Below are 54,858 nucleotides of genomic sequence, written 5' to 3'. Positions count from 1 at the left end.
TCACAGGGTATGTCTCAATCTGCTCCCTGGTTCAGTAGTCAGGGCACTGATCAGGGAGTCAGCCATTTTAAGGGCTAGCTCCATCACAAAATCCTTCCAGTGCACTGGAACTTTCGAACCTAAAAAATCCGGCAATGCACCGCAAAAAACCAGGGCGAATCAATGCACACTCTGGTCCCTTACTGGAAATTACATCATATTATCTTAAGCCTCTCAACTCGAAAAAAATGAGGGATGAACACTCAGCCAACTTGTAGCTCTCAAATGATTACTTATCCTAGCTTTTTTAAAAACTTTATTCGATGTTCTATATAAGGTTTGTTTGAGTCTAACGACTTTTAAGTGTTTAATGATTTTTAAATCCACTAGCTAGACTATGATCCTGCTTTAAGTACCATGACAGAAACATGTGTAAATAAGCCAGCAAATTTATATGATACATAAAACTTAAATATTTTAATTTTTTTACAATGCTAGTACATGTTGCCGGAAATTGAGTTATCAGTGTCCCAATGTGTAGTGAGCCGGGGCCCTCACCAGTGCCCCAACTCGTGACAGTATGAGAGCACTTCTTACCACCTCAGTGTGCACAGTGAATCTGCTCTACTCTGCAATGTCTGATATGAAGACAAAGAGTTTAAAATCCGATATATTTTGTTACAATACCTGAGGTGGAAGCAAGCGCAGGCGATACAGACACTGGAAGGCGAGGACCAGGCTGAAGGTGAACTTGTAAAAAAGGCAGAGGTCAGACGATCGGGCAAACAGATAATACTAGGCAGGGCAGGGAATCATATGCGAGCGTGTGCGTGTATGGGAAGTGTAGTTCTCGTCGGCCATGTTTGTAGTACGCGCTGTAAACATTCTCGATTCTGTTCGTAAATGAACTGATGCCATTCCGGGGCGCCCACTGCTTCCATAGTTAGGCGAAGTAATCTGTTACAATACTTAAGGCGGAAGCAAGCACAGGCGATACGGACACTGGAAGGCAAGGGTCAGGCTGAAGGCAAACTTGTAAAACAGGCAGAGGTCAGGCGATTGGGCAAACAAACAATACTAGGCAGGGCAGGGAATTGTAGTCAAAACACAAGACAGTAAATCCGAGAACCAGGAAAATCCAAAACAAGGACGAAGGCTTGGTGAACGACAGAGACGAGACTGCTGATCGTTTAGTTAGTAAACATTGTTCTCAGCATGACCTAAATACTGTGTGTGTGTGTGTGTGCGTGTCATTGAGTGCAGGTGTCCGTGATCAGAACTCCAGAGAATGCGAGCGTGTGCGTGTATGGGAAGCGTAGTTCTTGTCGGCCATGTTTGTAGTTCGCACTGCACTCTGGGAACTGTAGTCGCGAGTTTGCAGCGACTTGACATATTTAATAAGCACAGTGTCAAAATAATCAACTGAAACATAATGAGCAGAGCTGGTGTCATTTGAAAGCTACTGAAGTGTTTTATAATAGTTATATAACGGTTATTATGCAGCATGTGCCATCTGGAGTTTTTGGGCATTCATATACATAGATGATTCTTGTTTTGTAATATACAGGCTTGTCTTGTTCACAAGTGAGGGGACATTGGAGCGGGAGATTGGCCGGAGAATCGGAGCATCGGGAGCAGTATTACAATCGCTTTACCGTACCGTTGTGATGAAAAGAGAGCTGAGCCGGAAGGCAAAGCTCTCGATCTACCAGGCAATTTTCGTTCCTACCCTCACCTATGGTCATGAAGGCTGGGTAGGGACCAAAAGAACTAGATCGCAGGTACAAGTGGCCGAAATGGCTTTTCTCAGGAGGGTGGCTGGCTTCTCCCTTAGAGATAGGGTGAGAAGCTCGGCTATCCGAGAGGAACTCAGAGTAGAGCCACTGCTCCTTTGCGTTGAAAGGAGCCAGTTGAGGTGGTTCGGGCACCTGGTAAGGATGCTCCCTGGGCGCCTCCCTAGGGAGGTGTTCCAGGCATGTCCAGCTGGGAGGAGACCATGGGGAAGACCCAGGACTAGGTGGAGAGATTATATCTCCACACTGGCCTGGGAACGCCTCAGGATCCCCCAGTCAGAGCTGGTTAATGTGGCTCGGGAAAGGGAAGTTTGGGGTCCCCTGCTGGTGCTGCTGCCCCCGCGACCCGATAACGGATAAGTGGTTGAGGATGGATGGATGGAATGTACAGGCGCCTAAGCTCACATGATCAGTGCTCTCTCTCTCTTTCTCTGTAAAATATATTGTATATATATATATATATATTTTCTCTAAAATATACTTTTCTGTATCTTTCAAAAAGTATATCATAAAGCAACACATTTTAAATTATATTTCAGTATGTTGTAAGGAAGTACACATACTTAAACAAATGTATATTTAATTGTCATGTTAGCTTAAGTGTAAAAGTGTTAAAAAGGCAATGTTTAAAACGTTGTTTTAGTAGATCAAAGCGGTACACTTAAATGTTCTTATTTCTCAACATGTTAAAAGTATTGTTTAAAATGTTCAACATTTCTTTTAAAAAATAATTAAATTATATGTCAAGAGATCTAAGGTTTTTACAAATTTGAAACGTTTAAACTCTGATATAATATTTTTACAGGAGACTTACCTACGTATTAAAGATCAAGATAGGTTACACTGCCCTGGGGTGAGTCAAGTCTTCCACTCGAACTTTAATTCGAAGGCTGGAGGGGTCACTATTTTAATTGGCAAAAGGTCACAGTTTTCGTCCACTAACGTTATTGCTGATGTGAACGGTAGATATATTATAGTTGCTGGTACCCTAATGCAAAGACAGGTTTTGTTGCTAAACGTATATGCTCCAAACTATGATGATGTGGAGTTTGCTAATAGATTATTGAGCAACCTCCCCTTTTTAAATACTCACCTGTTGATTTTCGGAGGGGATTTAAACTGTGTTTTTGACCCAAACTTGGATCAGACTAATCCATCTAATCCTCCATAATGATCCATCTAATCCTCCATGATCCATGGAGATCCCGTGACCCCTCTCTTAAAAAGTTTTCTTTCTTCGCCCAGGTGCATCATTTCTATTCCAGGATTGATTATTTTTTTATTTTTTCTTAATTCTTGTGTAGTTTCTTCGGACTATTTGGGTATTGTAATTTCTGACCATGCGCCTCTACAATTAGATATTCAACTTTCTATTTATAAACGTAGCCCACCACCTTGGAGATTTAAATGAGATGTTTCTACATTTTAAAAAAATCTAATATAAAGAGCAGTAAACAGTAATAAAATAAACAAAGTCAACATTTGATCTTGCAACCCTTTGCATTTTAAAAATGTGTCAGTAATCTCAGGTTTTATAAGGAAATTGGCTTTTTACTGAGCAAGTTTTACTGAGCATCTTGGAGAATATGCAACAGTTTTTCTGGAGACTTTGACTGTCTCACTTGCTTGTGTTTTGCAGGTAAAATCTGGCAGTCCTCAATATGTATCTTTGTCTGAAAAATGGTCTGTTATGTAATGAAAATTAGTCTGTTATGTTGCCTTCTTCACTGACATACAAACATTTTAACTAAATTTTAACTAAATGTTTTTGTTGGAAAAGAAATGGTTGGAAATATAAAATGTTTGTACTGACACTAATGAAGAGGTCATAAAATAAGCATCTATAGCAAAATTTGAATAAAAAAAATAGGTTGCCTAAGACTTTTGCACAGTACTGTATATGTGGAGTGCACACAGTAGTAAATTTATACTGTACTTCAAATGTAATAACAATTTTGTCTACAAATTACATTCTTACATCTACTTGAGTGCAACTTAAGTTGTTCAAAAGAAAAGCACCTACTGTAAAAGCACAACTAAATGCATTTAACATGTATTTAAACATAGCTTTATTCCAAATTAAATTGCATTGTCATAAGTTGTTCCAAAATAATATACAGTATTCCGTGTGTATTAAAGTTTGTTTTGTTCAATAATTTTGAAACTAAATAAAAAAATTTTGGTAGCATACCACTATGAAAATATCAAAGCCTATAAGTGTAAAAATGAACTAAAATGACTCTATTAAAAGCAGTCATTTGTTTCCATAAGTACCAGTGATGTGATGAGTTTGGCCTTTGCTAACATGGGAATAAGTTTTACATACTCCTGCCGAGCAATAAAGATCAACTGCACATAACTCAGCAGGAGCTGTCAGCAATGATCATGCATTATAATAGTTATATTCATTACAATGGTATATCCGCACTAGCAGGACGTGTCCAATATGACCATACTCTGCTTTAACACCCAGACCACAGATATGGGTTTTAGGTTGAATAGATAAAACATAACGTTAACAGTCATACTGACATTTCATTACATTTTGGTAACCTTTATATTCTGGATGCCTTGCAAAAGAATTGTAATCTTTCAGACTAAGCTAATGCTTTGTTCTGGCCTATTTAACCCCTTAATAACATATTTCAAATGCCACGTTCTCTAGCTTCCTGTATCTGCCTATATTTGACCCTGATGTCTGCCTAAAGCCTCTGGTATACTTCATTTTTTTACGCATACACCAGTGTATGTGCACCGATGTATGCATAGCCCTTCAAAGTATACTCCATTTGACGTACACAGAAGGTCGGTGCATGCGCATTACGACAACTTGCACTACCCCTCATAACCCTAACCCTGAGAGCAGACTCATTTGCCCCCTGAGATATATCATTCTGAATATGAAAATTCTGGTAAAATTGCTCTAAACACCTAATTTTTAAAATGTTTTCATGAATAGTTATAAACGTATAAACTTTGACGTGATGAGAATACTCAAAGTTTTTCATGCACGTTTTAAGTGGTACTAAGAAATTGACTTTCACTGTGAAAATGTCAGAATACTAAGTGTTTCATTTTAGCTATGTTATCCAGGCAGAAAATGCCTAAAAAATACCCTTAGGGTGTAAAGGGTTAACCACTCCTGCATTGCTTTGGCATTCTGTTTGGGACCATTGTCCTGCTAAAAGGTGAAGTTTCTCCCAAGCTTCAGTGTTTTAGAAGACTAAAGCAGGTTCTCTTGTAATATCCCGTATATTGCTCCATACATTATCCCTTCAATGTTGACAAGAAACCCAGGTACTGAGAATGAAAAGCATCACCAGAACATTATTCTGCCACCACCACATTTCACTATAGGGATAGTGTTAATTGAGGTATGGTCTACGGTAAGTTTGCACTACACATAGCATACAGTATCTTGATCTTGGTCTCATCACACCAAAAAACCACCTCTTCACTTGGTCACTCTCATGCTTTCATATGGCTCTTCTTTCTAGCCAACCTCCCATTCAGTCCTAAGCAGAACTCTTGAAATGGAGCTTTTTTGATTTTCTTTAAAATTCTTGCTGACCAAGAAATTATTTTGAAAACATATTCATAATAAACATAATAAGTTCATAATAAACATATGGATATTTATCATTTATATAGATAATTTTTTATCATTTGTTATTCAGACAAATGAAATAAATTCCTGTATGTGATAAGTAATATGTTTATTGGGATAAAGTAAAACATCCTAGCAATTGACTGAGCCAGTGTTGGCTCTGCAGTTATGACTCAGAGGGTTGTAAGTTTAAATACCAGGACTGCAAGCTATCTAGGACCCTAGATCAAGGCCCTTAATCCTCATCTGCTCAGCTGAATTATAAGTTTCTTTAGACAAAAGCTGCCAAGTGACTAAATGTAAATGTATATTCAGGCTGTGACTTTGCTTTAAAAAAAATTCTAAAAAATAAAATAAAAAAAAAAACACTATGCTGTTCGAAAATTTAATCAGTAAATCAGTGCATAAAGTGTACCAGTGATCTAATCAGAGGTTTCTGAAATAACATTGCTTCATGCTTTTGCTTTTCAAGCTAAAACAATTAAATATTTTCATTTACCGAGTCACCGATGATATCTTGCCTTTCACTTCATTTGTCAATTTAGCGACATGAATTAGCCTCTGCGACAGTTGGAAAGGCACTTAACCATGATGAAAGATACAGACCCATATATAGGGCACTGCTCCAGGCCTGGGGAGATTCCAAGTGCTGCTTACATCCCATATCATCACCTATCCAGCAGCACAGACAGCGGGCCAAAACAAAGCTTGGCCTCTGATACGGTGCATGTGCAGATTTGTTTATGTAGCCCTCTTAATAATAAAGCCTTGTCAGATAACTCTTTGACAGGTCAGTACTGTATATATTTATATGGCACTTGAGCATGGGGGTTGCTGGTATTTTATGCTTGAATATGTTCTTTCTCTGGTCTTGTCCTGACCTGAAATATAAAGTATTCCTATTATTTTATTTTATTTTATTTTATTTAATTCCTTAGGTGTCTGCACATTTTCATATGTGTATACACTTTACATATGTACTTACATATACATATTACTTTTCATGTGTTACAGTTATTATTGTACAGTTTGCCTCCAGAAATCAAATTAAGTAACAAATTGTCCCAGAAAATATGAGTGATAACTTAATATTATAAATAATTGTTTATTTCTGTTTCAGCTAATGGCTGCATATCTTCCCATGACTGAGCCAAATGCTGCTGAGAAATGTTGTATACACTCACTGTCCACTTTAATAGAATTTCACATACAACAGACTCTAAAGTTTACACAGAATAGTAGGAAAAACAAAAACCACTGACTGAGTGACAGTTCTGTGGGTGGAAATGCTTTGTTGGTAAGAGAGGTCAGAGGAAAATTGTCAGATTGGTTCATATAATCACTCTTTACAACCGTGGTGAAGAGAAAAGCATCTCAGTATGAACAAAACATGGCACATTAAGGCAGATGAGCTACAACAGCAGAAGACTGCATCAGGTTCCACTCCTGTCAGCCAAGATCAGGAATCTGAGGCCATCATGGGCACAGACTCACCCAAACTGGACAGTTGAAGATTCAAAGAAAAAAAATTACCTGGTCTTTTTCCAGTTTTGGTGGAATCCTTGGGAGCAAATGCCTGAAGTTACCATGTTCATCTGTATAAACAATAGTACACAAGTAGAAACACCATGGGACCTCGCAGCCATCATAACGTTCAGAAAGGAGACACATTCTGTCTCCTAGAGATAAATGTAGTTTGGTGCGAAAAGTGCAACTCAATCACAGAACAAAAGCAAAAGACCTTGTGAAGCTGCTGGAGGAAACAGCTAGACAAGTATCTATATCCACAGTAAAACGATACCTATATCGACATAACCCAAAAAGGTGCTAAGCAAGGAAGAATCCACTGACTACAGTTTTCATGTGCACATGGGGACAAGATCTTACTTTCTGGAGAAATGTCCTCTGGTCTGATGAAACAAAAATGTAACTGTTTGGCCATAATGACCATTGTTTTGTTTGGGGGAAAACAGGTGAGGCTTGAAAGCCGAAGAACACCATCACAACCATGAAGCATGAGAGTGGTAGCATCATGTTGTGGGGATGCTTTGCTGCAGGAGAGACTGGTGTACTTTGCAAAATAGATGGCATCATGAGGAAGGAAAATTATGTGGATATATTGAAGCAACATCTCAAGACAGGAAATTAAAGCTCAGTTGCAAATGGGACTTCCAAATGGACAATGACACCAAGCATATAGTACCTCCAAAGTTTGGCAAAATGACTTAAGGGCAACAAAATCAAGGTAATTGAGTGGCCATCACAAAGCCCTGATCTCAATCCGATGAAATAAATTGTGGACAGAACTGAAAAAGAATGTGCAAACAAGGACGCCTATAAATCAGGCTCAGTTACACCAGTTCTGTCTGGAGGAATGTGGCAAAATTCCAGCAACTTATTGTGAGAAGCTTGTGGAAGGCTACCCAAAACATTTGACCCAAGTTAAAGAATTTAAACTCAATGCTACCAAATACTAACAAAGTGTATTTCAAAGGGACATTTGACATTCTTAAAATAAAGTAGGGATCCTAACTGACCTAAGAAAGGGAATGTTTTCTATGATTAAATGTCAAGAATTGTGAAGCTTAAATTTATTGGTTAAGGTCTATGTAAACTTCTGACTTCAGCTGTAGATTTAAGGCAAGTTACACAGGTTTGTTAAAGCAACATTTATTAGGCATGTTAGCTAACTAGCAAGCTAATCCTGTTACATTCTTAGTCTGCATGGCAACTTCATTGATATGATAGTTCGCTACTTGGCTGAGATGAAATGGACACTGCAAAGACAGAGCACTATGACAAATTAGTCCCCCTAATTGCCTTCTGTTTTCTTGGAAAGGTGTCTGTTTTGATAGAATGCAATAAAAGCGAGTGTATTTATAATCACTTTTCTAATTCTGACATCCAATAGCACAGCATGACATTTTAGAGAGAAAAAATGTCTTGCTCTTAAAAATCATCGTAGTCTCTGGGGTTTTTTGTTTGTTTGTTTGTTTGTTTTTTGATGTCACAGTGACTCACTCAATGTCTCACTCAGGGGTCTATTTCTAATAAAAATGTATTTAAACATACATATTTTATTATCTATTAGAAGCAAGCACTAATGTATTTAACATTCTTCATATATTTTAGGACGTCATGTTATTGGTCACAGTATACAATAAAGAGTTATATGTGATATTATAAGCCAGTGGATATGAACTACAGTCCTGGAGGATCCACTGCTGGGCAGGGATTACATTTTCCTTTGATCACAAGACTCCTGATCTAATTAATGAAGGGCTTGGCTAATATTTAGCTACTCAGTTGAATCAAGTGTGTCTGCAGTAGGGAAGACAGCCTACTGCAGTTAAAGCACTCTAAAAATGTTGGATTACATGTAACACAATTTGAGTCATTTCTGTAATGGAGTGCTGGGTTAATAATAATAAAACACTTTTTGGGTTAATTTGAGCACAAACTATTGGATTATATGTAGAACCCACTGTTGCCAAAAATTTATTCATTATGATTGTCATTTTAAACCTTATTTTTTATTTGTTCAAAACATTCATGATTATTTACAACCATGATAGATATTTAAATATATTTTATTTAGAAAATGTAAAAAATCATTTGAAGCTTGCATTTACTTTTGTGGAATGTATTGTACTGTATAGTTTTTGCAATGTATTTGTTTTAAAAGTTTTTTTAGTGATTATAATTCACTAAATTATAATCTACTTTTATACACATCTAGTTTATACACATCTAGTTTTCTAGATGTGTGTTAGCTTCTTGCTGGTTTTGACCTTGTTGTTTTGGGAGGTTTTTTTTTGCATGTGTTTTGTGTATCTATCATGGATTTTGTTAACCGTGTTTGTGTGTGTTTTATTAGACAGCGATGTTTTATAAAAAACAATATATATTCCCGGAGTAAAATCAACAAAGTGACATGTGTCTATGTACACCCACTACAGACTCCAGTTTATTACAGTAAAAAATGTAAAATATTTATAAATAGCATTATTTTCAAATATAATGTACAGTATAATCGTAAAACACAAAAATCCCCCCTCCAATTATTGAGTGCATAAATATGTCATGTATCAAGAAACTCTGGACTCCACTTCCCATCAGCCACTGCACTGCACTAGCTGTTACATGACCACCTGCACCTGACTCACGTTTTGTTAATGAGCACTTGTGTGTGTGTGTGTGTGTGTGTGTGTGTGTGTGTGTGTGTGTGTGTGTGTGTGTATAGTCCTTGTTTGCACTGTTTGCTTGTCTTTCGTTGTCCTAGACCCTTGTCGTTTATGTCTCTGTGTTTTGTTTCATGCCACAGTGTTATACCAAGTTGTCTTAGTGTCTTTGTTTCATAGTACGTTCGTTTCAATAAATGTCATTATCTGCACTTGCTTCTGGCCCAACCTTGATACGTGACAGAACGAAGGACCATTTATCAGAAGCAGCAGATCACCAAGATGGACGCCTGGTTTGCAGCATACGAGGAGTGGTATAGAGGACTATTGGAGCAGGGAAGAAGGACAGATGAACTACTCGCTCAGAATGACCGCATGCTCGGGCTGCCGCTGCGGGACAGACCAAGCACCAGGTCACCACCGGCAATGTTCACAAAGGACTACGCCATGCCACGCCGACAGGAGGGGGAGTCTGTGGTCAGGGCGGAGACCAACTCCCACCCTCTCTCCCCTATTATGGCTCTCGCTCAGCCTTCACGTTCAGTGGAGAACGTCGCTCTGCCTCCACGTTCCGTGAGAGACGTCGCTCCATCTCCTACTGGACTCAAGGATTCCCCACTGTTCAGCTATCTCAAAGCCGCTCAGCCTTCCTGTTCAGCTGAGGTCGTTGCTCAGCCTCCCTGTTCAGCTGTGGATGTCGCTCAGCCTCCCTGTTCAGCTGTGGACGTCGCTCAGCCTCCCTGGTCAGCTGTGGACGTCGCTCAGCCTCCCTGGTCAGCTGTGGACGTCGCTCAGCCTCCCTGTTCAGCTGTGGACGTCGCTCAGCCTCCCTGTTCAGCTGTGGACGTCGCTCAGCCTCCCTGGTCAGCTGTGGACGTCGCTCAGCCTCCCTGGTCAGCTGTGGACGTCTCTCAGCCTCCCTGGTCAGCTGTGGACGTCGCTCAGCCTCCCTGGTCAGCTGTGGACGTCGCTCAGCCTCCCTGGTCAGCTGTGGACGTCGCTCAGCCTCCCTGGTCAGCTGAGGACGTCGCTCCGCTTTCATGCTCCTCCGAGGACTTCGCTCCGCTTTCATGCTCCGCCGAGGACTTCGCTCAGCCTGCCTGCCCTGCTGTGGTCGTCGCTCTGCCTTCATGCTCCGCCGAGGACGTTGCTCAGCCTGTCTGCCCGGCTGAGGTCGTCGCTCTGCCTCCCTGCTCGGCTGAGGTCGTCGCTCTGCCTCCCTGCTCGGCTGAGGTCGTCGCTCTGCCTCCCTGCTCGGCGGTGGATGTCGCTCAGCCTCCCTGTTCAGTGGTGGACGCCACTCAGCCTTCCTGTTCGGCTGAGGTCGTCGCTCTGCCTCCCTGCTCGGCTGAGGTCGTCACTCTACCTCTCTGCTCCGCAGAGGACGTCGCTCCGCTGTCCAGCTCCGCTCAGGACGTCTCTCCGCTTCCCTGCACCGACTCGGACGTCGCCCCGCTTTCATGCTCTGGCGAGGACGTCGCCCCGCTTTCATGCTCTGGCGAGGACGTCGCCCCGCTTTCATGCTCTGCCGAGGACGTCGCCCCGCTTTCATGCTCTGCCGAGGACGTCGCCCCGCTTTCATGTTCAGCCGGGGAAGTATCTCTGCCTCCCTGTGCCGTTGTGGAAGCTGCTCGGCCTCCTGGTTCTGCTGGGGACATTTTGCCCAGGGGGCCAGGACCACCAGATGGAGGACGTATAATTTTGGGCACTCCGGAAGTAGCGCCCTTGGGGGAGGGTTCTGTCATGTATCAAGAAACTCTGTACTCCACTTCCCATCAGCCACTGCACTGCACTAGCTGTCACATGACCACCTGCACCTGACTCACGTTTTGTTAATGAGCACTCGTGTGTGTGTGTGTGTGTGTGTGTGTGTGTGTGTGTGTGTGTGTGTGTGTGTGTATATATATATAGTCCTTGTCTGCACTGTTTGCTTGTCTTTCGTTGTCCTAGACCCTTGTCGTTTATGTCTCGGTGTTTTGTTTCATGCCACAGTGTTATACCAAGTTGTCTTAGTGTCTTTGTTTCATAGTACGTTCGTTTCAATAAATGTCATTATCTGCACTTGCTTCTGGCCCAACCTCGATACATGACAAAATGAACATACTTTTCAGAAGACCGACATTTGATTTGATTTGACTTCCATGAGCTGCAAGCCGTAATCATCAAGATTAAAAGAAAAAAATATATAAATGAAATATTTCACTTTATGTGTAATGAATCTAGAATATACAAAAGTATTTTTGAATTAAATTATGGAAAAAAGTTACTTTTCCACAATATTTTAATTTATTGAAATGCACCTGTAATTTACAAGAGGTTTATTAAAGATACAATCCAAAGAGAATAAACAATAAACAGTCCATGGTCATGCACAAAAAGCACTTAACTTCTAGTTCCAGAGGTTAATCAGTAAATGTATCAATATGCTTTATATATATGCCACAAACAGGAAGTCCCTGTTACAACTGGAAAAGAAAAGCACCAGAATTCAGGGGAGGGTGCCCTCTGGTGGTATGGCAGTGATTATTCCTGCTAGATATGACGTTTGCCTTCCTGTAATTGGGCACACAATATGTTTATTTAAGATAAATTCAGGTCGTCATTGACTCTTACTAGTTATCAGTGTTGAAATATACACTCACTGTGCACTGTATTAGGAACACCCGTACACCTATTAATTCATGCAATTATCTAATCAGCCAATCATATGGTAGCAGTGCAATGCATAAAATCATGCAGATACAGGCCAGCAGTTTCGGGTAATATTCACATCAACCATCAGAATGGGGAAAGAAATGTGATCTCACATTCACGGTTTTGACCGTGGTATGATTGTTGGTGCCAGATGGGCTGGTTTGAGTATTACTGTAACTGCAGATCTTCTGGGATTTTCATGCACAATAGTCTCTAGAGCTTAGTGAGAATGGTCCAATAACGAAAAAACATCCAGTGAGCAGCAGTTCTGAGGAAAAAAACACCATGTTGATGAGAGAGGTCAACTGACCAGACTTATTCGGGCTGACAGAAAGACTGCAGTAACTCAAATAACCAGTCTGTACAATTGTGGTGAGCCGAAAAGCATCTCAGAATGAACAACATGTCATATTTTGAGGCAGATGGGCTACAGCAGCAGAAGACTATGTCGGGTTCCTTGTCTATCAGCTAAGAACAGGAAGCTGAGGGTACAGTGAGTGGGCACAGGCTCACCAAAACCGGACAGTTGAAGACTGGAAAAATGTAGCCTGGTCTGATGAATCTTGATTTCTGCTGAGGCACACAGACGGTAGGGTCAGAATTTGGTGCCAACAGCATGAATCCATGGATCCAACCTGCATTGTGTCAACAGTCCAGGCTGGAGGAGGTGGTGTAATGGTGTGGGGAATGTTTTCTTGGCACACTTTGGGCTCATTAATATCAATCAGTGTTTTTCTTGACCATGTGCATCCCTCCATGACCACAATGAACCCATCTTCTAATGGTTACTTCTAGCATGATTATGCACCATGTCACAAAACAAGTCGTGTCAAACTGGTTTCAAGAACATGACAATGTGTGCAATGTTCTTCAGTGCCCTTCCCAGTCACTGGATCTGAAGCCATTAGAACACCTTTGGGACGTGGTAGAACGGGAGAGTCGGAGCATGAAAGTGCACCTGAATCATCTGCAGGAATTGCAGCTCATTTTGACTAAGCTCTTGAGACTGTTGTGTGTGAAAATCCCAGGAGATCAGCTGTTATTAAAAATATTCAAACCAAGGTGTACAGGTATTCCTAATAAAGTGGATGGTGTAGATGTATATGCTGCATCAGGTGTGTTGGTGATCAGGTGTGTGCAGTGATACTTTATTGAAGATTACAAATTTTGTAAGGCCCATTGACTGTTCATGAGTTTGATGGCCTCTGGAATGGTTCATTGCCTTTTACTGTGTCCGTACAGGTCCAGGAGGGAGGGCCAGTCTGTGCCAGTGATACTCTCTGCAGTCCTGACTATCCTCTGTAACCTGATTTTGTCTTGTTGGGTGGCTGATCCAAATCAAACACTGATGCATGTGCAGAAGATTCATTCAAATATCATGACCTTGAATTTTTTTGTCCAGAGAGCAAATGTAACCTGTTCTTAAAATAATTTGGTTTTTTTTGTTTGTTTGTTTGTTTGTTTGTTTTACAGATCATAATGAAAACTTTCCTTAAACAATTAACAAATCACTATGTTAAAATTTTAAATAAATAAATAAATAAATAAAACACAGTAAAACAATATGTGTTGGTTAATTCAGACATCATGTCAACTAAACATCTCCAAATTTACATTCAGTTCAATAAAATTTTATTTGTATTGACCTTTTAACAATGGACATTGTCACAAAGCAGCTTTATAGAGATAAAATATTTAAATTTTTAATTCATAAATGTATCCCTAATGAGCAAGCCAGAGGTGACAGTGGCAAGGAAAAACTACCCGAGACGACATAAGGAAGAAATCTTAAGAGGAACTCAAAAAAGAACCAATCCTCATCTGGGTGACACCCAGACACCCCACATACTGAGAGGGCCTCCGAGGGCTGATCATTTAAATAATCAAAAATTTACATAGTAAAATAATGTGTAGAACCTTCTCTGCAACTCCCTTAAAGGGAGCCCCTTTGATACCAAATATATATTTTTGTATTATGGCCAAAAAGTTAAACTTTGGTCTCATCAGTTCATAAGATATCATTCCACAATTTTAGAGGGACATCCTGTTCTTAGTAGTGTCACTGCCGTGCCATATTTTCTCCACTTGTTAACTGGGGGGTAGGGGGTGGGGGCTGTTACAAGTGGAAGGGACCGTTTTTAGACCGTGTTCAACCCCTTTCTTTATTCTTATGATTGTTTTCAATAAAGAAATGAAGTTATACATTGCATCTACTGCGATACCTTCATGAGAGTAAAGGGTCAGAACATTATCCCTGGTTAACATGAAGACATAATAACAACATAAATCTGTTAAAAGGGCCCCAAGCATTTATTTGTCCAGGGGCCCTCACATAATCTAGGGTCACCTCTGAGTACAAATCACTAAAAATATAACTAAACTAAAAGATAATAAACATTAAGTATGCTAAATAAGTATTCTTTTTTTTTTTTAAGTTGTACACAAAATAAGTACAGGTATTTAAAAAATTATATACATACTTTAAAAAAACAAGTATGCATACTAAAAATTTTAGCATGCATACTTAAAATTCTAGTATGCATACTTGTTTTTGAGTGTGCATGCCAAAACGTAAGTACGCATATTTAAAAATAGGTTTGCGTGAAAGTATGCCAAATTAATATACTCAAAATCCAGTATGTTTTTATTTCAAAAGATTTGATCTACATCTGTAAGTCTCAGGGGTTAAATTAACTTTAGAAGATGGGGTAACTCTACTTCTTTCATGGCTGCCAACAAGGTGGGTAACAGTACTGTTCACTGTATGTTTTATTAACACATCATAACATTGATATTATGCGATTCGTCACGTGTGATCACGAGGTATACTGCAGGCACGGCTCTAAGAATTTAAATAAATTTGTTGTGCTTCACACAATAACCACCAGGTGGCGCATGGAACCACATACTGTAGCTGAACACGGTACAATAAAAATGGAATGTGTGGTCGAATGGTTCACATACAAATATTACGTTTCTCATCAAAACTTATGATAAACCTTATTTAAACAAGTTTCTAATTACAAGATTACGTCAAATATAAAGTGAGCAAGTAGTCTCATAGTACAGGTACTTGATGTGTCATGTGCTAAATTAGTGCAGCGGTAATATGCAGCTTTACTATACTTGTGAACAGGGTTGGAGCCTTAGCTCAATTAGCTGTTTTTATTTTTAAATGAGCAGGGTTTTTTTCACTGTAGAAAGTTCATCGAGGTAACATTGCATGAATTCCGGGTGAACAACACTAACTGGAGGCCCATGCCAATTAGAAAGATTCAGGTGATGGACTATTAGCAGGTTATTGTCATTCATTCGTATAATTCCAACAATTTTTTTTTTTCACTATTTAGCTGTCTTTTTACTTTAAGGATCTAATAAATTGCATATATATATAAAAGTGTCATTTTTGTGATTTTTAGGCTATTGATCATTTAGTACAGCTTCTGACCATCAAATCAAAACAGACTTGTGATTTGATGACATAATTCTTATTTATTCAGAAACAGAAGTAACTAAATACAAAAATGCTACTTTAAATTTGAACTCTGACAGCGTGCTTTCAGTTGATGTACGACCCCTTTTATATTTTTGATGAGCTGCAGAGATATTCAGGACAACGATATTATATATTTTTAAATTTAATATATAAAACAAGTGTTTTATTACAAGTGTCATGTTTTTGATTTTTACTGGTTATGTAGAATATTTAAAAAAAAACAAAAAACTTTAGGCTTTAAAAAAGGTTGTACACAAACTAAGTATATACACAAAGTTTATAAGTATATGTAAAAAATAAATATGCATGCTAAAATTTTTGAGGTGGGAGAAAACAAGAACCTGTAGGAAATCCACACAAGCTGTTGTGGATAAAAATGACATGAAATAAACACGAGGGAGACATAGTATGAGTAATATGTAATTTTATTGAAAATTCACAGGACTGGTTGGATTCACACTTTAAGATCTTTAAGCGTAACACACTATGGTTTATTAGTCACAGAGAAATATAAGAGCTGAGGAGTGCAGGCTGAGAAACACACACACTCTCGTACAGTCAAGGGAGGGGCGTGCAGACATAACACACCCAAAGGCCCCAACGCACACACATAACATTAGGAGATAACAACATGAGACTAAGGTCTCTCTAAATTGTTTTCTCTCTCCCACTTTCAATCCTAATGGTAGTCAGAAAGTCCTCTTTCAAAACATCATGGTAAATTTGATAAGCCTTTTTTTAAACATCATGGTAATGTAGATGAGCTCTTTTTAACCCTATTGGTATTGAAATCATAGTCTTTCTAAAATATATTGGTTATCTACTGTGTAAATACAGTATAAATACTGGAGCTTGAGCTCCAGGTGTCAGATCACTTCTGAGAATTCTCATTGGTGTGGATCTCGTGAGGTGGAAATAAAATCTGGACTCTTGCTTCTTCTCACTCACGGCTAGTGTCTTTTTTTCTATCTCCAACTGGGTTTACAGATGTGAGTATTTGCTTCTATGGTGAATTTTAAGTGTCTTTGGGTAAAAGGCTAAATTTGGGCCAGCAAAGCCCAGGAGGAACCGTGAAACACTACAGAAGTGACCACAGTTCAGCATTGAACCTACAACCCTTGGAACATGAACTCATAACACTACCCATTATGCCAATTTACCACTGCGGTCATTTGTCAAATCTTAGGTTTTTACTATTCCTTATATGTCCTTATATATTCATCCAATTTATTCATCCTGGTCAGAGTTGCACGATCCAGCTAAAGTTTAACTAGCTTACAATATGGATTAATTAACTCAGCAATGTTTACCTAATTTACTAATGCATAGAAGTCTTTAAGCAAAGAAATGTGAAAGTACAAATCAGTAAAAAAAAAATATATATGTACAAATACTAAACAATAAGTATGCAAAGTATGTATGCTTTTTTAAAAAAAATACATATACATATATATATATATATATATATATATATATATATATATATATATATGTTTTTATTTCTGAAGATTTGATCTATGTCTGTAAGTCTAAGGGGTAAAAGTAATATTTAGGACATGTGAAAGCTCTTCTCCTTTCATGACTGACATGAGGAACAGTACTGTTCACTGCATGAGTTATTAACACATCATAACAGTGATATCATGGAAATGTGATTAAAACAATATTTCATTACACATGTTTCTATTCTAAAGGTTTCATCCAAAAACCACTACTGGGTAGTTCATTGATCACACCTTAGGTAAATAATGAATTTGTAAAAATGTTCCACGTCAACCAATAAATAAGGTAGATATGGAGATATGCTTATATGATAATGCTTTAATGACAGAGTTAGCTAAAAAAAAAAAAAAAAAAAAAAACTCAATAAAATGATATAGAATGATCAAGCAATCTTTCTAGGACTTTTTCATTCAGTTGCTCTTTACCTTTCATTTACTCAAAGACTGTTTACTTCCATGTTGCATGTTAACTGTTGTTCTGTTGTATGAATGATAAATAAATAATAATAATAAATCACTTTGTGATTAGTGTTCAGATAACTACAACCACTATGGTTGTCTGTGGCTTGCCCTGTGGCTCTGTGTGTGAGTGCACATGTTTTTATATCTTGGTGGAGACCAAGTGTTCCCACAAGAATAGGAATATCAGACAGGTTTGACATCATGGGGACATTTGGTTGGTCTCTACAAGGAAAATCTTTATACCAAAACTGTAGCTTTTATTAAAAAACAAACAAACCAAAAAAAAAAGAGATCCAAAATCCTTCCTTCTGGTTCCCAAGGTTAAAGTCAGCATTGCACTGTATAATATTCAGCCTAGTTTTGCTGTCACAGACACAATGGTACATTGTAAAGTATAATCCTTGTACATGAGTTGATATCGGTGGTCTTAGAACCACTGCCGGAGCTTTTAGTTAACCACTGTTTTTACCACTGTTTCTGTATTTAGATATAATTATATTCATATCTTCATTCACTGACCTTCACAACTCATATTTGATTAGCTGCAAAGAGAGAATCTGAACATTTTAGAATTTAATACTTTTTTTTTAATCATTATTATTTAAAAATTACAAAAGCCCTGTAGTGAACTGGTATCCCATCCAGGATGTATTCCTGCTACACACCCAGTGTTCACAGGGGAGGCTCTGGATCCACTGCCACCCTAATCAGGTTTTATTGGAGATAAAAAATGAATTTCTGAAAAAGATCCACTTAAAACGATAAATAAGGTATAGATAAATGCTTATATGATAATGCTTAAATGACACAGAGTTAGCTAAAAACAACTCAATAAAATGATATATGATGATCAAATAATCCACTCGCAGTGGTAGCTCAGCGGTTAAGATGCTGGACTACTGTGACTTCAAATCTTGAGTAAGGCCCTTAACCCTCAACTGCTCAGTTGTATAAATGAGATAAATGTACATACATGGAGAAGGTATAATGTGACATGATTTAGACAATGGTGGCTGATTTAGTTCGAGCAGTGTCAGAAAACTTTGCTTAAAATCTCAGTGTGACCGCTGTTATCAAACAGTCTGTTTCAGAATTAAGTTTAAGGTTAGATTTAAGTGTAGCCATAGCATTAATTCGCTGCATTAATAACTATGTCATAGGTCACAAGTTGCCATCCGGGGCTGGGAGTCTAAGAAAGCAAACTTGGCCGCACTATCTCGGTAGGAGGGACAGCATGCTTTCTCCCCTATCAATCACAGTAACAGTAGCCAATCATGAGCATCTGTGAGCTCATACATGTGGAAGGGTGTGTGTGTGTGTGTGTGTGTGTGTGTGTGATTGTTCTTCTCTCAACACTAAATCCTTTATTTGTTTTTGGTACATTTGTGAAAACATGTTTGCATTACCAAAAACTAAGGTACAGTATATTGTGTTCTGAAGGCATGAGGTTAGAGAATGAGGTTATTTTCATTCTACCCTGTTATTAATAAAGATTAGTGTGGATATGAGGGAAATAATTGTGGGGTAAACACTTTTATTTAGCATATGTAATAGAACCCTGACACACCAGTCCGCTCATATCCAGAGAATGTTCTTATCTTATAATTGGGAGGTCAACACCAGCTATCAAGCACAATCTTGGATATGACGTTCTGAAAGGGAGTGAATGTCTTTAATATGGTCATAAAGTGATATCTCTTTTAGTTCATAGATCACACTCTAGTCATGCATCCTGAAGATGGAATAATACTGGGATTATTTCACGTTCAGGGTGATTATTAAACGTGGAATAAACTTTACTTTCCCTAAGGAAATCAATAATCCTAATTCAAAGAACCTTGTAATAAACAATAGATGCATAGCTTCCCTCTACACCATTTTCCAATAATATTGGCACAGACGCATGATGTTAGGATTGAAAACTGTGTTGAGTGGAAAGACCTTGGCAGATATCTCAGATGGAGTGATATGGAATGAAACTGAGCATTAGCAGTCACCCTTCAGGGGTCTCATGCTAACGTGTACTAAATGGGAGTGTAAATATGTAAAGCCAGACTTTTGAAACTAAGACAACTTATCTGAAGACAATGCAATAGATGTTGGCTCATCTGGGTACTCTGATCTCATGATCAATCCATGTCCTTTAATATTTTAAAAGAAAGGTCATGTTAAGAAAATTATTTTAGGAAATAGTAATATAGAGCTTTGGTGTCCAGTTGTCCTGTTGCAGAAATGTGCAACGTGACAACATTTGGTTCCACTCATATAATATGTATATTCAGTGGTTACTCTTTGAATAAACTTTAATAAATTTATAATGTAAATAAACCAATTACAGATGAGATAAGGTAGTTCTTAATAAGACTGATGGGAAAAGACAACAGTGATATAAGCCAAGACAGCATGTAGAAACCATTCAATTTCACTTGGTGGTTTATTTGAAACATGACAATGTTTTACTGCCATCTTTAAAATGGAGGAAAACTGCCATCAATATTGGACTGCACTGAAATGAAAAGACATTGTAAGACATGACAGTCACCTTGTAGTTATTTTATCGATACTGTGAGACACTCCAATATATCTAATTTCATTGCTAAATAAGCTAACTGTAAGTGGAATGACATTTCAGGTACTACCATCACATAAACAATTCATATTTTGAAACAGAAAATTTTTAAATTTATTTTTTTGTCATTTATGACACAAAACTGCCACACAATGGTGAATAAATATTGCCATCAATACACAATTGGTTTCAAATTATTATTTTTTTACATTAGCATTTCACAAACTGTCTCTATACTTTGCACAAATTAATTAAAAGTGACCTACAGCCAGCTTTGAGGTTTTTGTGCTATCAATTAGAATACATAAAACATTACACTGTGTAAAACCTTACAAGAGGAAACTGGATTTTGAATTTAAATGAGTAAATACAGCATTGTTAGTAACCAGAATCTCAGAAATAGACCTCAATTTGCTAAAAAAAAAAAAGAAAAAAAAAGAACTGAAATAATTAAGATATAATATAAGCTATATAAAATTACATGTGGCATATGTTGCTGTATAAATGTTCTCTAACTTTCTAAACACTAGCTTATCATGTCCTTTAAGCACAAAACATCATCAGGTCCTCATCAAAACGTTCACTATAACTATGTCATTGTCCGTGTTAAGTAATTAAATACTTGTCAGTACTATGAAATGTTCAAAATTACTAGCATTAATTGTGTATGATCTAGAGCAGCACAAATACCTGTGTTCTTTGCAAACAATCAGTGATTTCAATTGGAAATCATTGCCCCTTTAAAATCACACAAAACATGTTTTTAAAACCATTATTTTTCTTTCAGAAGTCATATGAATATGCAAATTTAAAAAAAACAACAACAACAACATACACAATCCCACCCCTTTTTCCTGTAAACCAGCAATTCATCTCAAAATATTTTATGACAATAACATTCATGTTAGATTTTCCAGTGGGATTTTTTCATTTCTTAAAAGACTGCAGCAAAACTTCTGTAGTACAAATTTCCAGCTCTGACCGGTCTGCACACTCAATTCCTCCAAACAGTTTTGACCATTTTTTTTATCATTAAAATCTTTTTATAGCAATTTTCATATTTATAAAAGTTACCATACACTTTTTAATTATAAAAAGCCCACAAGCAAAACTCTAGCCTTCCCACTAGCTATTCCCAACTAAATTATAATAGACTTAAACATCTGTTACTGACCTGAGATGATTAACAGATGAAATCACATGTACAGATTACGTTTCTGGCACTAGGTGAAAGGTCACATACTTGACTCATCATGATTCTAAGTCTTTGGACTGCTGAGATTATGATCAAACAAAAAATCTACCAAACCTGAATCTTTTTAGGGTGGCTCTTTGGTGGGAAAAAAATCTGCTTCGTATCCAGCATTTTCTCTTTCTCAACAAAGAAGAACCAGTCCAAATAAATTCAAGCATTCCTCAAGAATAAAAGATTTTTTTTTTAACTTCATATTCAAGAAGTTGTTTGTAGGAATTCAAGAGTACACTAGCTTTTTTAAGAGAATGAGAGTCTAATCCAGTTTACAGAGTCAGTTTACATTGTGCATGACAGGCCATTATGATCAATTATGATTAATTATGATCAATTATGTTCAGACCTGCAGGTGTCCAAGATGACGAAGAGCAATTTGGAACACTTGAGTGACAGCCCACAGTACATTAGGATTATTTAAGAATCAATCATATCAAAAGAGATACAGAAATGCCTTACATTCTGGCAAGCATTGCACCTTAAAATGTCAAACTATTGAAAGGGGGTTAGTTCACTATCAAAGGTTTTTGTCCCATCATGCTCTGGGCCTTGTCCTCTGGATCTCAGGCACCAGAGTGGAAGCTGCACTCAGCGGCCCGGAGTATGACGTGCTGAAATTCTGCAGTCCAACGACCAGACACTTCCAGGTATAACGAAGAGCTTTTCCAAAGTTCTGAACAAGAGAGACAAACAGACAGACAGGGGGGGGGGTCCATTAGATTTTGTAACGTAGCTGTATGGATTAGTAAGGTCCGGCACTGATCTCGTGCAAGGAGGCCTGGCATTCAATCCATGTTTCATTTCATCCCAAAGGCGTTCAGTGGGGTTTAGTCAGGGTTCTGTGCAGGCCACCGAAGTTCTTCCACTCCACCCTTGGCAAACACCGTCTTCATGGAGCTCGCGTTGTGTTCGAGCCCCTTAGAGAAAGTTAACTGTAATGCTACACCATACAAAGACATTGTAGTCATCTGCGCGCGTCCAACTTTGTGGCAACAGTTTGAGGGAAAACCATATATGGGTGTGATATTCAGGTGTCCAAAAACATTTGGCCACATAGTGTATTCTGAGCAATTTCAGCTGCCCAATGGGTCAAAACGTACAACAACAACCAATGGTTTGTTGCATTAGCTAACTTAGATAGATTAAAATACATTCTCGTGTACAAGTTCTCTTGTCCTCCCTGTTGCTCTTGTGTTGAGGCTGTTGTGACACCAAATGTCCCCTTGGGGGTCAGTAAAGTACTCTCTATCTATCTCTATTACGTATTACACATCAGGTGGCATGGTGCGCTGAAGTAGTAGCAACTAACACTGCCTTGTTATTAAAAACCTATATATGGGTCATATATGGGTTTTGTTGTGATTAAGAGGAGAAATTTTGTTTTATTTTTAATGACTTTTTTTAAAGATTTGTTATTATTATTTTATTATTAAATCATAAATATGTTAATATTTTATTATTAAATGTAATTTTTTTTAATTATTATTATTAAACCAGAATACAGACAGAAAAATAGGCAAATTAACCTCACGTGACTTTAAGACCTATCAGCTTGAAGAGTTGCAGGGAAATACTACTTAAAAGTAATACAACACATCCGAACTTTAACCAAAAAAAAAAAAAAAGTGTACATACTTTCCTGAACCTCTTGTATTTCTCCTGTTTTTCCTTGTGGTGTTCCTCCGAGGCTGTGTCCTCCTCCAGAGGCTGGTATTTGTCCGGCAGTACGGTGAAGTGCACTTGTTTTGAGGTTTTCTCTTTGCGGCCAGTGGACCTCTGCTTCTGCGGCTCGCGCGCACACACACGCGACTCTGAGGAAAACTCTTCACACTTCGTTCCCACACACTCTTCTTCACCACAGTGGATGACTTTCGATTTGTCCTCCTTTTTGTTTTTCCGTTTCTGTTTGGATTTGCGAAGTTTCTTCCGCGACATTTTGTGACCCAGCTAAAGCAACTCCGAGCCTGTCACTTTACTGACGTAATTCAAATAAACCTGCGCGCATGCGCAATGCAGGGCAGCTTTTAAATGGATTTGTATAAGAGACAAAACACGTGAGAAACTGGAATTAAAAACTGGTGAAAGTTGGCTGTTTTGGGGATATCTAGCATACCGTGTGGACCTTCATTTGACATTTGCATATAATTCCCTGTTGAAAAAATAAACAACAATAGGAACCCTTATAGAATTTGTAATGGTTTTAATAATAATTTGAATGGTCCCTGTGGGTCTCTAGTGGTAATTTGTTGTCTTTTTATGGTATATGTCTAGTGGATACCTACCATTAAGGACCAATAATGGTAATGGCTTTAATGGTTAGCTGATGGTTTGTAAGTGGAAACCATTAGAATTTCTGTGATGGTTTCTATTGTTTGTTTGGTTTTTTTTTCAGCAGGGTTAATAGATAGCTAAATATGAATGGGCATAAACCTTATTAAATATGAACACCATCTCCAAATATTCATCTTCCTGGTCAGGGTCATGGTGGATCCAGTTCATCACAGTGCACCATACACAGACACATTCACACTCATTCATCTATGGCTTATTTAGCATGACCAATCCAATTACCCACAATCTGAAGAAATCCACACAGACATGTGGAGAACATGCCCAGAGACTCCACACAGACAGTAACCCGAGTTCTGAATCGAACCATGGACCCTGGAACTATGAGGTGGCCATGCTGTACACCACCTCCCATCTACGAATATTATAAAATCAACTGTATAGTGTTTTTTGTGCTTTTTAAATAATATCCACCTAGATAACTGTTCCACCCTGTTCAGGGTGTACCCCGCCTTGTGCCCCATGCTCCCTGGGATAGGCTCCAGGTTCCCCCATGACCCTGAAGTAGCGGTATAGAAGATGGATGGATGGATAACTGTTCCTTACCACGAAGGTTGAATTACAGCATGCTACACTTCACTGCATTAGCATTATTTATTTTTACATAATCTCCTTCTTCATAGGTGTATACGTGCCAAAATCCTAACTTGTCAGTTTGATTTGATGTATGCCACATAGTGTGTTTAATCACATTAAAGGTATATAAAAGGTGTATAAGGTATTATATATATATATATATATATATATATATATATATATATATATATATATATATATATATATTCCTTACTTACTGGAGTGTCCTTAAAACAGACACATGGTCTACTGTTTGTGTTGCTGTGTAAACAATGTGGGCTCTGCAGACACATAGTAATTAATGTCAGAATTTTATAAATTCAGAAATTCATAACTTGTGGTGATGTGTTGAACTTTGCCATCCTTATGTATTTCAGGGCAGACATGGACTAGCTGCTATGCAAGATTGTGTAACTTGCCATTTGGACCGAAGAACATGCAGAGAAGTGTTTTCCCCTAAGACAGCTTTTTTTTTTAACTACACTGGCTATCACTACAGCCAGACAAGTCTGTGAATTGTATCTGTTATTGGTCAGCGCGTAGTGTCTACTTTAAAGACCAGAGTTCAAATATGTCAGGCTGTAGTCAAACCTGCCATTCTTGCCAAAGTTATTGACATCTTAGCATATTAATAAACTTATCAATTTATCTGCACTTGAAGATGAGAATATGTGAGAATATCTGTAGAAGTGCTTGGTGGAAGTGACTGCCGCATCACTGAGCTTGGGTGTTACTAAGAGGAGTGTCAGATTTTACAGACTCATTGTTGCTTCATCAAACCCCATGAGCTCCCTGCTGGAAAAAACAAACAAACACACACACACACAAAAAACAAACAAAAAAAAACCCAATAGAATCCCTCACAGAATTTGTAATGGTTTTAATGGTTATAATCGTTTTTAATTGGAACTGTAATGGTCCCTGTGGGTCTCTACTGGTAATTTGTTGCCTGGCATGTTATTTCTAGTAGATACCATTAAGGACCAGTAATGGTAATGGTTTTAATGGTTAGCTGATTGTTTGTAATGATGTTTGTAGTGGTAACCTTTAGAATTTATGTGATTGTTTCTATTATGTTCTTTTTTCAGCAAGGCTCTGTGATGAATTAAATTGATTCTCAGCATGTGAACGTACTACAGAGTGGTTCTCATTCTCAGTAGAGAGCAAGATCAGCATTTTTAGTGATCTGCATCCTCAGGAAAATATGGCATCAACTATTATTATCAGTGCTTTCTGTTGTCTAGCAGTGAACTATTATGAACATTCAAAATGACTCTGATATGTGATTTCCACTAGCTTAGAAGGAATCAGCTCTGATGATCTAGAACATAAGGAAGCAGAACTGAAGCTTATACCTTTGGGGGAAATAAGTACTGAACGTGTCAACATTTTTTTCAGTAAAAATATTTTCAATGAGGCTATTCACATGAAATTCACATGAAAGACTTTGGTATTAACTCAAGAAATGCACACATATAAAGAAATCCAAACATTAAAGTCCATAAATAAAGTTATGTGTAATAAAGTGTAATGACACAGGAAAAAAAAGTATTGAACACCCAAAGTGAAATTGATTTAATACTTAGTGGAGAAGCATTTGTTTGTAATGACAGCTTCAAGACGCTTCCTGTATGAAGACATTAATCGGCGCAGTATTAAGGTGGGATTTTGAAGTCTGCCAGTACAGTGCGAAGAAAAACAGCCCCACACCATGATGCTTCCACCTCCAAACTTCACTGTTTCTTCTTCTTCACTGATCTGCAGTGCCATTTCTTCTCCAAACATGGTGTGTAGTATCACAGCAAAAAAGTTAAATTTTGCTCTCGTCTGACCAGACTACACTCTCCCAGTATTTCATAGGCTTGCCCAAATTAGTTGTAGCAAACGTTAAATGAGCTTCGACATGCCTTTTCTTTAGTAATTGAGTCTTGCGGGGTGAGCATGAGCAGTGGAGTGCATTGCCTATTGTTTTCTCTGTGATGATGGTACCTGCTGCCTTCAAGTGTTTCTGGAGCTCTTTCCGAGTGGTCCTTGGCTCTTGGACTACTCTTCTGATAATTCTTCTGACTCCCTGGTCAGAAATCTTGCGAGGTGCTCCTGTGCGTGGCCAGTTGATGACATTGTGATGTTGCTTCCACTTGCAGATAATGGCCCCAATGGTGCGTACTGGAGGATTCAGAAGTTTTGAAATACATCTGTATCCGATTCCATCAATATGTTTTGCAACAGTAAGGTTGAAAGGGTCTTGGGAGAGCTCTTTGCTTTTACCCATCATGAGATGTTTCGTGTGCGACACCTTGGTAATGAAAAGCCTTTTTATAGACCATCAATTTACCAACCCAGCTGATATTAATTTGTACAGATAGGAGGTATAACTACTTATGGATTTCAGCTGGTTCCTTGTCTTATCTTGCCTTGGAGAACTGCTTTATCTTAGCGTGTTCAATACTTTTTTCCTGTGTCATTCCACTTTATTACACATAAATTTATTTATGGACTTTAATGTTGTGAATTCTTTCTATTTCCGAATTTCTTGAGTTGATACTGATGTCTGGTGAAAATTTCATGTCAATAGCCTCATTGGAAATATATTTACTGAAAAAAATGTTGATGTGTTCAATACTTATGTGCCCCACTGTATATTGTGTTGTCTAAAATAAGAAATATTTTTCTTTAAAACAGTCATAAAAACAGAAACTCATATAGAGAGTATGATTTATTAATTCCCAAGGAAAGGAAAGTACTGCCAAGATTAGCTAAACTAATTTGTATCTCTGAAATTGCTTACTATAGACTGTTAGTCCAGATAACTGTCACTACACTGATAATTGACCACATCGGTTCTGTGTTCAAGTATCCAAAGGCCCATGTTAGCATGTTTTATCACCTTTTACAACAGACCAAAGTTTGTATTTAGTCAGAGGGAATCTGAGCAAAGTTCAGCACATTGTACAGATATGTTCCTTATTATGTATGAGCCATGAGTTCAGTTTGTGACCAAGGTGAAACTATGAGTCCTTACAATGAAGAAATAGACAGAAATTACCAGCTGAGCTCATTAAGATACAGTATATTAGCTGTTACTGTAGTGTCTTATTTTCCTCCGGTGCTAAGAAACTGTATCATTTAGTAGGCTTTAAATCAGTGCAGTAGTGTAATTTAGGGTGTAATATTCAAAGAGAACACACTTTGCTTTCCATATATTATGGTAGTACATAGTTCCAAAATTTCAAAACAAAAACAAATAAACAAAAAACAAAAATCCACTAGATCCATCCACATAATTCCACTACATATTTTTGTCCACAAAGGCAGCCTGAATGTAAGAATGCATATATCTGTTAGGCCTCTGTGCTGTGAGTCATACTGCTAACATATTATATGAAATCACCAGCATACTTTTTTCTCTTCACATTGTCCTGACAATGACCTACCGTAATAGACTTATCAAAAGACATTTATTGAAAATATAATTTTGGTATGTGGGGTATATGATTATGATGCCATATATACAGTATATATTTGAATGTCCTTATATATATATATATATATATATATATATATATATATATATATATATATATATATATATATATACTACATTGTTATTGTTTGAGGTTAAGTATACTTGGCTATAGTTTTACATATATATCATTCTTTACATATAGATACACTTTTTTTCTTGGACTCAAATTTATGCATATCTATAGTTTTAAGACTATAAATTGTAACTATAAATTTGATCATACTAGGCATTTTATCTAAAACAAAACAAAAAGAATATTAATCCTTCATTCTCAAAACCGGGGATGATAGAAGACTTTGGCACTCTATAGATACCAGTCTGCTGTCTGATTGGCGGAGTGGGTGAAGGGTAGGTAAGGCTTATAAAAACGCAGAGATTGTCTGGGAGTCAGACACAGTTAGGTGAGAGTTTGTTAGGAAAGGAAAAAAGAAGAGCAACGACTTGAGCTTTTTAGTGTCCATCATGGGAGACACTAAGCTCTGTCTGTTTTTTCTTCTCAGTGCTTATGCCTTGGCTGGTAAGATTCACATTTATATTTTTTATCCAATTAAATTTAGCCTAACATTATATTTTCCTTTAAATATTGTGGCTGGATGTTAAGTTAAGATGTGTTAAGAAGATATGAATTTCAATTTTTAAACATTGGTCAAGGAAAATGTTATCTTCCATCACAATATAATTCGTTTAAAATTATATTTATTATTGGACAATCTCTGGCAAATATATAGATATATTATAGATATATTATACCTACAATAATTTATACATATTTATAAATTTGTGGTCCCTGAGTGGTTTGTGTGGTAATTAATGCAGTTTGTTGAAGTGATATTGTGATTTTTTTCCTTTCTTTCATTCTTTCGTTTGTTCTCTTTCTTTCTTTCTTTCTTTCTTTCTGTCTGTCTGTCTTTTTACAAAATCAGGGATGGAACAGTAAAGAAAATTAACAGTAACCACAAACACCAATATCGGTTTTCAGAACACTACTGGGGGGAAAAAATGGGCCAAGCACAAAATACTTTTTCTTTAAGCTTTTAATGATCTTAACAACAAATATTTGGTCAGGAAATTATCAAGAATTAAAGAAATGCACTCCTGAGACCCTCCGTTCCATCATTTGCTTGTTTACTTTTGCTGCAGTGAACAGTTTGGGGAAAAGCTAGAAGCAGGGAAATTCACTTATATAGTCTTCTTGTACACAAAGGTAAAATCATAATAATGATTAAAATGTTTGATGTGTAAAATTCAAAATTATGTCTGTACATAATTTTCCAAAAATATTTTAAGATTAATTGTAAGAAGATTATACAAATGAGTTTCCCTGTTTCTAGCTTTTCCCAAAACAGTTCAATGCATCAAAAGTAAATGAGCAAATGGTGTCTCAAGAGTGCATTTGTTTACTTCTTGCTAATTTCCAGACCACTGCCTTGTTGTTAATTATATTTTTAGCCGTTTTGGGCTTGGCCCTTTTTTATTTTTTTTGCCCAGGAGTGTACATGACAATTCACACTGTATTGGCTTTAAGTCATGTGTAAAATAAATTCTAAAATATTGCTGTTAGCCTTTATCTGTTAATCAAAACAACACTAAAGTATAATTTTCTTATATATGCTTCTTTACAATTAGAGAAGTCGTCTAGCACAGTGGTTCCCAAACTTTTCCAGGGCAAGGCCCCCCCAAATGGCATTAACATTTGACCGAGGCCCCCCTTTTGCAAGATGTCTTTAAAACACATTAAAAATATAGACTTCTGAATATATCCCCCTTTTTATTAATAATTACATCTTACATCTTTACATTAGGAATTGATTGTGTGTGTGTGTGTGTGCGTGTGTGTGTGTGTGAGTGTGTGTGTTTGTCTAAGAGTGAGAATTTATTTTTCACACCAAATTGTTGAGGCCCCCCGGGCGCCCCCTTTGAAAACCACTGGTCTAGCATATTTTCAGGTGGATGCACCAGGAAAAAGATTACATATATACCTATATAAAATAATTTCAAAAGTAACTATTTGTGATTTCATCCCACCCCCCCCCCCCCCACACACACACACCCGCCCACTAAAAATAAATATATAAATTACTCTTACCTTGGTGTTTAGTGTAAAGCTGTGTTATGTTTTTACTTGATCAAATCAGTGAACAATTATAAATGTCATCTAATCGGAAGACAGCAACTTGAATTTAATTCACTATATTAACCCTTTCATGCATAGTGGTCAGTACAGTGGACAGCTATTCAAAAGCCATTTTCTGGTTATTGCAAGGATTTGAATAAAATAACTGCATAACAGCCACTAGAGTGGACACTAATTCTTCTTTTGAACGCATGCAGTCCACTGGAGTGGACACTTCAATAACTTTTTGAAAACTTTAAGTAAATGTAAAATGAAGGTAAAATTCTTTTTTTTATGCCTAAAGAAGAGTAAAAACACATTGAAAAAACCTTAATCAGGGTTTCATAATTCATGCATGAAAGGGTTAACTATTTTTGAATGAGTTATTCAACTTCAATTAAATATATTTTTTTTCATATCCAGAGTCAAGCACTCAGTTGATTGGTGAAGTTACAGGAGAAGAATCACTATGCCCATGTAAGTTATCCACTAAAATCATGCTAATGTTTTAGTTAGTATTTCAGTTTGGATTGATTTATTCAAGTCAAGCTGAAAAGATATCAACACTCAACCTTTGTACTCTGTTGTTTATGAGTAGAGTGTATTGATGAATGTGTTGACTCACAGAGGTGCCATTCTGTCAGGAAACAGTCCAAAGTTCTCGGGTCAAAATGCTGATTTGGAACTGTTTATGAAGTGGTTCAAAAGAACCCGTGAACACATCAGATGAAATTAATAAAATGGCTGACTTTAGTGGCTGAAACTTTATTTATGAACCTTGATCTGTGTACATAAAAATTACATTATGCTGTTGTATCTTCTTGATCAGCAAATACTACTACTACTACTACTACTACTACTACTAATAATAATAATAATAATAATAATAATAATAATAATAATAATAATAATGTCAGAATGTACAAATGGTTTACTTGATATTTACTTTATTTGCCATTATTTTTGCTGTCCAGTGGCAACACGATTTAGGAACCTCAGAAAATATAATTATCAGTACACAGCTGAGAGTACTAATGGAGTGCCTGGAACAGCTGACACCAAGAATGGGCCCAGAATATCCTGTAAGGTATGAACATGATATTATATATGGTATGGAAACTATCATTTTTCAAATGTTTCTAAAAGAAAATATGACAGAGAGACCAATAGAATATATATTAGCTAAACTTTACATCTTAGAAATAAATATGTATTATGGTATTGTGGTGTGTTTGTGAGTATCAGAGCTGTTTGTTGTAGTTTAAGAGTAAATCAAGAAAACTGCCTGAGGGGCTCACTTTATCACTGAAAAAGACCCTTACATCAGTGAGAAAATATGTTAATAATTTAAACCATTCGGGGTGCCATCTCTAATTCTCCATTTTTCACCTGTTTCCTCATCTAGGTAGAACTTGAGGTTCCTCAGGCATGCAAATTTGTCCTGCGGACTTCTGAGTGTGCACTGAGTGAAGTGACTGACATCGATGCTCAGGGCCAGCCAATCTACACATCAGCTCCTGGAACCGAGTCTTTCAAGGCAGCCATGGAGAGGTGAATGCAATCAGTCTAAGGTTTAATACAACACTGACAAAGGATGACTAGATCATGTGAAGGAGAATATATTCATACTAATGTGGACTGATTACTAATTGGAGTGAATTTCTGGTGTATTTAGGAGTTCCTTGAGTTTTGTGGTGGAGCAGGTGGTCAAAGTTTCCATCTACCCTGAAAAAGACGAACCTGAGAATATAGTGAACATAAAGAAAGGCATCATCTCTGCCCTCTTAGTGCCTGTCATTGAGGAGGAGCACAATAAAATAATGGTAAGATTGTTTAGGACAAAAGGTTTAGGACAATATATGGTGCTCTATATTTATTTATCCTGTACATAATATCCTGACTTATGCATACAGTTCAATCAAGTCTTGTCATTTAATACCTAATATGTTAGTGTGTGGTCATTACTGTGCCATTATTTCTTGAATGTCTCACTATTCCTTTGTTTTAAAGAGCACCATACATGGTAGGTGCCCGACTGACCTCACTGTCAACGTGAGGAATGATATAGACACTGATGTCACTGTGGTCAGGGATTTGTCAACGTGCAGTCACTTTTATCCTCACAACCTCCCCACCAGTCCTCTGTCCCTTCTGCTCGACCTGGTAGGTTAAAACCTTGTTGTAGATTTTATATGTGTGTGTGTGTGTGTGTGTGTGTGTGTGTGTGTGTGTGTGTGTGTGTGTGTGTGTGTATAAAACCTGCTAAACAATTTTTTTTTACAGAATGGACTTCTCACCAAGTTCATCACTAGCACCCAAACCTGCAATTATCAGTTTGACAACAGGAAGAAGCATATGACAGAGGCCCAGTGCTTAGAGAAACACCTCTTCATTCCATTCTCTCATGAGTGAGTAATAAGTACCAGTACATCCTCCTAGTTGCAATCTTATGTTCTTAAAATATGTTTCAGTAGTTACAGGGAGCATATAGATTTTTTTTTTTAGTTTAGATTAATCCGTTGATATACCTATGAGAAGAACTCAAACATCAAATAGTCTCTTAATGTATTGTTAATACATTGAGGTGACTGCCGTAAATAGGCCTTATTTTATTATTATGTTAATTTGTGTTCACAGAAAATGTATCATGTGTCACAGAAATGTAACAATATGTTTAATACCTACATGACTTGGCCATAATTATGAAATTGAGGTTGTACTCTTTTCATATTATTGATTTGCTATTTTGTGTTCTCCAGTTAATTAATTTTGCCTATATTTGCCTATGTCTTTGGTTAATTTGTACTTTTCTCTAAATAAACCATTCAGTCACCTGTTATGGTTCCACCTCAGTTTAAGTACTTAGAGTAATGCATACAGTGTTTCTGAAAAAAATAAATTGTGGTTACTGTAAATGGATTAAATACTAGACTAAATTCTGCTTCACCCCCCTTTTAACTAAAATAGACTCAATTGGGATTTTATGTCATGAACCTACACAAAACAGAACATGAGGTTTAACTGGGGGGAAATCAATATAGTTCACAAAATGCAATTAAATTAAACACATTAATTGCACACAGGTGGATTAATTATCAGTTAACTGTGTGACTTCTCATGGCAGCTGGTTGCACCAGAACTAACGTAAGGGTTTCATGACGAAGGGTATAAATATGTCATTTTTTATTTGTAAACAATCTTACAACTGTATTGATTTTTTTTCTCCCACTCTATTATTATGGGCTATTTTGTGATTCATGACAAAATCCCAGTTAAGTCCAAGGTTGAATACTTAAGTAAACGAGTTTTATTGAAATTATGCAAAATTCACCACTATATCTGCAAGAAAAACAAACAAATATAAATTAAACTTAAACTTAAAAATTCAAGTCAGAGTCAGCCTAACTCATTAACTAAGATATACTTAAGCATTTTGTTAAGTTACTTTGTTAATGTAATTAATATGTGCATTTTTTATTAATCTTAATTACTTATTTCTCCATAAGTGAGTCTTCCACAGCAGTAGCCTGTATGCAGGATTTGCTCCACTATAATTCCACAGATTTTCTTGTATTTCAGTACCTAGTGTATTTTATCTTTGTGTATTTATATTTTATTAGTGTATTTATGTTATATTTTTTCTGTTTCTTTCTATAACACATTAAACTTTATTCTGTCCCTGAATAAAAACGGCATCATATTTAATAAGATAATTCCAAGCTGATTCTATCATTTTCTTTAGGGGCCATTATGGTATTTCTTCTGAGGTGAAACAGAGTCTGGTTCTGCAAGAAACAGTGAAGATTAACAACAGATATTTCAACATCGATGGTATGTGACCTCAAAGGAAAAATGTCTCAGTATATCACTTAATTACATAGTTAACAGATGTGTGACAAAGGAAAAAGCTCAGCTCTTCTATCGTAGGAGCATTTTGCAGGCATGGTTTATGTCCAGTTGTCCAATTATAGCAAATGTATTCAAACTTTTCCCTCAACTTGTGCATATTTTGGGTGTATCTTTGCTTTCCGTTGTTAAAATGCAGAGCTCCTATGCAAAATGCATAATAGTTGGCAGGTCTGAAATAAACATTTAAATATTTATTCACACCCCCTGCAGTTTGAATGTCTCTGCCATAGAGGGAAGAATCAATGCAACGCAGTACAAAGTTATTCTGACTGAATACCTCTATTTGATGATGAAACATTTCTATCTTGAAGGCGAGACATTGTCCCCATCCACAGATCACAATGACTAACTGAATGGTTTAATGACAATTTTTGCTGTGACCTATACAGTCACCAGATCTCAACCAAATAGAAAGATTTTGGATTCAAGTGTTAGACAGCGCTCTCCACCACCATCAGGAAATTTTGAGGGAATATCTTTTGGTAGAATGGTGTTCCATCCCCCAATACAGTTCCATAGATTGGTAGTCTTATGGTGGACATCTTAATAATTTATCACCCATCTGTATATCTATGCTATTTAAAATGATTTAAAATTTAGAAGCCTTAAGAGATCTAGTTTGTCCATCTGGAGGAACCCCTTAATAGTTCTATATAGAACAGTGTTTCCCTATCAGAGAATGTCCCAAGTAGAACCTCTTTAGGAAGCTAAGAACCCCTACTGAAAAAAAAAACCCTTTTCTAAGAGCGTTGTTATCAGGGTCCCTCTCTTTTCTTTTTGAACAGGCACATCTGAGAAAACATTTTTTCAAGAAGAAGTGGAAGACACTTCATTTATCCAGACCAAAGACGACATTGTTAACTTGATGAAAACCCTCAACGACCTGCCTCGCTCAGGAAGGAACAAGGAGAGGGCACGTCTATTCCATAAACTTGTTTCACAGATCCGTGGAATGAAGAATGAGACCTTGTCTTTGGCCATTAAGGAGATGATTGAGATTTCCAAATGGCTAAGCTGGCAGGCTCTGCTCCAGTGTGGAACCAGTGAATGCACCAGTGCTATTCTGCAGGTCCTGAGTGGTATCGATGAACCAGCTTGGGAAGTAGATGCCATAATGTATGCCTTGAGTCTTCTGCCACAAGCCAGTCCACAGCGCCTTAGAGACATGCTTAGCATGGCCCAACACCGGCAGAGCAAGCCCATCATGTATGCCCTCGCTAACACAGTGAAAAAGTGAGTGTGTTTTTTTTTTTCTTCTTCCAGTGTGTTAATGTGTAGATTTAGTAGATAAATTACTATGCAAAATTATTTTAATTTCTTACTGAATATGTTTAAATGTGTGTGTTGGTTTATTTTTTATAGATTCTCTAAACATCAGGCAAGTAATGTTCCTGAGATGAAAGAGGTAGCAGACTTCATGGAGTTTATGCTGGGTGACTGCTCAGGAGATGAGGACAAAACCTTTCTCACACTGAGGGTACACACAGTATTTTATCTTGCATTTCTTTGCAGAATTAACATTTAGATAATCATAGATAAGTTCGATAACTATAGAAAAATAATTACTGAGAATTAATAGGATTGTTTTGCAGGTCATTGGTGTTATGGGAAAATACATGGAGGGCTTTCCATCTCTAAAATCCGCTATCTTTAGCTGTATGCGCCAGCAGGATGCTTCTTTGGCAGTACAAAAATCAGCCATCCATGCTTTCAGACTGATGGAACTTGACTCTGAAGTAAGTGAAATCTATAACCAAACTTTTATTTCTGAAACACTGCTAATTTAAACTAAACAATACCATCAATACAATTGTTTCATGAACATTTTCTTTTCCATTGTTGTTTCATTTCCAAAATACTCCTATTCTATTATGATTTTTGTTTTTGTCTTTGTTTTATTCTTAATTTTTTTTGTCATGGCTTCCAGGTGACTAGCATCCTGTTTCAGCAGTATAAAGTCACTGAAGCACCTGCCCAGAAACGTATTGCTGCATATTTAATGTTAATGAGGAACCCTGATGCAGTGGAGAACGTGCTGCAGACACTGAAAGATGAGAAGGATCTGCAGGTCAAGAGCTTTGTTGTGTCTCACATCACCAACCTCTTGGACACAGAAGATCCAAATCTCCAGACGTATGTTTGTCAAGCCTTTATATCTCATTATATTATATAATCATACATTTGATGTTTTAGACAGACATGAATTACAACCACAGTAAAATACGTTCAAATTTTCTTGATATTCCAGGTGTTGCTAAAATTATTGTTCTTGTCGTTTATTCTTCAGTTTATATCTTAAAAATGATTTATTTAGGCAAATGCTAAGTAAGAAAATGTCCACTTTGATAAAGACACCAGTCCATATTCACAGCATTTTCTCTTCATGTGATACAGAGCAAAGGATTACATTAAAAAAGCCTTGGAGAGTGATGAGGACTTATCTCCTATGGATTTCACAAAGTTTTCTCATAATTACAAGATTAATGTGCCATGGACTGGCTCTGTAGAGAACAATGTCATCTTTGACTCTGCCAATTATATGCCCAGAGAGGTCACATTGGCAACCACTCTTGATACTTTCAACTTGGAGTTACTGGAGGTATTGTTTTATCCAGTTTAATGTCACCTAATATTTTCTCTTTAATGTCCTTAATTAAATAATATCCGTAACCCTATCTTTTTTGTTTGTTTGTTTGTTTGTTTTTTCAGATTGGTCTGGAGGGTGAAGGTTTAGAGCCAACCATTGAGGCCCTTTTTGGCGAAAAGGGATTCTTTCCTGATACCATCTCCAAGGCTATGTACTGGGCAAATGACCAGGTTCCACCCCAAATCAGCAAGGTTCTGGAGAAATGGATTGCTCCCTTAAAAGGCAGCAGGATGAAGAGAGAGGTATACTAGGATCAAGGAACATTTTGTACAGTGGAATTTTTTACATTTTCACAAATGAAATAGATTTTATAGACTTGTGTCTTCACAGATCTCTCAGAACATTCTGGAGCAGATTAAGGACAACTTTGAGAATTTCAGACAAGGCCTCAAATCCCTTAAAGAGAACAAAGATGCCCCTAAAGCCATGGCCTACCTCCAGTTTATGGGAACAGAATTGGGATACATGAAGACAAGCGAACTCACTGGCATTCTTGAAAATATGATGACATACACAAATATTTTCTTCAGCGACATTTTAACACAAGTATGTACAATTAGACTATTGAAAATATTATAGTGCACCAGCTGATACACTAAACAAGTATTTCTAAATAGCATGTAAAAACTAATCTTACACCTCTCTCATGTCTGCAGTCTTTCCAGAAACTGTTATCTGCAACAGATAATGAGGTTTTTGCCCACTACATGTTCCTGGATGAAGCCTTCACCCTGCCCACAGGCTCTGGTTTCCCTCTGAAGTTCTCTTTGGCTGGAATTTTTGCTCCTGGTGCAGCTGGAGGCCTGAAGTTTAAACATGGCATGGTAAACTTCTTGAATCTCAATACACAGCTGAACTTAAAATAAAGACTAAATTACTTTATAATTAGTGTTTGGTCAGTTAATGTGTTAGTAACATACTAATGTATACTATTGTATAGCCTTCCTGTGATTAATTCTACTGTGTATACAATGATGACAGTAAAGGATTTATGTGTAATAATGATGACCAAAAAAAAAAAAACATGTCAAACATAGTTTGAGAAATTTGGGCAAGTTAGGGAATTTTGGCAAATTATGGGTGTTGCACACAAAATGGAGCAGTCTTTTGATTGTAATATTTTCTGTCATCACATACAGCAAGAGCTCGCGTTCAAGCCGTCAATGGGAGTGGAGTTTGTTACCCAGATGGGCATCTATTTCCCCAAATTTATGGATACTGGTATTAGAATGCATACAAACATATACCATGAGAGTGGCCTGGACTCCAAAGTCACAATGAGTGGCAACCAAGTGAAGCTTTCTATCCCTGTGACAAAGCAGAACACTCAACTGCTAAGCATCAGGTAGGATTAAAAAAAATGCGCAATATTTACAACAGTGACATTTCCTCTCCCAGCAACATGCATTCTTTAATGATTCATGGTGCAATAAGATGGCACATTCATGAAATCAGTGATGCAGATTTATTTCTCAAAAATGCTGTACCCTAATATGGTTGAAACGGTTCAATCTAAAACCCAAAAGGTTTTTTCATAATAAAGACAGAACACCTTTCGGAAGCTAAGAACCCTTAACTACACTTAACTTTACTGACTACATAATGATGACTACAATGCAAAAATGTAGGGAATAGGGAAACACAGCCAGGCTTCCTATACTGTATTAACTACAATTATATTCTGCAGAATTATTGGCACCCTTGGATAAGAAGGGTAAACAAGGTAATGGAAAAAAATCTTAGTCGGATAAAAATTCACAATTCTCTCGTCTTCCACATTTTGATGAATTACTGAGAGAATTTGTCATCTGTCACCTCATATTTATCCCCCAGTACAACAGGATTGCTTAAGAGTATACTTTAATTTACTTAGATTTATTTCAGTGCGAGATTATGTTCATTGAACTTTTATATCCAACACTACCAAGGGAGTTATTTCTTGAGCTGAATGTATATCATATTTAGTGCAATCCACAAACATCTAGGTAGAAATTACGAAATGTTTTAGTGCTACCCCAACAACAATTTTGGCAAAGTTAAACTGGTTGGCTTTGAAAAATTAACAAGTGTTACATTTAGTGTAAAGGAAAGAGTAACAGGGATTTTATTTTTGGCCCATTTCAAATAAAAAACAGCCTTGATTAGAGATAATGTGTCTAGCTCAGAGATTCAGGATTACTAGTAGGCTAGGAAAGTCCATCTTTGAAATCTTTGGAAGATTGTATGCTAGAACTAGAAATGTCTGTTCCTGCTCTATAGCTGGATGCTTCTGCCACTGCCAGTGTAAATAATGTGACTGGCGTTGTTCCATCTTTGATGTATAGTTATGACTAAGAAAAATTAACATAAAGTGATCTTATTTGCATAAGGATATAGTTTACAGTTCATCAGATTAAATAAAGTATATAGTTTATGTTGCATTTCTGATGTTTATATTATATCCTTTAAAAACAGCAATGAGCTCTTTTCAATCACTTCCACTATGGCCAAGAAAGTGTCTGCTAATGAGGAAGACAAAACTGACTCCACACAATGTAGCCCCATCTTCCCTGGAATGAAGTACTGCACCCTACTTCACTTCTACAACACCAACTCTGCACATTCCCCCTACTACCCCCTAACTGGAGAAAGTGGGTAAGTAGGCTGTCAACATCAGACACACTGTACATTCAGTTTGTATTATCCCTTCACAGTGTCTCAGAGCTGAAATATATTTGGGGAGAGGATAACGCAAAATACCTCTTAAAGTTCCTTATACACTGCCGCTCATTGTTGACTGAAATTATATTTATCATATAAATATTTTATAATATCAAAATACTATTGACATAATTACTGGGGTTACTATTTCTGCATTGTTTTTATCAAGACATTTATGTTTCCATTGTTCTTGTGAACATCAAGTAAAGGTGTTCAAGGTTCATTAATATTCATTAAACCTCCAGTGTTCCATACAATTCCATGGCATGTGATTGATCCAGATTATTTCAATCAAAGATTTGTCTAAAATAAATAAATATTCCCTCTTTTTGTATTTTTAATAAGGTAAATCTGCCATAATGAGGAGCTGTCTTATAACATATGGTGCAAAGTGAACGCATTCAGGCCTCATATCAATGATGTCATTTTGATGCTAAGTACTAAGTACAAGTTTGTTGCTGCTTTAAAAACATGGCTTTACTACACAATAAAACAATACTTTTTAGTGTATTTCTCTTCACTAATTGCTTGTGTGCTGGATAGTTATCCATGGCAGCTGAAAGAGAATTCAAAGTTCCACTGCATATCACTGGCAATTAAATACTGATTTAAATTGCTTTTATTTACTGGTTGCATTCTGACACTTAAAATGCATGAGTACATTCAAGCATTTGAGAATTAGAAACAGGAAAATTAGAAACTGGAAACTTTTTCAAAAGGATTAATCAATACAACAAAATATACTTGGGTGAATATTAATTTCATCAAGTATCACCTATTTGTTGAAAACACTGGCTTTCTAATAAGTTTCTCTGAATTAACCGTTTCCTCTTAGATTTGCGATGGAGCTTCAGCCCACTGGGGATGTATCAGAATACACCGCAACTGTCTCTTATGAGGTCCTGAAGGAGGGCAAGGAAGGTCGCCATAAGGTTGATTCACTGGCTGTTTCTCTTAAGGCTGAGGGTAAGTCATCCAGGATGTTTTACTAGTGTGTGCAAGTGCTCATTGTTCATTGCACATCTGATTGAGATCATCCATCCATCCATCTTCTATACCGCTTATCCTTCCTTCCTGATTGAGATCATTACCTAAGTATTAAACTCTTCATGATCTGGGTTGGATGTGTTATAAGTTTGAAAATCTTGAAACATCAGGGGAGTGATTAATAATCCATATTCTTTGTATACTAAAATAATCCCTAAATACAATTCCTCGTCCTCCTTTAGGCACCACACCTACAGTGGCTACTGCCACTTTGAAATATAACCGCAGCAAGAAAATCTTCACCAGCGAGCTTCACATACCAGACTTTGATGTTGAGGCTGGTATTAAGCTGGCAGTCACGGATAACACTGGAAAAGGGAAAAAGATGCATGGTATTACAATCGATGTAAGCAACAGGAAGAATGTCCAACTGTCTTTGGTTGGACGTGCCAGGTACAGTGTAGGATACTATCATTTCAAATTGCACTAATACCACTCAATTACTAGACCACTAGCTACTAATAATTCCACTAATAATTTTATTAATAGCTACTTAATAGAATTGATACTATGAGTCAGAGTCACACTTTAAGGGATGTGAATTTGTCTGTGTCTACGAGCAGACTGCAGTCTATGGAAGATGGCATTCTAGAACTAGAGATGGCTGTCCCTGCCCTACAGCTGGATGCTTCTGCCACTGCCATTCTAAAGAAAGTGAATGGCCTTGTTTTACAACTTGAAACGGCTTTTAACATCCCAGAGGCTTCATCGCTGCAGAAAGCCAGTCTTAGATATGGTATAATTAACCCATATGGTTTTTCTATTTATAATACGAGAATTGCATGATGTATTTTTGATACGACGCACTGTGTTTCACAGATGAGAACAAGATTGAGCTGGAGATTAAGTCAGATGTGAATTCTGAGGTTGCAAAACTCATCCCAGACATTGAAAACTACCATAACCAGCTACAAAGGTTATTCGATGACATCCTTGATAAAAAGGTGGCCAAAACTGATATGAAACTTCGACATATTGTTTCAAAAGGCATAGAGGTAAGTGTTTTAAAACTTCATTTCATTTATTTTAAGACATCATGATTTGATTAGACTTTAGAAATTAAGAATTCATTAATTTTAGAGCCAAGACATGTGTGGTTCTTTTTCTTGCATACTTTTGACAGTTGAAATGCTTGATCATTTTACTGAGAAATCTTGATCATGTGACTTCATGTGAAAAATATTTTACAGAAACAAGAAAAAGTAATATATTATTGATATATTACTGTTCTATAATTTTATAGATTTGGGCTTTTTAGATCCTTTTAGATCTGAACAATTATTTTTCTGTATCTTCAGGCAGGTAACATTTGGCTTGAGAAATTTGGAGGGGACATTCCATATGTGAAGAATCTAAGGAGCAAGAGATATATTCCAGATCTCACTCTGCCCTCTATACCAGAGAAATTGTATTTCAATTCGTGAGTCATTCATCATTTTATTACATCATGAATGTCACAAAAATTCAGACAAATCCCAAACACTGGTATATTTTACATTACTTGATGAATGAATATAGATAACATTAACTCTTTTCAACTTTATTTTAAAGTATTTGTGTTGTTGTTTTATTTTTTTAGTGATGCACTGTTCCGGTACCAGTTCAACAAGGGCAAAGTATTCTTCTCAGTGCCTCTTCCTCTTGGTGGGAAATCTTCTGCAGAGTTAGACATCCCCTCTGTGTTAACCCTCCCCCCTATTAATGTGCCACGCCTTGGGCTAGATGTGCCTGAAACTAAGTTCAGAATCCCTTCCTTCACAATCCCTGAGAGCTTGGACTTTTCATTGCCCTTGATTGGCATGGGAGAGGTTTCTGCTAAAATGAACAGCAACTTCTATGACTGGGAAGGCTCACTCCAAGGGGGAAATTACACTGATGATATTCCCAGCTACATTGCTAAATACAAAGTTATAGCCACCAGTCCTGTGACACCTCTTTCATATAAAGTTGAAGGTATTATTATTATTATTATTATTATTATTATTATTATTATTATTATTATTATTATTATTATTTAGAATTTCTGAAAGCATACTTAATAGTAGAATAGGTTAGTATAATTTATGATAGAACAGTGTTTTTTATTTATCATTTAAAATGAATAGATATTATCAGCAATTCCCAGGTTAATACTTAATATATTAATTTTCTATGTATTACTTAAAACATAATAAGAATATCAATTAAGATGCATCTTTTTTTTTCTTCATCAAGGTACAGCTCTGGTTTCTGGCACTTTTGATGACACCTTTAAGTTCCTTGTGAATGGCACATTGAACCACAGTTTCCTTGATGCTAGCTTTAGTGTCCTCGAAAGCATGACTGTGTCTGACAAATTAAGGGCAATTTACAAGCTTCAAGCAACAAGCCCATTTGGACTAGAAACCTCCCTGTATTATTCTACTCAGTCATCTACTACAGACCATGAGATCACTTCAGATGGAAATATGGATGGAGTCTTCAAAATAGGACCCCTGTATGCCAACACCACATATACCCAATCCTACACAATTGATCTTCTCAAAGAAGAAGGAATAGGAGAGTCTGTCTTGAGATTTGACTCCTCAGTCATCCAGGGTCAAACTGTTACCAAGGGAGAATATCGCAACAAAGAGTTATCCATTGTGTCCAAAACAAGTGCACAACAGGATACTCTGAAGCATATAGCTGAAGTGAAGTACAAAGATGGCCAATTGTCTTTGAAGTCAGATGCTAGTGTTTCAGCACTGGACAAAGCACTTCGCTTACAGACTGACGTACATATGACAACGAATGAAGCCAACATCAAATTTGAGACCTACGCTGATGATGCAGCAAATAAAGCATACTCTGTGCTCGTGGGTTCTCTGAATGACAAAGGACTTGAAGTGAACTTGGATGGTTCTCTAAATTTTGAAAACAGCCATGGAACACACAAAGGAACAATTACACTTGGAGTGAATGGCTTGGCCACAAGTTGTACAACAACCTTTCAGTGTAGCTCAATGACATTTGAGAATGTCTTAAATGCTGGTATTGATGGAACTGATGGTGCTTCCCTGGCTCTTATGACCAAAGCATTAGGTCAGGACAATACAGCCGAGTTCAATGTAAAGGGCAAGATCTCTAAGACCGAAGTTAACTTAAACAGCATTTTTAAAGGCAATGCTTTTGATGGTGATGCAAGAAACACAATGAATTTGGCTCTGAATGAGCAGGGCCTGACTGTCTCCAACACTATGACAGGCACCTTACAGAAAATGAAGACTGAAAGCACTCATACCCTGACTGTAACTCTATGGACCCTGGCATTCCGCTCCAAAACAGACAGTTTCATCTGTGATGGAGCATCATACAACCATGATATCAATGTTAACATGAGGCCTTTTGTTACATCTGTGCTCTCAAACAGTAAAGTTGAGATGTTTGCCATCACCTTCAGCAATGACGGCTCTCTGAAGTTGGAGCCTTTTAAGTTAGAGGCAACTGGAAGCATTACTGGCAAATATATGGAGGATACTATTAAGACCACTTGTGGAATCAATTTTTCTGACTTGAGTGGTTCAATAAAATGTGACTCAACTGGAGAAGTTCTGGAATCCCAGATCAGACAGAACACTGAACTGGAATTTGCTGGACTGTCCTCTGTTTTTAAAAGTGAGACCCATTTAAATTCCAGAGCTTTGCGTCTTGAGAATGTCATCCGTACAATGGCAGTGCCATTAAGCCTTACTGTTGATGGCATTCTGAATATTGATGGTTCAGTGAATTGGTATGGTAAGCACACTGGGCAACTCTATAGCAAGTTCCTCTTAAAAGCAGAACCTTTTGCAATTGCTAAGTCTCATGACTGGAGAGCCTCTGCCACACATATTTTACCAAATGGGAATTCAGCAGAAACTCACATTGAAAACAAATTTGATGGCTTGTTGATACCCAATGAGCAGTCCATTTTGTGGAGATTCAAGTCTAAGTTAAATAACCATGCATACAATCAAGACATCAATATTTACAACAAAGAAGCAGGTATGGGAGTTCAGCTCTCTAGTAGTCTCCACACAGATCTCTTCTCTGGAGAATCAAGTGACAATTCTTTGGACACCCAGGAATTCAGCATCTCTGGTTTCCTCAAGTATGATAAAAACAGCAACTGTCATATCATTCATTTGCCTTTCATTGAGAGCCTTCCTGCCGCCTTTGAGAACATGAAAACCACAATTGTGAATATTCTTGAGTCCCTTCAGCAGTACCTCAATGGTTTGGATATCAATGATTTGGTCAGGCAGTTCAGAGAGAACTTGGAAAAAGTTCCACAAAATGTCCGTTACTTCATGGAGGAACTTGATCTAGAGAACAAATTAAACATGGCCAAGGATAAGGTGATTTCTTTAGCACGAGACTGTGCTATTACCTTACAAGCTCTAGAAGCATCTATGGAGAAGCTTAAGATTGCTTCAGAAAAAACCTTAATTGATTTTGCTACCAAAATAAGAGACATAAAGGCTCAAATAAAAGATTTTATTGACAGTGGATCATGGACGAAAGTTCTGGAAGAAATTGGAAATGAACTTAAAACCTTTGATGAAATATACAGCATTACTAGTACAATCCTTAAAGTGATTAATGCCTTTGAAGATGTAATTAGTCAGATTGATCTGCAAAAGTTGCAGGACAGCAGCATGACGTGGTTGAGAAAGCTTGATGCCACGTATGATATTAGAGCAAAACTTCAAACAAAATTAAGCGATCTGAAGCAAGCAATAGAGGCCTTTGACATTACAAAGTTTGTTCAGGATGTGATCAACTATATAAGCTCATTGGATCTGGAGCAGTATGTGAATCAGCTGTCTGATCACATCCCAGCTAAAGAAATTGAAAAAGTGATTGATTCCATAAAGGATGTCATTGTCAGCTGGATTGAGGAATATGAATTTGTGGGAAAAATTAATCATGTTTGCTCAAAAATAGGTGAGCTGTTTCAGAGATATGAACTTGAAAAGAAGATGGAAATCTTCATAGAACAGGCAACCATTCTTGTCCAGCACTACAAAATCCACAAGACTGTTGAGGCAATGGTAGAGACTTTAAAGTCTATTCCATTTGAATACTTTTCAGACAAGATCATTGAACTACTTCATGCTGTTGTGAGTGAACTGAAATTATTTGACATTAAGCAAAACATTAATGATTTCAATAATTACATCCAAATGATTGTTAAGAATCTCAAGACGTTTGATTACAATGAATTTGTCAAGGAAGCCAATGAGAATATCAGCAAAGTAATAAATTATATCAATGAACAAATAATGCTCTATGAAATCCCACAGAAAATAGAGGCATCCAGGAACTTTATAAGAGAGATGCATGCCTCTACTCTCAAGTATTTAGAGCAATTGAAAAACACTAAGGTAGCTGAGATTTATAGGATGATTAAGGGTATAATAGACAGAACAGCTTACAAGGATATTAAACTGAAGATCCAGGACACCCTTGAAGATATGAGACAGAGAATCCATGACATGAACATAAGAGATGAAATCCTTGTTTACTTGGAAAGAGCAAGTGAATCCTACAACAATATACTTGCCTACATCTCATCACAATTGCATAACTTGATTGAGATTATACGCAAGGTATATGGTGAGCAAGAATTTCTTACTCGGATTCAACAGGCTGTGGAAGAAGTTCTCAATATTCTCAAAACGGCACAAATTGAAATACAGGATTTTACCATTCCATTCACTACACTTCACATTCCTGCTATTGACATAAATCTGCCTAGGCTTCAAGATATTAACATTCCGTCTGTGATAACAATACCTGAATTCAAAGTTCTGGATGTTATGTATGTTTCATCTATCTCCATTAACTTTGAGGAAATTAAACAGAAGATAATTGAATTCATTGACCAAATCAGAGAGTTTGAAATTCCAGAGCTGGATCCCGAGGCCACATTTGGTGACTTGAGAGCACTTTATTGGTATTACCTGCCTGACTTTACTTTCTCCGAGATCAGACTTGTAGAGTTTAAGTTCCCAGAAATATATATACCAAAATTAAATCTGAAGAATTTTGAGATCACCATGTTGCCTATTCCTGAAGTCAAGCTACCTCTTATTACACTAGAACCATGTGTACCTGCTTTTGGAAAGCTGTCTGGAAAATTCCAATTAAATTCCCCACACTACAAAATAATGACAGAGGCAGCAATTCAGAATACAACAACCACAAGCTTAGAGCCACAGTTCAAAGCTACTCTGACTTCAAAGGTAAAGTCAACTCTAGAAGTTCTTGGTTATTCTTTGGATGCAACACTTCAAGTTGAAGCCCCTAACATGAAGAAAATGGTGATTAGTGAGACCATAAAAGCCAGCCACATGGCTTTTACTATCAGTCATGAAGGTTCACTTATCTTCAGTGGCCCTTCAGCTGAGGCAACAGCAAAGACAGATGCTACAGCTACAACTCAAATTTATAAAGCTGCCTTAACAAACAATGTAGGAGTTATCCTAAAGGATGGAATATCTGTGAATATGATCACAAACTACAACCATGACCTAAACATCCCCTCGATGCAAGTCTCAAGTCAGGCCACAATTATGAAAAACGCTACAGCTCAATTTGAATCTGGAACAATCTCTGTGACTTGCAAAAATGTGGGAAATGGGAAATGGTCAATCAAGGACTATGCTGATGAAGGCATCCACAAGAGTAATCTGGAATTTACTGTCAATGCAGGTACTTCAAAGCTAACCTTTGATGGTGAGACAAACAGCAAAATCCTGAAAGCAAAACAATCAGTCAACGCTGAATCGGTCATCCTGAGTCATATTGTCATTGATGTCAGTGCTGAGACAGAGACTCCCTTCATGAAAACAAGTGTGATGAGACTGACAGGAAAAGCCCAAATGGAGGGACTCAGAATTGAACTAACAGCTTCACACAATGCAGAACTGACTGGAAGAGTAAGTGGAACGCTATCAAATGCTTGTGAATTTTTGGCCCAACCATTTGAGATCACGCTTGACTGCAAAAATAAAGGAAACTCTAAAATAGTCTTGCCCCTTAAACTAACTGGAAAAATTGATCTCCAGCAAGATTATAAGATGATTTTAAATTCTGAAAAACAATATGTTTGTTGGGTGGGTCTGACTCGATTTAACCAGTACAAATATAACCACAACTTCACTTTAGATAACCGTGAAAATGATGCAGGAATCTATGTATCAATGGATGGTGAGGCTAATCTTGACTTTTTGACTGTCCCACTAACTATTCCAGAGATGACATTGCCATACCTTGACACTAAAACACCCATGATCAAAGACTTTTCTTTGTGGGAGGATTTTGGCCTTAAAGACCTACTGACCACACCTCGTCAATCATTTGATATTGATTTTAAGCTCCAGTATCAAAAAAACATGGACAAACACACTTTTAACCTAGATCTTGAACCCATCTATGAATCTATCAATGAAAATGCTCAAATCTTAGGAGTACACTTTGAACTTGGACGCGACAAAATCTTTGATGTCTTAACAAATTCTTATAACCAAGCAAGGACCCAGTTTGAAAAATTCAATATTGAGACATCCAAACAGCCCCCACGGTATTTCACTGTCCCTGGATATACTGTACCTCTGTTAAATATTGAAGTATCAGCCTTTAGAGCTGAGCTTCCTGCAGTCAGCTATTTCATCCCCAAAGAGGTTAGCACACCTAGTTTCAAAGTACCTATGATGGGTTTTTCAGTGCCCTCCTATACTCTTGTACTTCCATCTCTAGAATTACCAGTCTTGTATGTGCCTGAGACTCTCAGGGAGCTGACGCTACCTACATTCACATTACCAGATATTCAGAACAACATCATGATACCTGCTCTAGGAAATGTGACCTATGACTTCACATTCAAGTCACCAGTGATAACTGTGAATTCTAATGGCGGCCTTTTCAACCAGTCTGATATTGTGTTCAAATTAGGAGCATCTTCCACCTCTGTGTTTGATTTCCTTAAGGGCAAACTTGATGGTACAACGAGTATCAGTAGGAAGAGGTGTCTGAAAGTAGCTACAACGCTGTCACTGGAGCACAAAAATGCGGCATATACTCATGACAGCAGTGTCAGTCTCACCAAGAGGAGTATAGAGACTTCCCTAACAAATGTTATCAAAATCAGTTTGCCTGTTTTTACGATGGAATTAAATCAGCAACTTCGTGGGAATACTATGACCAAGCCTAATCTTGCATCAAACATGAAGGTTGAATATACTTACACTATCCCAACATTAAAAAGTGAAGGAAAGGGAAACATACAACATGATCTTGTGCTTGAGGCACTCTCATCCTATTTCTCTGTGGAGAGTTCATTGAGGGGAAAGACAGATGGAATAATAATGAAGAAGGGACATTTTTCAGAATCTTTAGACAATAATGCAATAATATACCTAAATACTAATGGTCTACGTTTCACTGTGAAAACAGCTTTAACCTCAGACGCTGACTACAAGAAGGCTAAAATATGGAATGTGGACATGACCGAGTACCTTGAACTTGAGGCTTCTCTTAGACGCATTTATGCGATAGTGAATTATACAAGTAATAATGAGGTGAAAATTGCCTCTTTTTCAACCAATGGAAAGCACTCTGCAAAGGGAACTATTGAGTTTCTTCCACTGAGAACCCTGACTGCTAGTCTAAATATTGATATCTCACAACCATCTAATTTTGGCCTCGCAAATATAATGAAGAATGTGGATCTAGATGTCACCTCAGGCAAACAGAAGTTCATTTGGAGTAGCAAAGAACAACTAGCATCAATTAAACATTCAAGTGATATGATGCTATCCAATGATGAATCTGAGATACGCATGGAGATTGCAGAATCCGTTGAAGGTCATCTTGTATTTTTGAAATCTATCAAACTACCTATCTATCAGAAAACTCTATGGGATGTGATGAAGTTTGATGAGACCACCAGCCCTGATCAATTACAATTCCTTAATGTTGCTACTCATTTGGTATATACCAAGAGTATAGATGGAACACTGTTTTCATTGCCTGCAAAATTATTTGAAAATGGAGTCATTTTTAATATTCCAAAAATCACACTAACTGTACCCAACTGGATGAAGCAGATTCCACAGATTATAAGAGAAATGGATGAGCGACTTGAAAATGTTGACATGCTTGATTCTGTTTCTATACCACCAGTCATCACTGTTCCAACTTTTGACATGCCTCTTACAACACTTCGAGTGCCATCCTTTACCTTAGATCTACAAAACCTGAAAATCCCAGATTCTATCAGCATGGATTCATTTGATATAACTTTACCAGGACTACCAAAGGTCAAAGTTCCCAGCTTTAAAGTTGACACAAAATACATGAGGGACAAAATGGCTTTCCTGCTTTTGAAGTTACCTCAATATGAAATCACAATCTCACCATTTACCCTGCCTAAATCTTTCACCATTGGTGAACACACAATCAGCTTGGATGACTCCATTAAAGCAATATGTAATTTTGAGCTGCCAGCTATAACAATCCCAGAACAGAAAATTGAGATCCCAGAGATATCACTTCATTTACCTCTCAGTGTATTTATTCCATCTTTTGGTGCCCTCTCCACTTCCGTGAAAGTTTCCTCTCCAATTTACAACAATACATGGACTGCAAAAGTAGAGAACAAGGAACCAGGCTTTGTTTACACACTGAAGTCCTCATGCATCTCCACCATGACCTTCCTAGCATATGATCTGGAAGGTAAGGATTGTTTGATATATGCAGTGAGCAAACCAATTTTCAAATAAGTAATATGCTAACCATACTAAATACTATTCTGCTCATTCTTTATTAAGCTCTTGCCAGTGTCTTATTGGATAATGGAGCGATGAGTCTGGATGGAAAATGCACCTTCTCCCACAATGATGTAAAGGTGAACTGGAAGCATGATTTCCATCAAAATCTGAGGTAATAATGTATGTATGTGGAAAATGTAGCATGCTTATCATTTTAATTTGTCAAGTCTTCTAGGAACTACCATAGTTCCTGTTGCTAATTCTTTTAAGCTTTCTCTCTCAAGATCTCCTAACAACTGGGAAAGATTTGAAATGAGACTTTTTTAATCTCCCAAGCTTGAATTTGTTATTGAACTGAATTTTGAACACAGTACATAAATATTGGATATAGGTCATCATGTTTCTTCTGATATGATGTTCAAAATGTGACAAAAAGTGATTACTACTTTGATGAATTTGTGCTTCGTTATTGGTGGCATGTGAGTGAGTGAAATACAGTTACATTTTATTTCTTATTTTTAATGCTTATTTTTTCCATGCAGAATAAAACGTGAAGAGCCTTCTGCCTCAAGGTAACTGTGCATAATTATTATCATTTCCATTGACCTTTATTGTTAATTCTGTGTCATGGTTTACTTCAGAAAAATGATCAGACTTAGTATCAGAACATAGGCAAAAATCCAAATCAACAAATGCTGGGTTTATTTCACAGGCCCCCAAGACACACCCTGGACATTGATGTAACAAGCCAAACCTTTGCTAATGTGAAATTCCGCTACGCCTCTCACAATAATGGTATCACGTCTTCAGTATCCTACCCAGCTGGATTTGTTGGATTTCAGTTAAATAGGAGGTCACCATCTCAGTACTATGCAAAACTCTTCACCAGATCCTTGGTAAGAAAGATGTTTCATTTGCATAATAATATGTTTTTGTTTAGGATTGGTCTACCATTTTGATTTGATGTGATTGAAAACATTAAGCTAAAAGATCAAATCAGGGGAAGCTGTAAGTGTTAAGATTGTTGTCATAAAAACTAACTTCTTTCTTTGTTCATGCAGTCATCTCCTGACAAGGACACTGACCTGCTGAGTTTCAAGGTTACTCTTAAGAACTCTCAAAGGCTAACCCTTCAAACTTCCTGGCAACTTAATGGCTTCTTTGACATGGTGAATGGGATTAAAGACAGCCTCCCTGATATGACAGCAGCTCTTTATAATTTTATCAACAAATATCACAAAGCTCATTTTGGCATTGACGTTGATCTTGCCACTTTAAAGCTTACGAATGCTATAGCAAACAATATTGACAGCGCTTACAGTAACATCCCTAGGGCATTTGATGCAGTTCAGAACTCAATTGAGCACCTGAGCAAGCAGAGTAAAGCAATGATGAAGAGAACAATGAAGAGCATGCCAGAGATCAACTTCCAGGATGTGATCTCCCAGGTTTCTAACAAAGTCAAAGAACTACTTCAGCACTATGAGTCCAATGTCAGGGTCCTATTGGATGCCGTAATGAAGTTCCTGAGTGAGACCAAGTTTCACTTGCCAGGATTGGAAGAGAAGCTTACTGGTCAAGAGTTGTACTATAAGATGAGACGTTCTATTTCAGTGGCGGTCAGAAGAGCTGCAAGTAGATTTACCAGCCTCATGGAGACTATAGTTGACACCATTGCAAACTTTGTTGGTGAAATTAATTTCAGTCTTCCCACTACAAATATAGTTGTTAATGGTAAAGATATTTTGAGGAATCTTAAGTCTGCTCTGAAGTCCACACAGGAACAGATTATTCAAGCAATGAAGAAGTGGGAAGGTCTGAAGCTAGAGAACCTGCTGAAGAACTTAAGTGACTTTATAAAACTTTGCATCCAGAGGACAGGGGAGTTTATTACCTCTTTAAATGCAGAGAAGCTAGACGAGATTTCTAATCATCTCAAGGGAATTTACACTGAGGCCAGCAACACACAAGCAATGCAGGAACTTGCAAGGCAGATTCAAGTGGCAAAAACAAATGCAGCTGAGTACAAAGACAAAACAAAATTGAGGGTCCAGGAAGTCTACAATGAGCTATCCATAGATAACTTTAACTCAGAGATTAGAAAATCAATATCAGTCTTAGAGAACCACCTTCGAGCTAACATTGAAAATATTATTGAATATTCAAAGAACGCTTCACAACATACACAGCCATACATAAAGGTAACCAGCAAAAAGGTAGATGTGGATATTCCCCTGCCTTTCTACTGGAATTCTTTCAGTGACTGGCCAAGCATGACTTAAATGTTCAGATTTTCAATGTTTTTTCTTTCCTTTTCTTTTTTTAAACTTGTGTTAAAAGTGTTTTGAAAAATATATTTGTTATGCTTATTGAAAATTATGTTTGAGTGTTTGTGTATAATTTGTTGATATGTTGTGTAACTATTAGGCATAACATTATTAAAGTCTTCTTTGCATATGGATGTTTTTTTTTTTCCTCTGTTGTTTGAATATAATTTCTTATTACAGTGAGTGTTGTGAACAACTATTTCTATGCATTTTGCAAATATTTGTATTAAAATTGACCTCACAGTTCAGTTAGAATCCAATTTATGGATGTTTAAGGAGCCAATGAGGTGATTCAAGTGCCATAACATTGTTTAAACATAGTCTGTTGAACAGAGACTGTTAGATACTTGTAGGAAGAACAGAAACCAAATGTGGGCTCAATAATCATTATCAAACAGTCTTCAAGAAAGTTAATTTGACCTAGAGTGCCAAGTAATAATTACAAAAAAGGAAACAAAACATAACTGGTGTTTCAGTATCAGCATTTACAGTATCAACTTAAGTCCTGTAAAAAGATAAGAGTAGTTGCATTAGGAAAACAAATTAAATGTTACTAAGAAACACTGGGCTATGTAAGTGTATGTAAGGTAGAGCCAGCAAATACACCATATATGAAAACGTTTGCATAGGACTGAACAGATTTATTTAGGAACAACTATGAAAGATATTTCAACAATATAATAAAATATCTACGCCATGTCAAGAAATTAACAACAACAACAAGAACAACAACAAAATACATTTTACACAAAATGGGAAGGCAATCCTTCAAGAGTGCAGTAGTTCTTAGATGTTTAGTTTTAATGCCAAATAACGTTTAAAACATTCATTCTAATGCAACTTGATATATAAAGGGGTCATATGATGCTTATTAATGTTCTCCTTTTCCTTTAGTGTGTGATGTGTCTGTTTGTGCATGTATAAGATCTGTAAAGTTACAAAGCTCATAGTCTCCCACAAAGGGATTTATTCCACCAGAGAACACTGCTCCAGACCTGCCTAAAACGCCTCGATCAAAGTCCAGATATTACTTCCGCAAATGTCTACGTCTGCTTGATCATCCTCATTTTCAGAAAATGACTCGGGCTCAGACTGATACGGTAAAACCGACGACATTATTAACTGTGTTTATAATTGCTTTAGAGGCCTTGGAAGCTGAAGCTCGCGATTACAGTAAGGGGCGTTACATTTGAGGTTTTTGGCCATTCACTACACAGTGGGTCAGATGTCCAATCAGAGCACTCTGGGCTTCTTGGAAGGAGGAGCTTTGGAGAAGCCGGAACTCAATCAGAATGTTTGAGACAGACTGGGAATACTGTATATATACTGTAGGTGCTGCAATAATGTACAGTATGTAAAAAAAATAATGTTTTTTGAACATTACAGCATGTTAACCTATTCTATTACACCCAATAAACAAAATAATGAACTTTTAAAACCATTATATGACCCCTTTAAAGGGTCTACAATGTCTTGGACGTACTGTACTCAGCTGAATGTGTCAGTCAGGGGTGTTTCTAGAACTTCAAGGTATAAGGGGCTTCTATAAAAGCTGTCTAAAATGCCCTAAATTGTTTCCATATTGGTTTCTTTCTGGTTTACTCATGGCAAATACTCATCAGTGAATATTTGGATTAGCTTATGTCTAAGAACAGCAGTGAATTCATTGGGTTTCTCCCCATATGCTTGTTTAATGAGTCTTTATTGATCACATGTACATATTCACAGTGATATTCTTTTCTTCACATACCCCAGTATGTTAGGAAGCTGGGGTCAGCCATGATAGGGCAAAGAGGGTTAAGGGCCTTGCTCAACAGCGGCAGCTTGGCAGTGCTGTGGCTTGAACCCCCAACCTTCCAATCAGTAACCCAGGGCCTTAACCGCCAAGCCACCACAGCCCCATTTATGTCAGGTATGACAGTAAACGTACATTAATCAATGTATTTTCTTCAATAAAGCTGAAATGGTGTAACTGCCTACATATTAGATGAAAATTCTTGCTCTTCCTTCTACAGACCACATGACAAACATATACTATTTACTAATAATCTGGTTTTAATTGTAGTGTGCCTGTAGAAAGATGCTGTATTACCTCACTGCCACCAACCTTACTGCTTGACCTGTCTAAAATGAAAATAAATAAATAAAACAAAATAAAAACAAATACAAATACATATGCTTACCAGGTAAGGAAAATGTTATTTATTTATATGACATGGATATCCTACATTTAATTTAGGATTGTACATTTTTATTTATATATTTATGAATTAAAAAAAAAAAAATTCTAAGGCAGGTGTCCCCAATCTAGGCACTGTGACACATTGTGCTTGTTTAAAATCATATCTTTGTGATG

At 37.1% G+C, this 54,858-nt stretch overlaps 2 protein-coding genes across 2 annotated transcripts; one reads left to right on the top strand and one right to left on the bottom strand.

Moving 5' to 3' along the window:
• Positions 1–20,036: 20,036 nt before the first annotated feature.
• Positions 20,037–23,533, bottom strand: c9h1orf115 (chromosome 9 C1orf115 homolog). The gene is made up of 2 exons (XM_053633769.1): positions 23,168–23,533; positions 20,037–22,205 (listed from the first exon to the last, which is right to left on the bottom strand). The coding sequence occupies exons 1-2, from the start codon at positions 23,465–23,467 to the stop codon at positions 22,068–22,070; spliced, it is 438 nt and encodes a 145-aa protein (XP_053489744.1). The 5' UTR covers positions 23,468–23,533; the 3' UTR covers positions 20,037–22,067.
• Positions 23,534–28,385: 4,852 nt separating this feature from the next.
• Positions 28,386–52,636, top strand: apoba (apolipoprotein Ba). Its single transcript, XM_053633133.1, has 29 exons — positions 28,386–28,500; positions 30,520–30,573; positions 31,071–31,183; positions 31,502–31,647; positions 31,772–31,919; positions 32,107–32,259; positions 32,380–32,504; positions 33,839–33,927; positions 34,791–35,238; positions 35,368–35,482; positions 35,598–35,741; positions 35,933–36,138; positions 36,400–36,604; positions 36,715–36,894; positions 36,983–37,198; positions 37,309–37,476; positions 37,792–37,997; positions 39,107–39,286; positions 40,188–40,318; positions 40,582–40,792; positions 40,963–41,135; positions 41,219–41,394; positions 41,698–41,819; positions 41,979–42,352; positions 42,614–50,140; positions 50,236–50,347; positions 50,718–50,747; positions 50,888–51,071; positions 51,237–52,636. The coding sequence occupies exons 1-29, from the start codon at positions 28,446–28,448 to the stop codon at positions 52,455–52,457; spliced, it is 13,212 nt and encodes a 4,403-aa protein (XP_053489108.1). The 5' UTR covers positions 28,386–28,445; the 3' UTR covers positions 52,458–52,636.
• The last annotated feature ends 2,222 nt before the right edge of the window (positions 52,637–54,858 follow it).

This window comes from Ictalurus furcatus, chromosome 9, assembly GCF_023375685.1.
Source record: "Ictalurus furcatus strain D&B chromosome 9, Billie_1.0, whole genome shotgun sequence".
Lineage (NCBI taxonomy): Eukaryota > Metazoa > Chordata > Actinopteri > Siluriformes > Ictaluridae > Ictalurus > Ictalurus furcatus.
Note: the sequence above shows the minus strand (reverse complement) of the source record. Positions and strands in the feature narration are given on the sequence as shown.

Excerpts from the sequence above, each read along its gene's own strand:
- c9h1orf115 (XM_053633769.1), bottom strand. The coding sequence starts at position 23,467 with ATGTCGCGGAAGAAACTTCGCAAATCCAAACAGAAACGGAAAAACAAA. Across the intron at positions 22,206-23,167 it reads AATACAAGAGGTTCAGGAAA|AACTTTGGAAAAGCTCTTCG; the intron begins GTATGTACACTT and ends TCTCTTGTTCAG.
- apoba (XM_053633133.1), top strand. The coding sequence starts at position 28,446 with ATGGGAGACACTAAGCTCTGTCTGTTTTTTCTTCTCAGTGCTTATGCC. Across the intron at positions 35,239-35,367 it reads CTCGCTAACACAGTGAAAAA|ATTCTCTAAACATCAGGCAA; the intron begins GTGAGTGTGTTT and ends TATTTTTTATAG. Across the intron at positions 40,793-40,962 it reads TCTTTGGTTGGACGTGCCAG|ACTGCAGTCTATGGAAGATG; the intron begins GTACAGTGTAGG and ends GTCTACGAGCAG.